Source organism: Capsicum annuum, chromosome 1 (assembly GCF_002878395.1).
Source record: "Capsicum annuum cultivar UCD-10X-F1 chromosome 1, UCD10Xv1.1, whole genome shotgun sequence".
Lineage (NCBI taxonomy): Eukaryota > Viridiplantae > Streptophyta > Magnoliopsida > Solanales > Solanaceae > Capsicum > Capsicum annuum.
This window is the reverse complement of record NC_061111.1, coordinates 30385465-30457553: the sequence shown is the minus strand read 5'-3', so window position 1 is coordinate 30457553 and position 72089 is coordinate 30385465. Positions and strand designations below refer to the sequence as shown.

Sequence of the window (72089 nt, the reverse complement as noted above, 5' to 3'; positions counted from 1 at the left end):
CCGAAATCTCTGTTAGCAAACCAGTTTAAAAGAGTCAAAAATAGTTTTTGAAAAAAGATTTCCAAAGGTGACTTGACACACCTGATTATGCCAAGTGGCGACTCTGAGTTGATTATAAAATGAATCCTTTTCGAAATAAATGTTTATTTTGTCACTTAATAATAAAAACTCTTTCAAACGTAAAATCTAATCTTTTTGGTTAAAAAAGGGTGTGACAGCTCTGGTGACTCTGCTGGGATATTTTTTGTAGAATTCAAGCTTATTTTGGAGTTATATCGGCTTAGTTTGGCATTATGGGTGTATATACATTGCTTGTGTTTGTTTGTATTTGTTTTATCATCGTTAAGTGCCTACACGCTACGTGTTTATAGTTTTTCATCTTATGTGTTACCGCTTTATATTTTACATCATTTGCATAACCCGAGTCAATTCTTTATGCAACAAGTCTGAAGTACACGCTGTGTACACAGCCTCTTGTTGAGTCACCCTTATCTTTGGAGGGGGAGCCGTCGGCTGGTATAGAGTGGGTAGAAAGCTAAAACAATCACTATCGACCACCAAACAACCTTATTAGTAAACCTCAACGTAGGCCAGCCTTTAGGTCATACTTATCTGCATCATATTGAGACCTAGCGGGACCCACTTGGTCTAAGGCATCCCTATATGCTAAATGTTACATCTTTGAGGGTAACGAGGTCATTTGACAGACTGATTTGGGCAAAAGCATGTGTTGAAGTAAAGTGTGTAGGCAAGAAATTGTTAAAAAAAAGAGTTTCGTAGTTTTTTAGAGTTCTTTATGGCTTTTATTTTTCACAACCCAAAAATTCAAAAAGATTCCTTTTTTACATTTTGCACTCATTTGTCAAAAAATAAAAAATATCAAAAAGATTTTCCTTTTGTTTCTTTAGTAAGCATTCACAAGTCGAAAACTCCAAAAAGTTTTTTCCAATAGGAGCTTTTTATAAAAAGAAAATTCAAAATAAAAATGGTAGAAGTTTTGTATATTTCATATTGAAAATATCAAAAAGATTTTTCTTTCATAGTTGTTTTTGTATGAAGTGTCAAATTAAAAACTCAAAAAGATCTTACTTTCATCGTCTGTCTGTAATCATGTCACTTTTGTTAAGTTTTAGTTTATTATCTAATCTCTAATTGTCTAATCTGGATGAACTAGGCACCCCTGATTCTCCTCTATTGGGAGTGAGATACGTAGGTAGCTTATTGTAGGTTCGGGGATCTTATTTTAAAAATTCAAAAAAAAAATCTTCACTCTTCATTTAGAGTATGTTTCATATGCATCTTCAAAAGTAAACCACAAAAAGATTTTTCTGTAATAGGTTCAAATTTTATTTTCGTATGAAATTCAAAATTGAAAACCCAAAAAGATTTTCTTTGGTAATCATAGGTTTCATTTTGTATAAGAATCTGAACAAATCCAAAAAGATTTTCTTCACTCTCCATTTAGAGTAGATATTATATACATCCTTAAAAGAAAACTACAAAAAGATTTTCTTTTAATAGGTTCAAGTTTCATTTTCGTAAGAAATTCAAATTTGAAAATCCAAAAAGATTCTTCTTTAGTAATCATAAGTTTCATTTTGTATAGGGAGTTTAAACCTAAAAAATGCAAAAAGTTTTTCGTCAATTCTTTTGACAATTTGTTATTTTATTTTCTTTTTAAAGTTTAAAGAAAAAGAAAAAGAGAATGAAAAAAGTTTAATTGGCCATTTTGGCAAAACTTCACGAACTACGCATACCTGATTCTCCCCTGAGGGGTGAGATACGTAGGCGCCCTTTTCGGGTTCGGTGATCTTTTTAAAAGGAAAAAGAGGTTTTTGAAAAAGTGTTGAGCTCTAACACATTGGTTATCTCTTGTTCAGTTAGTTTAAGGTGGTTGATTTGTGACATTCTGGCTGGTCCTCTACCTCACACCAAATTCAAAGGAAAGTTAGTTGTGTCCAACAAGGATATAGAGAGTGACATCATGGATCAGACAAAGAGTTGGGAAAATGGGAGTTTAAAGCAAGAGATTTCGAGACTAAGGCAACGAATAATGGAAATGTAACGAGTCTGCGCCAGTGGGCTGCCTCCTCCTCCATTCCCACTATTGACCCCTCAAATACCTTGAGTTTTCCATCACAATTGCAAACTCCATTTCCTAATGTTGTTGATGCACCACGACATGCCGCAGAATTCATTTTAAGCCAAAAGCAACACAATGCTTTTATCACTCATTCTTTAACTCTTCAGTATAAATCTACCACATTAATAGTACCACATATTATCTGTGATTTTGTTGCTCAACCTTCTATTGAGGCTTCCACTTTGGCTATCAATCCAACGACTGTTCTTCTCCAATCGGCTATAGAGCGAGAGAAAATAGCCAGGAAAATGAATGGTGCAGAAATGGCTATAAAAAATTCTCTGGGACTTGCGAATTATGAAGATGTTGCATATAAGGACTGGGGCATATTTTCAAGTGTTGACCACCCTCGTAACTTTAAGGTATCAGAATTTAAGGAACATGATGGGTACAAGGATTTTGTAAAACACTTGGGATGATATTATCATCAGTTGAGAGGGACTGAAGACGAGAAGAAGGAAAACATACCTATCGTCGTTCCAGGGGTAAAACAGAGCTCTAGAGGTCTAACTCTGCAATATTATAAGTCTCAATCTTAAGCTTACACGTCAAATCCACATTCTCACCTGCAACAAGGTTCCTCTTCACAAAACCCAAGATATTCCATTTCAGTTCCTTAGTATCCTTTGAATAATTCACAATGGTATACTCATTCGCCTTCATATCCACAATGGTGTGCACCTGTCCCTCAACATTATCCTCAACCCCCACATATTTACTATGAAACTTCTGAGTCCAAGTTTCAACCGAGGTTGGAGGTTGCAAAAAGAAAGAAGTCAAAGGATAATTTTACATGGAATGTGTCTGATAGCGGTGAAAGCTCTAGTCACGATGATGTGCAACTCAGTGGCTAAGATGTTAAGCTCAGCAATTGGAAAGTCACTCCTCTCCTTGCTAGGAAGGATTATTAGTAGTTTGTTTTGTTTTTCTTTCTATTTTTTGAATTATTTCAGGTTTGTAGTTCGGAATCTATCATGTTTTGTTTTTCTATTATTTTTGTTTAAACCCTTTTATTTTTCTTTTCAATGAGATATGGTGTCCCTCGTTGTTTTGTCTTATTTCAAGTTGTTTTTTTTTCTTTTTTACATAATAAATTTTATGTTGGCTTCAGTGATATGACATGCTTGCGAAATTTTCAGCTAGATCTTAAAATCCAATATGAGCATGAACTTTGAATCAAAGGACTAAGGTTAGGAAAAACATCTAAGAACATAGGTAAAGTGCTGAGACATTTGGTTACAAGTTGAAACCTTCTTTGAAAATTAAGGCAATTGTTTTGAGAATCACAAGAATAACTTGGTCATCAATTGAAAGACATGTCTCAATTATGTCAAATAGTGGATGTGTGATCCTACATCAAAAGAAACAGGAAAATCAGCTCCATGAAAGCATAAGGAATGTACAACAATGGTAGAGTTATATGTTTAACAAGTGTAGAAGAAGAAGTGGCACACATGCTCAGTTAAAGTTAGTGTTGTTAAAGTGTCACAAATGATCTTCATTTTTCATTTTATTTCATATTGCATGATATGTACATGCATTTTCAAGGATTGATATGATGAAGACATTTCATTCTGTTATCCAAATATTGTGTCATCCTTTGTTTACCCCATTTGAGCCTTAGTATTATTTTCTTTCATACCCCTCTTTAAGAATCAAGATAGAGTCAATAAAACTCAAAAGAAAATTTTGAGCAAAAGAATAGAGTCAGAATATTTCAAAATAGAAGAGAGAAAATTTGTTCAAAATCAAAGAAAAGTGTCCAAAAAATAGAGTCGGAAAAATTGCAAAGAAAAAAGAGTCAAAAGAAAAAAATAAGGAAACAAGGAAATCAGAATCAAGCAAAACAAGTTGCCAAAACTATGCATGACCTAATTCTCCTCTCTTGGGGGTGAGATACGTAGGCTGCTACTCAGGGCTCGATCAAACCAAATAAATAATTTAGAGTTACCCAGCCAAAGAAACTGGGGCATGAATTAATCCTCATTATTTGAGTTGATTCTAAAAGTTATAAGTCCTACCCCACTTCAAGTGTCGTTTGGGCCTCATGTCATCCTTTCTTTCTAACCCTATCCAAAAGCTATGTTACAACCAAAGGAAGACCTTCGGATCAATCTTTGAGAATGCTAAGGCTACGCATGTAATGGATATGATCACGCATTTTGGGTACTATTTGTCTTCCTCAGCATAACGAATCGGGAGAGAAATAAAAATAAAAGTGTCTTATTGGTGAAAATCCTCATGGACACCATGAGGAGATGGTAAGCTAAGAGAAAATGAAAGAGGCTTGTTGGCGAAAATCCTTCAAGGTGTCACTAGCCGAATGAGGTCTTGAATGCATTTGACCTAAGGGAGCAACACAGTTTCAAGACCATTAACTCAACAACAACTGGTAGAAAGTGTGGATGGAAAGATCAGGCAGATTAATCCAAAATGCATGGCATAATCATTAGAGTTGACTGTCATTTTTAGATATTTTTTTTGTTTCTTTGTTCTTTGTGTTTTTATTTAATTTTTCTTGAGTCAGTTATCCAAATAAAAAAAATCATTGTCATTTTTTCTTTTGTCTTTGAGTCAAGTCCATGTAAAAAAATGAGAAAGATTTCAAAACTGGCTATCATCTTCTTCAATTGCACAAAGCAAGACAAAGGGCCAACACATGAAAGAAACAAGATTGCAAGTCAGAACAAGGCATGCAGAAGGTTGTTGTCAATACACAAATTTGGGGAATTTGTGGAAATACCAAGGTTTAAAGGGGATTGTCTAAGAAACATAGCAAAGCAGAGATACTGTGTTTGTTTCAGAGTCACTTTTAATATTCGGAGTTTGAACCAACGGTGCAACAAGGCAATGACAAATGCTAATGATTGGAAACAAGATCAAAATGGGACAAGTGCAAGAGAAATCTCCTCAAATGCCAAAGCCGCAAGCTAACCACCATGTTTTAAACTCACAAGTTTTCTTTGTATGAAACAAAAACAATTGCGACCTTCTAATCAAGGGCTTCAAAGCACAAATATTCAGAGGTACAATTCCTCATTTCTGCAAATGCAAATGCAGTGTCGCTGTACAGGTTTGGTAATCCCAATTGTGGTAAAACTTATCATTTTGTACCCCTTAGAGACAAATTCTCTAGTTCGGGTCTTTCATGTCTCATGTCTAGGAGGTCCATTTCCTAATTTGAACAATTAATTTTGAAAGATGCACTTCGGTAAAGACCCTTCACTTTTACTCTTAATAGAGGAACCTGGTTGTCTCGGTTATTCAATTTCATCATCGAAAGTGCACTTGTTGATCAAAATCTTGATTCGTTTTTGCATTACGCACTGTTGCAAGTATTTGTGATTGGGTTTGACACTCGCAAAAGCTTTTGATGAAAACCGGGGCAAAAATTAAAAGTAATTCGTATTATATGGAATTTCACTTTAGGACTCTCCTGAAAAATGAGAATTTATTTTATGTTCAGGAGCCTCCTGAAAAAATAAAAATTTACCGTATGTTCAGGACCCTCCTGAAAAATGAGAATTTAATTTATGTTCAGGACCCTCCTGGAAAATGGGAATTTACTTTATGTTCAGGACCGTCCTGGAAAATGGGAATTTACTTTATGTTCAGGACCCTCTTGGAAAATGAGAGTTTACTTTATGTTCAGGACTCTCCTGGAAAATGAGAGTTTACTTTATGTTTAGGACCCTCCTGAAGAACAAGGGTGATAAAAATTAAAAGTCAGGAGCCCACCTGAAGAACAAGGGTGATGAAATTGAAAGTCGGGTGGCCCGCCCAAAGAATAGGGGTGATGAAATTATAAGTTAGGAGCTGCCTGAATAACAGAGTGAAGAAATTGAAATTCAAGCAACAAGGTGAAGAAATTAAAAGTCAAGCAACAAGGTGAAGATATTGGAAGTTAAGCAACAAGGTTAAGAGATTAAAAGTCAAGAAATAAGGTGAAGAAATTAAAAACCAAGGAACAAGTTGAAAGAATTGCAAGTCAGGAGCCCTCCTGAAGAATAGGGTGATGAAACTCAAGTCAAGAGTCTAGGAAAGTTATATAGATAGGACTTTTGTAATTTTATTTATCTTTTTAACTTGTAATTTTTATTTTGATGTAATAATAGAGTCGCGGACCAGAACCTCGACAGGGCCTCACTCGACTCTCCAACTCGGTATAGTTTCTCTTCTTCCAACCCTTTGAGACACTTATGACTTGATTCCCTCATAACTAGGGATGGGTATGATGTCCAAATTCAAGACTTGATTTCCCTCCTTTCTTCTATTTTATTCTTTTTGAATAATTGTCGGAACAAAATTCTATCTCATTGTCTACTTTTTGGTCTGAAAACACTTCGTGTTTACATTCAAAGGGGGCATGCTGTAGACATCTAATTTTTTTCTCCCGAAGTTGAATTTTATTTATTTTTATCTCATCTTACCACGGACCCTCACCCATTCTATATTTTTCCCTTAAGAAAACAAATACAACAAATTCTAACAAATTAAATTCCCAATCTCAAAATATTCCCTTATCCTAAAAAACCTTATCTCACCCAACCCCACGTACCTCGTCATCCCTCACCCTATCCCTACCCCACATACCCCCTAGACCTCACCCCAAGTCACGTTGATTTCCCCCTCCCCTAACAGAACCACACCAGATATACACCTTCACACATATACTTTTATCATCACTGGAATAACAAGACCCCAGCAGCTAATATACACAGAATTCTATTGATGCACACACATACAGATATTCATAACACACAACTTTCATTCACTCACTCTACAGAGACACGCAAAAATTCATCACTCTTCTCACAAATTGACACACACAGTAATACATAGACTCACCACCTACGCACATACAATATTCACTCACCATGAATTAACACTCACCATTGACCCACAAAAACTCACAGCTATACGAATGGGAAGGAGGGACCTACACCATATAAACAACCACAAATAGAAAAGCAGGTTCCCATAGAAATTCCGAGAAAAAACTCACCGGTCACTCTCAAATATACAGACAGCTCACAAAAATGGGGATCCATCAACAATTCACAGAGGGCACTCAATTCACACACAAATACACATAGAAGACTTCATCACTTTCCCTTCTCTTCTACACAGTTAACACACATACCCTATTTCCATTCCATTTACAAAAATGCAGACTCCATTTTCGAACCACAAGAACATACAATTCATACCCACACAATAAAAATGAAAACATACAGCTAGCATATGGGAAAAAGGAGGAAAAGCACACACATTGATTTCAATGAATTCTCTCACAATTCAACCATAAAATCACACACTCCACTTACCATTCTTCACACATGCAGAACCGGAGAAGATGGATTCATTCATCACTCATTAGAAATACACATATACTCACACCATCGTCTTCTATTTTTTTAAAACAAAAAACATAGTCACACACAGCTCACTCAAAATACCCTCTGAAATACGTACACGTAGCACGGGATACATACACTCAACTAATCGAGAGGGAGAGATTGGGCAGAATTGAGGAGATTGAGAGAGAGAGCAAGAGATCGATTGAGAAAATAGGGTGAAATCAGAGAGAGATGGTGAATAAATGAGTGAGAAAAAATGAATCGGAGATCGAGAGAGAGAAAATCGATGGCGGACTGGCTGTTTTGGTAAATTTTCACCAGAAAAACATCACTATCGCCTGATATTTGATCTGCTCTCTATTTTTCAACTCGTCTGAGCTCGTCGGAGCTACGGACTCTCGCTGGGGATTCACCACTACCGCTACAACTCAGATTTCTCTTTGTTTTGATTGATTTTAGAACAAAAACTGGCCAAAAATATCACTGGGTTTGTCTTCGGGATTTTGGGGTTTGAGTTTGGGTCTGTCCGTGGTTCATTGGTCCATGAGGTTACCGTTGTCATTGAAATCAGTACAATTGATTGAATAAAAGTCCCAATTTAAAGTCCATCTCTTTATCTCATTCTTATCCTTAGTTAATTTTTATTATTGTGTGTGGTTGATTGTTATCGTTTTGACTTTTTCTTATCTTATGCGTGATGTGAATGATGAATGTCGAGTGATATTGATTATGGGTTGCTGAAGTATTATCATTGATTTGTTATGTTGGAACAATGGTTAAAAATGATTTGGGATAGGAATCGAAAGTTAATAAAGTAAATAGAATAGATTGTTTGATTTTAAATGGATATTAATGTTGATTGAATTCGGGTTAATTTTGATCCATTGATGATGTTGAACGTGATAGAATCATGATAGACCGATTCGGGTAGGTAAATTTAGAACTTGTGGATTGTTGAATATCGAAATGTTGGTTGAATGGTGTTATTTTATAAATTTGATTCAAGTGTATTTATTTGGTCGGGGAATGCCCCGAGGTTTTATGTATTTATTCACAAGGGAATGCCTCGACGTATTATGTCTTCGAAGGAGGTTCGTGATCAAGGTCCGAGGCATCAGGTAAAGCACGAGAGTATAGTTACGATTAGCGTAGGTTAGAATAAGATTTATTTTTTGTATTTTTTTATTTCGGACTGTATAATTGGACTGAACACTATATTTTGGATTTGTTTTGTTTCGTATGTTTGATTGATTATTTTATGTGTTTTGTGTGGTTTATACATTTGTAATGCCAAATTAGCCGATATGCTCCACCAAACCATCGTGGTCGAATAATGGAACCGAGGGGTGCCTAACACCTTCCCCTAGATCAACAGAATTTCTTAGTCAGAATTTCTGTTCGCAAACCAGTTTCAAAGAGTCAAAAACAGTTTTTGAAAAAGGATTTTCAAAGGTGACTTGGCACACCTGATTATGCCAAGTGCCGACTCTGAGTTGATGATAAAATGAATTCTTTTCAAAACAAATTTTCATTTTGTCACTTAATAATTAGAATCTTTTCAATCATAAAATCTAATATTTTTGGTTAAAAAAGGGGTGTGACAATCACTTCCGATGAGAGATGACGGAAACAAAGGAGGAAGAAGGAAGGGACTGGCGGTGGCTGAAAGCTCGAAGCTTCGCCGGCCATCGCCTCCGACGAATCGGTGGTAGAAAAGTGGGAGAAAGGGAGAAAAGAGCGGTTTGGCAGGGGCTTCGATGGCGGTTTACCGGAGCTAGGTGATGGAGCAGCCATGAAAGGTGAGATAGGAAAAGATAAGTCAGTTTTTGAAAGAGAGAGATACACGTGAGTTTTAGAGAGAGAGATAAAATCTGATTTTGTATTTATGTGGTGCGTATATTTGTGATAAAAAGTAAACCCCTTTCTTATTCATTTATAAATAAAAGCGACACCCATCATTAATAATAAAAAAAAAACAGACTCCCTCTTGTCTCCTTAGAACTTCCTTTAATCTGTTAGTTATTAACCAAAGGATTATATATTTCTTAACCAATGAATAAAATTTTTATATTCAATAGATGAAAACCTCAACCCGTCAACTCAAATGTCATCTTTTTTAAAGGTGATGCGACCTTGATTTAATTGATTTGTTGCTTTGTGTATTAAAATAATTGTGCCGACATTATCGTTTGCAGACTGTATTAAATAATATACACAACTATGAATATCGATATAAAATAAATGCAAACAATAGATATAATATAATTATCTTTTTTAAAAAATGTATTAAGCTATAAATAATAAAATTATAATATGTAAAAAAACAAAAATTACAGTGTTATGCTATGTATGTATGCAAATGATTGTGCAAAAAATATTAAAATGATAATAAACAGATAAGAATCCAAAAGTTATGAAATTAAGAATAATTATCAATAAATTATGTAAAACTAAATAATGACAATAAATTGATAAAAAATCTAAAATAATGATAATTAGCAATCATTTATAAACAATTACAAAAAAATCTGTGAAAATTATATTTTGCGTCATTTAACGATCAATAAGCCTAATTGCGTTAATGTTATGTTTGCAGAGCTAAAATTGGGTATCAACATGATGATGATTGAAGAATATATAATTCTTTATTTTTTATCATTAAATTAATTTTGTTTGATGTTTTAAGTAATATTTAAATTACTACAGTAATATTATATCATTATATAATACTTTTAGTGTATTTATGTATATAAATATTGATTGAAATTTTTATAGTATGTATTCTTTAATTAATAAAAATAAATTTTTAATTAGAATATTATAATAGATATTTAAAATAATTCTATCTAGAAAATAATTTTAGTAGTAAAAGTTCATTAGAATATCATCAGAACCAATCATATTTTAGAGAGAGAAAGACCAACCTCTCTGTAAACTCATCCCACTTTTTCAAATTACTCAATTTGGAGCATGGCCAATTCTCCACTTCCCAACCTGACCCCACCGAAACCACCCGATATCCAAGATGGCCACATGGCCTTTGACCATCATAGTAAATTATCCTTTAGTGAAGTTGTCAAAGAAAACAAATCTTTATCCTATGTTCTCTTACCGGATGGAGACCCTATCCTTTTCTCGAATCCTCCTCCCTTCGACGACGAAAAAATCAAGTTGTCCCCAGAGGATAATTAAGACATTATGCCTCGTGGATTTTCTATTATCATCAAATTGGTGAGGAAAAAGACCAACCACCAATATCTAAAAAGAAAGTGACAGATCTATGGAAGCTTAAAGAAAACTCCACTCATCGATCTGGGTCATGAATATTACACAGTCTAATTCTCTGATATTGAATAACATAAAAAGGTTTTACATTAGGGCTCATAGTTTGTGACGGGATTCTTTCTATCTTTGGGTGTGGGAACCTAATTTTGTACCCAAAGAATCATTAATTTAATCCACCGCGATATGGATCTGGCTACCCCAACTGCCGACAGAGTCCTACAATGGCTCTCTACTTGAGAAAGTAGGAAAAAGGATTGACAAACTTCTAAAAATAGATGCATGTCCCTCTGCTACACCGAGGGTAAGTATGCTAGAATTTGCATACAAGTTCACATCGAAACTCTAGTAAAATCGAAAATCACCATCAAACAACACAGGCAACCAATTCTCTATGAGGGTGAGGGTTTCCTCTGTAAATCATATGGTAGATTGGGCCACACTTCGAGCCATTGCACAAGAGGCACCCCTAAATATGATACAAGTAAACCAATCCAATATTGATCTCCCTCAACCTGCCGAGGAGAGCTAGCAAACAATGACCTTTAACTAAAGAAGGAATGATAAAGCCAAACAGTCCCAATTAGGTACTCCCCAGCACAGAATATCAAGGTAAAATTGTTTGACATTGGCCAGGTAAGTTTCTTGGGACTCACAATTTTAAATATTCGACTTCTCTTACTTCCGACGTCTCTACCAGCGCCATCGAGGGAAAGGTTTTGGAGAGTAAGCCCAAACATAATGGGCCAAATCACGAACTCAGACAATCGGTCCAACAACCCAATATATCAAGTGAAATCCTTAAATGAAATTTAAAAAGACCTATTGCGCATTGGCTGGCCAACCCTGATATGGCCTATCATATCAATCCACACTCAGCTCATAAGGTCTTTAATCTGCTCGATCCACCTTTTACTTAGCCCAACCTTAATTATTCTAGTTTATGAGATACTCTACCAGCTTCTGAGTTGGAAAGGTGTCTTAACCTCATTCTCGTGTCCTAACCCCATTCTCTCTCTTTCTCTCTCCCTCTGGTCTCCAAACGCCAAGCTCTCTCGCTAATGTTATGCCAACGTATATCAATCAAATTATTTATGTTGTAATTTTCTATAATATCCCATTTACTGTAGCTTACTCTAGTAAAAATGGGGCGGAAATACAGATGGTGCATTGGATGTGTGGGCTGACTAGGGAGGATAGAGTTTGGAATGAGACTATCAGGAGAAGGTTGGTGTGACTCCAGTGGAGAATAAGATGCAAAAAGTCCGATTGAGATAGTTCGGACACGTGATGAGGAGGGGCATGGATGCCCCGGTTCGTAGGTGTGAGAGGCTAGCTCTGGATGGTTTTAGGTGGGGTAGGGGTAGGCTGAAGAAGTACTGGGGAGAGGTGATTAGGCGGGACATGGAGTAGTTACAGCTCACTGAGGACATGACTCTAGATAGGAAGATCTGGAAGACGCGAATTAGGGCAGAAGGCTAGGGTCAGTTTGGGTCGCTAGTGTAGGGAATTACTTGATGAGGGTATTATTCTTGTTATGATACCTTGTTTCATGCTTTATTATGAGTCTGTATACTTTTCTCTGTTTAATATTAATTATGGGTGTCGTATTTATGTTATGCCATCTTGTTCCATGCTTTACTATGAATTTGTTTAGTATTCCGTGTCTCGAGCCGGGGGTCTATCAGAAATAGTCTTTCTACTTCTTTAGAGGTAGAGGTATGGACTGCGTACATCTTACCCTCCCCAGACCTTACTATGTGGGAATACACTGGGTTTGTTGTTGTTGTTGTTGTACTCTAGTAAAAATGGAAGCTATAAAGTCATCCAACTGGCTACTATAAAGCTCATTATACCCAAACTTTTCTCATTTGATTTTGCTACTCCTTCTACTGACACTTCAAGCTCTAAGCTCCCTCATAATGGATTTCCCGAGCCAAAACACTCTTTCGCTGGTGATATTCACTATAAAATCCCTAGAGACAGACCATTACCCAACCTCATGGTTGGAAATATGTTTGTCTCAACAAGTGGTCCCACTTAAGCTTCAAGTGGAAGAAAGGATAATCATTCTTCTAATCCAGGACCCACTCTACTTGGCCTAAGTTGTAATGGAGGGCCTGAATCAGGGTTGACAAACTATGGACAAAATATCTGGATGACCACAATGAAGGGCATCTTCAGCTAGAATCTAACAAACATTCTGAGCCCAGAGATGATCTCAGTAGAACTCAATAACTGTAGACACTTAATTTTGTCCTTCCTGAAGTTCAATTTTATTTATTTTTAGCTCATCTTTCCATGTACCTTCACCCATTCTACACTTTACCCACAAGGAAACAAATAATAACCAACTCTAAATAAATTTTATCCCTAAATTCCCACATAATCCCAATTTGAACAAACTAACAACCTTTTCATATTAAATTTTGATGAATCACCACCCCATACCCTACCCTCCTACCTCACCCCCCATCACATCATATTTTGTTCTTATCTTTTCCATAACTAATGCTAAAAAAAGGGACCTACTAAAAATACACTCATACCTCACATACAAAAACCTCACTAGATAAATACACAGACAACCCACACAATCAAGGGAGCTCACTAGATCACACCAAAACACTCACAAATGCTCTCATCCCCACAATATCCACCCATACACACATCACTCTTATCTTATACAATAAATTCACACACTACACTCACATATAAAAGGGAGACAATTCACATTTAAGGGAGATTCACGCATACACATACAAAATTAGGGGGAGATGGCGATGAACCACCATTTTTTAGATCCATTCTCGAGATTTATTTAATAGATATAACAATAACACATGGTGGAAAATCAGTAAATACAAGAGAGGAGAGAGATTGGTGATTGAGTGAAACAGCAAGGAGAAGCCCATTTTGACGACCAGATCTTGTCGGAGCTCCGGCAATAACCGAAACCAATGACCAAACATTAATGCTAGTACCATCACAATTCAGATCTCACTCTATTTTGGTTGATTTTGAGCGAAAAACTGGCTGGAAACGTACTACCATCATTTATTCTTTGTTCTCGATCACCGTCGGAGCTCCAATGACGCAAAAACAGTTAACTCAACCATAGTTCACCTCCAATTTTGTCCAAACCTACAGGAATCTGGTTCTCTCATCTCTCCTTTTATTTTAATTTTGTGTGATTATGGATGTGATTTGTTATCACGGTTATTTTTTTGGATAATTTAGTCGATGTTTGGTGTTGTTTGATAGTGAATAATTGATCGTGACATAAGTTTGATGTTAATATGGTGGATAACTATTTTATATGGAAATTTTGTGTGTTAAAATATAATTCGGGGAGGGATCGATCTTAATGAAAATGAATCATTGTATTTTGATTAATTGATGAATATTGTTGAATTCGGTAGTATCATGTTTTAGGTCGACATCGATAGGCAAATTTTAGATTTTGGGTAGGGACCTCATAGGATTCTATATCATTGAATGTGTAAATGTCTTTGTTGGGTGAGTTCTCCACTTTTATCACATTTCATCAAATGTATTCATTCGTCGGAAAATTCCCCAAGGTCACATTGTACTTATTCACTGGGGAATGCCCCGAAGTATCATGTATGCAGAGGAGGCTCTTGATCAAGGCCCGAGGTATGGGGTAAATCATTGAAGCATAGTTTAGGATTAATATAGGTTTACTTTTCAGTACCTTTTATTTCGTGCTGTATAATTGGACTGAACACTTTGTTTTTGGACTTATTTTAATTTGTTTGTTTGATTTATTATTTTGTGTGTTTTGTGTGGTTTATGCATTCATAGTGTCAAATTACTCGATATGCTCCACCAAACGATTGTGGTCGAACCACGGGATCGAGGGGTGCCTAACACCTTCCCACCGGTCAACATAATTCCTTAACCAGAATCTCTATTCATGAATCAGTTTTAAAGAATCAAAACCATTTTGAAAGAGGATATCCAAGGGTGACTTGACACACCCGATTTATGCCAAGTGGTGACTCTGAGTTTTGAATATAAAATGTCCTTTTCGAAACAAATCTTTATTTTGTCACTTAATAATAAAAACTCTTTCAAACTTTAAAATGATATTTTTTGGTTAAAAAATGGGGTGTGATAATAATATAAGTCAAAGCCTCTATTTCTTTCCTTCCAAAATACCAAACCTCTTGACAGAGGGTCCAGTTTTTGTGAAAATCTTTGGGGACCTTCCCCAACCATAAAACCCAATGAGTCTACCAGACCAGTCTCTCTTTCTACTATTAGTGGAATTGAGAGAAAGAGCAAAGATAATGAAGGCTATTTCCAAATTCAGAAGGCACCGTCATACTATGGCCAACATTCACAGGCCCACTCTTCTGTCCCTCCTTGTGTCTGGGATGAATGATCATAAGACTCTTATTGAGATTTTGGGCTATAATAGCCAAATCTAATTCCCTGCCACTGGTAATTCTGGTGGGATTGTTGTTATGTGGTATAATATTTCTTTAGGCATCCAAGATATTGTTGTCTTCCCTCAAGGTGTCTATATAGTTGTCAAGGTAACTAACCCACCTTCTTCTTGATTTCTTAGTGTTATCTATGCTAGTTTTAAGGATAGGCAGTCCTTCTAGGCTAATCTTACTGACTTTTCTAACACGATTATATACTTTACAATGATCCTTGGCTTATAGGGGAGACTTCAATGAAGTCCTTAGAGATTCTGAAAAATTTAGGGGCCACTGTATTAATAATACTAAGGTCGGTGCCTTCTAAAACTGTATTAATCAATATAATCTTATTGATCTTGGTTTTAAAGGTAGCAAGTTTACTTGGACTAATAAGAAATATATAAATAGGAGGGGCTTCATCCTTAAGAGACTAGATAGATATCTTGCCAATGAGGCTTGGCTCCATCTCTTCCTAAAGGCCACAACTACTTCCTCAAAATCCACTCTAACCACTGCCCCTTCCTTGTGAATCTTCAGAGATCCCCTTATAGGTTAGACAAACCATTTAGGGTAGAATCTATGTGGTGATCCCACCCTAATTTCATTCATATTGTCAAAGATTTCTTTGATACAAATATCACTCTCACTAAGGTTATCACTCATTTTGAATCTCAAGTTAAGACTTAGAATAAAGTCACTTTTGGTAACATCTCCCACCATAAGAGACAAATTCTTGCTAGACTAGCAGGAATCGAAAAATCTCCTAACTATCCCCACAGATACTACCTTCAAGAGCTTGAGAGAAGACTCACCAAAAACTTTAGCCTCATTCTCAGACAAAAACAGGAATTCTAGCGCCTGAATTCCAAAATTAATTGGCTCATAAAAGGGGATTCTAATACTAGATTTTTCCATACTCCAATCTGAGCAGGAGGGGGAGGAATTTGATCAATGCCCTTAAAAGAGAGTGACAACTAGCTATTTTCCTATAAGGATACTAAATCATATATTCTCTCCTTCTATATCAGTCTTTTTAGTAGTGATCATTTGTCCTCCACCCTTAAATATTAATCTAATGTCTCCTCCAGGGGTTCCATAAAGAATGAGGACTGTGACCTTCTTGATAGCTTCCCTTATCCTGATAAGATCAGGAGAACCCTCTTCTCTTTTAAACCCAACAAGGCCTCTAGGACTGATGGTATTCACCCCTTCATGTACTAAAGATATTGGGATATTATGGGTTAGGCTATTATTAAGTTATGTCCTGATACTTTTAGCTCTTGTTCCATAGAAGCTAAAGTCAATTCTACTTACCTTTGCCTGATTCCTAAATGCTCTAATACTTCCAACCTGAAGAATTTTAGATCCATTGATTTGTGCAATACCCAGTACAAACTCATTACCAAGATAATACCTAGGAGGCTCACACCCCACCTGACTAAGATAATTGGTCAAAGCTAAGCCAATTTGCTTCCTAATAGAAGGACCTCTGATAATGTCATTATTGTCCAAGAGGTTATCTCCTACTTTTAGAAGATGAAAAGAATGTAGGCTAGTATTGGTTCTTATGATTGACCTGAAAAAGGCATTTGATAGGTTGAAATGTTTTTTCACTAGCCAGGCCCTTTATTTCTTCGATATCCCTTCCAGACTTACTTCCTTCATCATGTCATGTATCTTTTCCTCCTTTATCTTTATACTTATCAATGGGGGGAAGACTGTTTTCTTTAATCGCACTAGAGGTATCAGACAGTGGGACCCCATTTCCCCTTACCTTTTTATCATGTGCATGATACTCCTCTCTAGGAAAATTGAGCATGAAGTGGATATCCTAAACTGACACCCTATTCCATCAGTTAGGGGGCCCTCCTATTTCCCACTTATTCTTTGTTGATGATCTGACCCTTTTTGCTAAGTCCATTGAAAGAAATTATTCCACTATTAGCAATATTATTCAGTGTTTCAGTCACCACTCTAGTAAAAAAATCAATCACTTTAAATCCAAAGTGTTTTTCTCTAGGAACTGCCCCCCTGAGAAGCAACTCCTATTGTTACCTCATCTCTATTTAAGCCACTGAGTCCTTTGAAAAATTCTTGGAGTTTTCTATCTTGAACAAGAGACCTTGCAATAGAGTCTTCCAATTTATAGATGATAATCTCAACACCAAATTGGTTGACTAGAAGACCAACTTCCTTAGAATGGCTAATAGGGTCACTCTTGCCAAATCATTCTTCAACAACATTACTACCCATGTTATATAAGATATCTCTCTCCCCAGTAAAATCCTTTCTATCGCTGATAGAACTCGAAGAAATTTTATATGGGGCACTACGATAGAGAAAAAATAATGCATAACTGGGATATACTTACCTTCTCCAATAAGGAAGGTGGACTAGGTATGCAGAAAGCTTACCTAAAAATAATACCATGTTAACCGGTCTAACTTGGAGGTATTACCATATTCCTAATAGCCTTTAGGCTTGCATTCTTAAAAGCAAGTACAACAAAAAAAACAATCCCTTTGCAAGCCTCGTACCTCCAGAATCTGAAAAAATATCCACTTGGGTGGTGAATGCTACAGGCAAGGAACCCAATAGGTTATTCATAAAGGGGACATAATCAACTTCCAGGTGGACAAATGAATCCACCATATGGATCCCTTGAGAATTTTTATCCAAGGATCACTTAGTATCTTTCAGGCCAACCTAAAGCTTCCAGAGGCCTGGAATGGTGGGAATTAGGGTTTAATGATCTCTTCCAGCAATTCCCCCCAGAACTAATTCTCAACGTCAAATATTCCTTTAGAATCAACCCCAAAATCTCCTATGATCGACTCATTTGGGGATTAAATGAGTAGCGTTTTCTCTAGTAAAAGTACCTATACCCTTTTTTTAAGGCTTGCCAGGCCCATAGAAACACTCTCTAGGGGTCGTTCCATGGATTGGAAAGTTAATTGCCCTCCTAAAATTAAGACTTTACTTTGTTTAGCCCAACACAATAGATTGCCTACCTCTTACAATCTCTCTAAAATGGGCATCCCCATCAGCCCTAACTGCCCTATTTGTAACCATCACATCGAGGATATCATTCATATTTTCTTTGAATGTCCCATTATATATGATTTCTGGGCTTTTATATTTTCAAAATGATTTAAAGTGAATGGTTTTGGTCTAGCTAATCTTTACCTTCTCAATTGGGCAGACACTTTAAACTCAAGAATACTAACTACGGTCATATCCTCGACTAGCACAACATTCTTCCTTCAGTCTTTGGGGAATATGAAAAAATAGGAATCGAAATATCTTTAACAAGAAAAGGGATAAGCCTTCTTTCCACCAGCTTTATGTCGAAACTGTAGAATTCACTCTTTTAGCTAACCCCATCAGACCTCATCTGCGTACACTAGACATCAATATGAAATGGAATTCCCCCTGGGAAGGTGGGTGTAACACCCTATACCTTCCAACACATACATATATGACTAAGTGAATCGACAAAATATTTAAACTTGAGATGGTAAAAGGTGGTGGTTGATGTTAAAGTACAACCAGTATTCTACTTACACTATTTCAATTTATATTGAAGCTTGAGGTAGTCTTATTGTATAGTTTAAAGGAACCAAGTTTATTAAGTGATCGATCGTTTAAAACAGTTTGAATGGTATTGAAATACCCCAAATATTTTAGCATGTATACACCAAGTTAACCCTAATGAAAGTAGTTGAAACGAGATAACACGGTGACATTCTATTTTAAGGTTCTAAATGACCTAGTATAAATAAATGTTAAGTAAGTAGAAAGGATTAAGATTTGAAAAATGAAATAAAGTCAGTGAGCTGCTTGTTTGACTTAAATTAAACTAGTAGGGTAGGTGACAAATAGGTGCATCACCTACTTTGAGTTATTAACCAACCTAAGAACTAAGTAGGTGCATCACCAAATAAGACTCCTTTGACCAAATTATTTATCCAAGTACATCACTACCTACTTGAATTAATTTTGGCCCAAACTTAATGAAAGAATATGAGAAGAATCGGCAGCCAAGGCCCAACAAGTATTGAGTCCACAGAGCCCAAGTAAATGGAAAAGTAGTTGCATCACCTACTTGACCATTTATGGCCCAAAATTAGCCAAGAAAGTCGGCCAAAAGGATTCCCCTTTAAAGGGTTAGAGGCTAACTCATCCGAAGGGGAGAAGTTAAATTCACCGTAGCACCGTAGCTGGACAACAAGGTATGTAAGACTATTCAATTCCATATTCTTTGGCATGAATTCTCATATTACTACAAAAAAAGTGAGCTTCCTAAGTGTTATCCCTAGTAAAGGGTATATAGACATGATGTATGTTTCAACATTACTAATGACCTTGTTCCTACTTTCTATGATCTCACAAATGTGTCAAAGTACTTTAAATATGTGTTTATTACTAGATTTGTATATTTAAACTTCCATTCAAACCCTTGTCTAATGTCCTCTTCTACATGTCAATAAGACCCTAGATTACACATGGTAAGTGTGCTCATATGTTAGGTTCGCAATCTGCCCATTTACTACCAACTTTGTTTAATTGTCTATTTGATAACATACTTTATTTTCTCACACATTTATATGTTCATTTCATTGGACATCACTTTTATTGTCGTAGTCTATAATGTTACCTCGCAAAATTTCTACTCGTTCCATTCTATAGTTTGATCTCCTTATTTGAAATATGTATTTGTCCCTAAATCAAATCTGTCCACATACTCATAGTTCTCATGTTTATGTACCTTTCATTTGATATTGTTTTCTAAGTATTTAACAATATCGCTGTCTAGAAAACCTATCTTTTAGATTGAGTTGGATGCCTTCACTCGACATGCACCTATGTTCCATTTGATATGTCAAAGTACTGATTGTGTCATTTAAGATCCATGGTATTACATTGCTATTAAAAATGCTTGCTACTTCATTGTTGTTGCCTCAAGTGCATATTCACGTATTTCTTAGTACTGGTCTATAGTCCCAAAGCTTAATAATATTGTGGTCACCAAAATAACAATCTCAAAGATTAAAGAAATAAAGTAAAACAAATATGTTTATATATGGATGGTAGCTCAGGGAAAAAGCTTAGATGGGCCGTTCCCAATACATGATTTCATTGGTGGTATTCCAGTGGTGAAAGAAACAGGTAGCATTGATCGAGCCCATTATCGGGTAATATCCTAGCAGTGAAAGAAAAACCTAGCATGAGTCGATTCTAATCTCAAGGGTATAATGTCTAGCACAGGTTGTCCTCTTTTACCACAGATCATCTGGTCATATGTATCACATGGCTTACAAAAGATGATAAAGCAAAGTAGACTAAAGTAAAAAAAAGTATGTAATATACAAGATTCCATGAGTGTAAGTAAAAGTGGCCATTCATCCTTATCTATGCATTTATACATTGATCCCTGATTTCATTGATCTTTTATTTTACTTCTGGTTACTTTATGCATTACATAGTTAGTACATTATTTCGTACCGAGGTCCCTCGGGGGACTAGCATTCCATGTTGCAGGTACAAGTTCTAGTAAATCTCTCTAATAGAAACAAAAAATACTCAACGACTGTTGTAAGCTCTAAGTTGATTCTGGGTCTAGTCGAGTCTTTAACATTTACATTTTGATAGTTGTAAAATTATGGATTCTCTTCGAGGCTTTGTATACATTGTAAAGTTATCATATGTATTCATAGTTTCACATGTAATCTATATCAGTTTGGCCAGTTGGTTTGATATTGTCTGTACAACTTCTTATTAGAATTAGCAATTTCATTCATATAGTGATTTATTTTCTCATCTATGTCATTTGTATAGTATGAGTTCTTACAGTAGTTGTCCGTCTTACCCAAGATTGGGGTATGCTAGTAGGTTCAAATTTAACACTGATAAGTCTTGTCTATGGAATTGGGTAAAGGTGGGATTGTCGGGGTAGTGAGAAATAACTCTAGTGGTTGGGTTATGGGCTTTTGTAAGGATTTTCCTTAATCTACTAACAATCATATGGAATTTTTAGCTCTCAAAGAAGGCTTACAGTTAGTAGAGGTTAATCATTTGGTTCCCATTGAAATTAATATCGACTCTTTTGAGGTTTTGTCTATGCTATCTTCGGGTAATCTTCTCTATAGTAAAATTATTGATGATTGTAGGTCAAGACTAAGAAGATTAGAAAGCTCGATAGTGCCCCATTGCTATAGAGAACATAATGGAGTTGCTGATGCACTGACAAAGTTGGGGGTTGCCTCATAGATCAAATCGGAGACTACTTTTTTTTAAGTTCCACCAATGTGTGCACACCAAGCTGTGTGGGCAGACATAGTGGAAACTTATTTTATTAGATGTGTTAAACGCTGTAATGCTTCTCCCCAGAATAAGACTCATAAATTTTTGTACTAAATCCTGACTGATAAATGTCGGGTAAACATCTCCCTTATTTATTTTAATGCAATTCTTGTTTTAAAAAAAGAGTTCATTGATATATGTTTTTTTCGTCATTTGTCTCTAAAAGCAATTCTTGAAAAAGATTAGTCAAATACAATCTGTTTATCAAAAACACTTTTCAAATGAATTCACCAAACACAAATTGCTTATTTTTAAAAGCACCGTTTCAAAAATCTATAATCTATATCTATATCTATAATATATTAAAAGTGTGAAAGGCCTTAGAAATGTTGTTTGAACTTTTTGCAATTCATTAAAAGTCTTTACTTTAGATAAAATCGTCTTTTCACTAATTTTTTCTAATATTTAAGAGTTAAAAATTAATTAAATATATTTATGATAAAACCTCTCCTTATTAGAAATCATCAGAATTAATGACAACGAATACTTTTTTTCATTAGTTTAAGAATTACAAATCAACTAAATTTGATTTTAAGAAGATTTGAAAAATTTAGAAATAAATATAAAAGTGTTAGAATAAGAAAAATTTAAGAAATCTTGATTGTTTAAAAGTTTTAAGTACGTAATAAGAATGTAATCCAGGATTTTGCAAAGATTTGACTTTAAAAACAATGAAAAATTTTAAATATAGAAAAAATAACCGTACCACAAATATGGTTCAATTGGCGGGTCTCTCCTAGCCTCTGGCAGCAAAGGAAAGGGGTACTGCATGGCAACGCAAAAGTGATGATCCATCAATCACTTGAAACTTCTGGTGGTAAAATATATATGTGGTTACACTAAAATATATGTTTATGTTTACATTATTATAATAAAGTGTGAAGAATCTTGAAAAAGTGATTTAAAGTTTTACACTTATTAAAAATTTGTGTAATAGATAAATTATTTAATTTTAAATAATCAAACGTTACACGTGCAAGACATGTGCGGTTAAACTAGCAATTATAAAAGTGATTTTCAAATAAACAGTTTTTTATCAACAACTCCATATAGACAATTGTTTGAAGTTTAGGTATTTCAAGACTACAACGTCAATTGAAAAAAATGTTTGAACACACATTTTCTGCAACTTCTATCTTATTAAAGTGGTTATATTTGAAAAAGAAATTACTCGGCTACAACTTAAAAATGATGATTCAAAACCGACATGACCCTCGATTCTCTGCTACACTGATATTGACTTGGGTCTAACTAATTCACATTTACAATAGAATTTCATTTTAGATGGTAAAGGTTTCATACCACATCAAACTTTATTCGAAAACTTGAAACATAGATCTTTGATTCAAATTGAAGAACAACTCACCAACCCAATGTAATATTTAATGCTAAATATTTAACTTCACTAATTAATCAAATACGAATTATCGTGATTTTAAGTCCTGTTATTTAAATGATTTATTTTCTCCTTGTTTTAGATGCTTTTACTTTATGTATTCACACAAATTCTTATATTATATTTCTCATGCATATTTCAATTTACATATTACTGCATAATGAACGCATCAATTTTAAATCAGAAGTCAAATATAATTATATTTGCAATATAAAACTTTATCGAAAAGAACCAAAATTGCATGCACTGAACTTGATCCTTCAAGTTAGTCAAAAATTGATAATTCAGTCTTCATCAAATATTTGTAGAGTATTTCCTATTACACTCGACGAGAATTATAGAAAAAAAAAAGAAAACTAATGGAAATTTATATTTAGATGGACAATTTTGTAGTTTTTGCTATTTTTAATTTATTTTTTTGAATATGATACAATTTTTATAGGTGTACTTTTTGCTCTATATTTTTTATTATCTAATGTAATATTTTTGAATTGATAAACCGTCTTGTATTTACGGTTAATTTTTTTCAACTGTTTGTTGAAAAGAAAATATATTACAGAAACTATTTTTTTTTATTTCTCCAAAAATTTACTCCAAAAGCAAACATGTTAATAGAGTGAATTTTTGTTTATACAATAAATCAAACGATAAAGCTCTTATTTTATGGAGATAAAAAAGTTGGTCGACCAAAATTAAATACCTGTAGCTTGTATCCCCCACCACTCCCACGCCAAACACCAAAGCGTCGGTCGCACGTTTGAAGAGTCACTCTCTCACGTGCCAACCCACTCCAATCTCATTGGTTCATCCGCTTTTAATTTCCACAACACTATCCTTTCTTCCTCAAAATCACAAATCTACCAACACTCAATTCAAACAACAAATATATTTTTTTTTACTCTTTTGTCCCATTTCATGTGATATGTAGTTTAATTGAACATAAAATTTAATTTCATTTTTTTTTTAAATTTATGATTTAAAATAATTTATTTATAAATTATTCTATTAATTATGAAAAAAGTATTTTAAAATTGAATTATTATTAAATTAAAAAATGCAAGACTCATTAAAAATGAAGATAAATTGTTACTGTATAACTTTAGGGTCTTTTGGTTGGAAAATTGTTATCTCGGGATAACTAATATGGGATTAGTTATCCCGAGTTGGATTAACCCTCCAATCAAATAAGAGATTAAGTGATCTTTTATTTTATTTCGAGATAACTTCTTCCTTGAATTTTTTATACCTCAAACCAAACAACCTCTTAATATTTTCTTTGTCATCTTTATTTATCCATACTATTAAAAAAACATAATGTGTGTTGTCCATGCTACTAAAATCTACTGTGCAATAATAATTAATTTCGCTTATGTGCTGAGTTAATAGGGAACGAGGAATTATTATACACAGAGAACAGCCAAAATTAACACTCTGTCATAGGCTTAAGCTTTTGTGTTATTCTTTTTTTTTCTCTCTCTCTGTGTAATGTGTTGTTTTGTATGTATCTTTGTACTTGCAACTTTACAGCTCAAAGTTCCATTTTCCTATCTTCCTTTCTTTCTCTCTCTTTCTGGCCTTTATTTGTTTTGAGTGTAGCTGGGAATTGAATGTTGGTTACTCACTTGCAGATCGAATCTAGCATTTTCAGGTACCGCCCTTTTATATCTGTTATAAAGTTTTTAATTTTTGTTATAGTTTAACATGACACTTTTCTTCCAGAGCTACATTGGTTTTGGCCTAAAGGGGTTTTGGTTGTTGTGGTTTTGTTAGTGTATGCTTAAAGCCTTGATCTTTGTTGGTTTGTTTGGATGATTCTCTTCTTGGGATTTTGGGGGATTGTACTGAATGCTTTAATGGGTATACACTGGTTCTGGGATTTGGTGATGGTATGCTCATATTTGCATTTTCAGCTACTGCTTTTATCTTTGTTTTAAAGTTTTTATTTTTGTTTATGACACATTTCTTTTTAGAGCTTTTATTGGATTGTACTGAGTGGTTCGATGTGGGTACTTTTTTTTTTTTTTTTTTCAAAAAAAGATGGGGGTACTTGTTTTTTGGATTAAATGGGTTTTGGTGGTTGAGGTTTTGTTAGTGTATGCATAAAATTTTGGTCTTTGTTTGTTTGTTTGGATGATTCTCTTCTTGGGAGATTGTGGTGGATTGTACTGAATGCTTTAGTGGGTGTACACTGGTTCTGGGATTTGGTGGTGGTGGGCTCATGTTTGTATTTTCAGCTACTGCTTTATGTGTGTTTAGCATGTTATAATGCTTTAACTGTTTACTCTTTTTTAGAGCTTTTATTGATTGTACTAAGTCCCCTTGTTTAGTATTCTTTATCTTGAGCCGGGGGTCTATCGGAAACAACCTCTCTACTTCTTCGGTGGTAGCGGTATGGACTGCGTACATCTTACCCTCCCCAGACCTCACTTTGTGGGAATACACTGGGTTTGTTGTTGTTGTATTGATTGTACTAAGTGCTTAGATGAGTCTGCTTGGTTTTGGTCTAAAGGGGTTTTGCTGGTTGTGCTTTGTTGGTGTATGGATAAAGTTTTGATCTTTGTTTGTTTGTTTGTTTGGATGATTCTCTTCTTTGGAAATTTTGGTAGATTATACTGAGTGCTTTAATGAGTGTACACACTGGTTCTGGGATTTGGTGACGGTGGGTTCATGTTTGCATTTTCAGGTTTAGGATGACTCTTTTTTAGAGCTTTTATTGGATTCTACTGAATGCTTAGATGGGTGTACTTGGTTCTGGCCTAAAGGGGTTTTGGTGGTTGAGGTTTAGTAAGAGTATACATAAAACTTTGATTTTTGTTTGTTTGTTTAGATGATTCTCTTCTTTGGAAATTTTGATGGATTATACTGAGTGCTTTAATGGGTGTGCACTGGTTCTCGGATTTGATGACTGCTGGTTCATGTTTGCATTTCAGGTTTTTGACTTTTTTTTTTTGTTTTGTTAGTGTGTGTATAAAGGTTTGATTTTCTTGATGTTTGTTTAGATGGGTCTTTTGCTGGATTGTACTCAAGGCTGTGATTGGTGTACGTTGGTTTTATGTATTTTGTCTGTTTTTTGTGGGATTGCTGTAACTCTGTAGTTCCTGTAGATGAATTTTTGGCTTAAAGGCTGAATGTGTTCTGGTGAAGTGGAAATGGTACTTTTAATTGCCCTATAGTTGGTTCATGATTGTAATTGGTTGGTTTCTGGTTAGGGTTTGAGTAGTTAAAGGTTAAGCATATGCCGCCACTAGGATTCTGGGAACTAGTAATACATGGTAGAATGCCGTTATATTAGAAATTTCATTGTCTAGCTACATGAAACAGATTCCTGTAGTCCATGGATATTGCTAATTGACTGAAGTGAGAAGCATGTTGATTGGGTATTTAATAAGATGGGGATTGACATGATTTTGTTGGAACCATCAGATGAGACTAGTGAAACCACCATCATGAAATTGAGCCTTTTCACAAGCAGTGTTATCAAAAGCAGAAAACTCAAAAAAGTTCCAAGGTCCTAAGGAACTTTAAGCACAAAGTGCAAAATAGGCGTGTGCTTTAATGAAAAAAGGTGCAAAGGGAGAAAACATACAAATATATGTCCAAAACTAATAATTATAAGCATGAATGATACATATATGAACAAAGAAATTGAAAAGATTATGATAAAGTGAAATATCAATTGTTTAGTGTTGCCTTTTCAGAAGAGGCTCATTGGAAATGAAATGTATGTCTTAGAACCTTGATGATGACGCTGAAGCGCATATTAAGCGAGGAGAAGTGTCAACACGTTTTGAGCCTCGCTTTAGGGCTTAAGCGTGCCTTTGATAACGCTGTTCACAAGAATGGTACTCAAGTCTCTTGTGAAACCACCATTAGGAAAGAGAATTGTTGGATGCAAATGGTTTCGTCAAGAAAAAAGAAGGCATTACAGGGGTTGAAGCTGCAAGGTATAAAATAGTTAAAGGGTGTGAGTATGCCGTCATAAATTAAAATAGTTTTATCCAATAAGTTTAGAACTTGAAATAAATTTAAACACAAATTACTTTATTGTGCTAAAGTCAATCCAGAATTGAAATCTTGCAATAATCAGTTCATATTTAGTGTTAACTACTTTAATGGCATTTTTATTATTTTAAAAGAAAATAGTGCTTATCAACATTTTTCACAAACACAGCTACTACTTGTTTTAAGTTTCAGCACCTCTATTTAAACACGTAATTGCATTTTTTTAATTCAGCCACAACACTTCAAAAGTGCTTTTAAACCCCAAGTGCTTTGAAGCTACTTTTATTTAGCTAATCCAAATGGGCATTCTGGTCTTCTTGTTGAGCTTAGTCTTCATTCCACACGATAGGTAAAGTGCCATTCATTGACTACAGATATACCATGAGAGGATGAAACACAATGTGAAGTATCACTTTATTTGGGAAACCACGGATAAAGGAAAGGTCTATGCTCAGAAGATCAATACGAGAGACAATCTTGCTAACATGTTTACAAAGCCTCCAATTGCCAAGATTAAGCTTTGCTTAGTATTTATGAAAATTGATTTGGCCCATTAGGGATTTTGTGGAGAAGATGGAATATATTAGCTATATCATCCAAAACTGGACCAAGGTGAAGATTTGTAATATGGCGTATTCTTAGTATTCGGGGATAATATTTGGCCAAACAATTTAAACACTGTTGGTCAAATATTGGCCACAATAAACTAAGGCTTTTCTTGGGAACAATATCCACTCACTTTAGCATACTGTTTCGACGAGAAGTGAAACTGAATAGATTAAGTAGCCGTTTGACCATGAAGACTTTTAATTTTTTTCCGGAAAAATATTTTACTTTAGTGAAAAAAGTGAAAACATAATGTGTTTGGCCATGAGAATTCCAAATACAATTTGGAATTGTATTTGAAAAAGTGAAAACAAGTCTTTTTTCACTTATACTTCTCTCACAAAATTTCAAAAACAACTTTAATTTATATTTATGACCAACTCCAACTCCAACTCCAACTCCGGAGAATTATGATTTTCATGGCCAAACGGGGCCTAAGTTTGGAGATTAATTATGATCACTTTCTGAAGATAAACACCTGACAGTTAGACCTTTAGTTTGATTGGAAGGAAGTTGCATGATTATATTTTGTTTACAGTCTGCTTGCTGAAGGGATTATGTGTATATAGCATGGTCCTGCTCTGGAGTTTGTAGTTACTCTCTGAAGATAAAGAGTTGAGTCTTAGACTATTAGTTGGAAACTCTTGGATAGTGCACTTATGGATAACGAAGTTGAGGTTTAAAGGAAGATGAGAATGGCATGAGTATCCTTTATCAACGAAGGTTTAACAATCTCCTTGCGGTGGGTAACGTGAATGCAGCAAGATCCAGGCAGCTAAGTAGCATTCTTTGAAACTTGATCTAGGTAGAAGGGACTATACTTCTTAATAGAAAACTTGAAACTTCAGTAGCCTTCTTCCTTGATTCACACAGTTCATGTTTATTTCTATCATTTTGCTGAATTTTACAACAACATACCCAGTGTAATCTCATAAACCGGGTGTGGGGAGGTAGTGTACACAGACTTTACCCCTAACCTCGTGGAGGTAGAGAGACTGTTTCCACTTTTGCTGAATTTTCTCATGCCATAAAAATTATTTTTTTCTGGAGTTGGAGTTGAAGTTGAAGATGAAGTTGGAGTTGGAGTTGTGTTTGGCCATGAATATAAATTAAAGTTGTTTTTGAAATTGTGTGAGACGTATGAGTGAAAAAAGTGAAAAACAAGTAAAACTTGTTTTCACTTTTTCAAATAATTTTCCGGAATTGGAGTTGGAAAATTCATGGACAAACGCAACGTGTTTTCACTTTTTTCACTAAAGTGAAATAATTTTTCGGAAAAAAGAAAAAAATTTCTATGGCCAAACGGCTACTAAATTTGTTCTCTGTATTCTGAAAAGAGGGTAGCCTGGTGCACTAAAGCTCCCGCTATGCGTTGGGTTCGGGGAAGGTCCGGACCACAGGGGTCCATTGTACATAGCCTCACCTCTCATTTCTGCAAGGGACCGTTTTCACGGCTCGAACCCGTGACCTCCTGATCACATGGCAGTTCTCTGTATTCTACTTATCGTACAAAAATGTTCTCTCTATTCTATAATAGATGTACTGAAGTTATTGGCTATCCAGTAAGAGGTCACACAGTTTATGTATATTTCTATCATTTCACTGAATTTTACAACAGCAACATATTCAGTGTAATCTCATAAACGGGGTGTGTGAGGGTAAAGTGTATGCAGACTTTACACCTAACCTCGTGGAGGTAGAGAGGCTGTTTCCTTTTTTGCTGAATTTTTCTCAACTAAATTTTTTTTCTGTATTCTACTTATTGGAATTTTTTTTTTCTGTATTCTATAATAGATGTACTGAAGTTATTTGGTTATCAAGTAAGGGGTCATTTGGTAGGATGTATTTGAGAAATGATACATGTATTAACCATGGTATGATTTAGTACCTTTTTGGTAGTGTTTTCAACGTATGTATAACTAATACATGCATTAGTACACATTCTATCCAGTATTACAGGGTGTATAACTAAACATAGCAATCCATGGCATTAGCAATACCAGGGCCATTAATATCAAATTGTGTAAGAAATAATCTCAGCACAACTATTCCTAGCATAACTAATCTCAATTTTCCTAATACACCTTATTTTTAATTGGGGGGGCGTAAGGCAAGGCGTTTTACCTGGTACGTGGTGAGGCGTAAGCCCCGAGGTGATGAGGCATAAGCCCCATGGATCCTTTAATTTTTAATATTTATAAATTAATATAATTAGAAATAAGTATTTTAAAAGAGATAAATCACCAAATTTACCACATATCGTATATTTAAAAGAGAGAAAAAAAGTAAACAACTTGAAAATTAGTTAGTTTGTGACTTCAAAAGAACTGAAAGAAAAGAAAGGAACTAGGAAGTAGAAAGTGTGTTCCAAGTACCTTCTTGAGTAGCGGCACCGTTGATACCCACCGGCAAATACATTTGAAAATGTGACTTGTAAGTTTTCTTTTACTTTTGATTTGAGTATTTAAGTATTTAAAAATCAAATATTTTAGTATTACGTTTAAATTAGGAATTTCATAGTAATTTTTTTGGACTTGCACTCCAATGCTTAGGCAAACACCCTAAATTGTGGGGCGTATGCCTTTCGATACTTGCGAACACCCTAAATCGTGGGGCGTACGCCTTTCGATACTTTCGCCTCCCTATAACACCTCGGTGTGTCTTGTCTATGCCTCGCCTTGAGGCTCTCCCCGCGAACGGCTTTTAAAACACTGATTCTTATACACCCTACCAAACGATCCCTAAGAGTCTTGGGTCGCAAAAGTACAATGGAAGACTAGTAATTTTTTTGGTATGACCTTCCAACTCTATGTTTTGTAAGTTATTCTAGATTGCCAGATGTAGCCTTCACTTGGCGTACATGATTCCAGAGGATAATTTAATGTTTTCCGTTCGCTTTTTGTAAGTCAGAAGTGCCAACTACATATCAGTGTAGTGTCAAAACAGTAGGAAATGATGTGCACCGATGTGTGAGAATATCTTTACATTTTTTGTCTAAGTATTTCTTCATTATTTCATTCATAATAGTTCTTGATCGTTACAGGATTCTTTCTAATATCTTTTGCTTTGTTTGTGTTCCTCCAGGGAGCATTTCTCATTTCCTATTGCTGGTTTCTGGGTGTTACATCTTGTTTACTGTATGTCCGAGGGAACCGCAGCGCAGCCTAGTCTGCCAGATGTTTTTCAGTAGCCTTATTATGCTCGATCAACGCCGAGATGGGCAGCTTCTCTTTGAAAACTCCGGATCTGTTGTTTTTAAGCGTGCTGTTGCTTTGCATTTTCTCAAGATTTGCGCTAGCACTCAATCCTGATGGTATGATGCTACTATACTCTTTTCTTCAGAATTTGTCTATTTAGTTACAGGCCATGAGCTAAGTGATTTTAATTGGTGAGAGTATGATAAGATATTTAACATGCTTGATCTAGATGATATAACAGGTCTAGTTTCTTTGCCAGTTTCCCAAATAAAGGGCCAGTATATTTCTGTTATTCAGTTGAGATGATTGTGGGGTGATTTTCATTGAAGCGTGTTTCCCTCAATAATTGGATTTTTGCAATCTTCTGATGTTCTAATGCTGTTGAGTTTCTTTTCAGTTGTTACTTTATACATTACATGAATGTAATACTAGACTGCCTCACTTGATAATTGATTAATATCTGAAGCTTGTTCCATCTTGTAAGAGTTACGATTTAGTCCATACTCTATTCTTTTCTACATCTTTGCAGGTCAAGCACTTGTCAATTTTAGGATCTCAATAACTGGTTCTGATGGCGTTCTTGAGAAGTGGAGACCAGAAGATTCTGACCCATGTGGCTGGAAAGGAGTACAATGTGACCCAAAATCAAAGAGAGTTACATCTTTGTGAGTATCTGTATTATTGTTAAAACATCTCTGCTGGTGATGGCATTTTTGTGGTTCTAGTTACTTTTAACACATTTATTTTGGGCTCCATAATTCTGAAATATCTGAAACATTTTGATTTAAAATAGCACTATATGAAATGCTGAGAATCCCCAGTAGTTGAGATACAATAATTTCTGGATCAAAGTGGATATTTGATCTTGTAGAACTGAATTACAGCTGCTTGACTGTATGTGGAAATGGTTTTCGATCACATTATGTTGCATTTCTGTAGGGCTGATCCTCTAGCACCATTTAACAGTGCTACTTGTCAAATGACCTGAATTTGGTATCTTCATCTGAGTATCACTGCAAAACTTTGCCTCTAAGAAATTTTGTATTTAAGATATGAGTTGCTTTCCATATTTTATATTGAACTAATTTAACTTGGAACACACTGATACTTTGCTTCTAACGTACCTTATTTCATATTGAGGTCTACTATTTTATTAACTACTACAATTTTTGTCTTCTCATCATCCAGAAGCCTTCCTAATCACAAACTGAGTGGATATTTGTCACCCGATATTGGGAAGCTAGACCAGTTGCAGTTTCTGTATGCTTCTTTTCCCTCCTATTCTCGGTTTTTACGTATTTTCAGTACCACTATATTATGCTAACACAAGTCTCCACAAATGCAGAGCTCTTCATGACAATAATTTCTATGGGACAATACCTCCTACATTGGGAAATTGTACAAAGCTGAAATCTTTGTAAGTTTTGCAATGAACTTCTTTGGCGTGTCCTGCATAAGTAATTCTATTCTATTATTGAGGTGCTTGAGTTTCTGCTATTAAGCACTTGTGTGAATATTTTTTGAAATGGAAGCGCTTGTGTGAATATGAAGAACTCCAACATAGTTTAAATGCTATTGGAGGACTTCCTGGGGATACAATATTCCATTTTCAGCTGCTCCACAGTCCCACCTCCCACCTCCCACCTCTTCCTTCTTCCCCTTAACCTCACTACCATCTGAACCATACTAATCCTGAACCACACCATATCCTTATGAGTCATGACTCAATTTTCGGAGGGAACTTGCATTAATACAATGGTTGGAATTTTATGATCAGTCATTAACAGAATTTATGCATGATATTATGGTCGATCCTCCTTTTGCGAAGTAACAAGGATACTTATACAAACAGTAAATGGCATTTTGTTTTGTAGAGTTTGGGCATACAAAGTTAGAGGCTAAGGTGTGTGGTCGAGTCGTAGTCTGTAAGTAGGAGGGTTAGGCGTAGCTTGGTTGGTAGTTCTAGATTTGGGGGAGGGGGGTCTTTGGTTGGGTAATTGCACTTCTTTTTTGTGGATCATGCTTCTCTGTTATTTTATCATTTTGCTCGCCTTTTGGTCTACGGTCCTTCGTCTTGATCCGGGGGTCTATCGGAAACAGCCTCTCTACTCCCTCGGGGGTAGTGGTATGGACTGCGTATATTTTACCCTCCCCAGACCTCACTATGTGGGAATATACTGGGTTTGTTGTTGTTGTTTTGGGCATACAAAGTTGAGTGCAACATTCAATATCCCTATGGAGAGTGGCCACATTTTATCTTCATACTCTTTTAGTTCATGTATAGATTAGTCACTTCATCTCCGTTCATGTTGCACAGCCATCTTGCCATTGATAGGTGTTGTAGTCCTTGTATGCTACTAATCTTGAAATGTCAAATCGGACAAACTAAAGCTGTATTCTTTTAAAAAAAAAAAAAAAAAACCCAACTAAAGCTGTATTTTGTTTTTGATATGTTCTAGAGTGGTTTGAGCGTCTGTTTTGGTTGGTGTTGCTTTAGAATTTGAAATTACAAAGTTAATCATGGACATGCTAGCTAATTTTCTTGGATTTTTATTTCTTTTATGCAGGTTTCTACAGGGTAATTATTTAAGCGGGTGGATTCCTGCTGATTTGGGAAACCTTCCTGAGCTTGAGCATCTGTAAGACTTTCTGTCTCATATTTTGATTCTATTTTATGTGCATGCTGTTCTACAGATCTCAAGCTCCTGCATGGTCTGTTCACCTTAATTTGCATATGCAAGCATGATATTTGGATAACATTAGGTTTTTGTAAATGACTGTACCCATGCAACTAAAATATCTATCATTATATAGATAACCCTAGAATAAAAGATACAACCTTTTCCATTTTTGACTTTTGAAAGTTTGCACTTTCTAAAACTAATACCTCGGTGAGCTTACACACCTTCAACCATATATGTTGGAGGTTCAAATGCCATTTTCAGTCAAAAGTGGTTCTACTTCCCCTCAGCTCATATGAAAACTAAGTAGAAACAAAAACTTATCATTGCAATTAGATTCTTGTTGCTCTGTGGTTCTACTACTTGCAGTCAGCCCTTCGTTAGGTTTTGCTTTATCAATTCCATCCTACCCTTCTTCTCAGTGCCAAATAATCACGCTTTTGCCTGTTCCTTCATCTCACACAAACTCAAATTCAACTGTATGCTTGCCGTATGAGCTTCTATTCTACTTTTTACTTTTTAAGACATGAAGGTGTATTTTTCTTATGTTGATTGTTACTACACTCCATTGTCCTAAATGACCCAGCCTCTACCCTGCTATCCTGTCATCTTCCTTGCTAATTTGAACATCCTTCTCGTGCATTTTCCCTCCCTCTGACCATGAAGAGTCTTCGAACAAGAGGCAGCTGGAGATTCATTTGTTCTGTTGTCATTGCTCCATTGTCTAGAGTTACTTGTATGCCCCATGGTGGTATCATCTTCTCTACTGATGCAATAACTGGTGCTTCACAGTGTAGCATCATTGTGGTCTGAGATAACTGGAGGATTTCATGAATTAGCTGGCAGGATTTATAGTGAAGAGGGACCATCATATCAACCAAATTCTTCTACATGTCTCATATCTTAGGGACCTGGCCTGAATGTTTTTCTTTCTATACTGGTGCAACCTTTCTTTTCCCATTAAAGAGCAAAGGAAATTCATGCATATTTTACCTCTTTACTGTTCCAGGAAATGGAATGAAACCTAATTGAGAAATAAAAAGGGCTTTACAGAGCAGTTTATTGAAAAAAAGAAAGAGGGTTTAACATAGGAAAAAGTGTCATTTTCTCTTGTGAGTTTGATTTAATCTGGATGAAATTTTCTTATTACCTTTTATATGCTTGTAACCTGAGATGCAAATCTAATTGACCTATCTCAGTTCTGCACAAGTGATAGATTGTTGAGCTTAGTAGTTGCTTCTACAGTACAACCAATTGATGTTGGTTTTGTTACTTTTGCCAGAGATCTTTCAAGCAACACTCTCAGTGGAGGTGTTCCACCATCCCTTGGCAAGCTGAATAGTCTTGGCAGTTTGTGAGTGCTCTATAAGTTTTTTTTGACGTAACCAATAACTTAAAAGTGTTAAACGTCACTCAAGGGGTGAGGGTTGCGCCTCGGAATTAATCTTTGTTGTTTTAACAGCAATGTGTCAACAAATTTCTTGGTTGGTGAAATACCTTCAGATGGAAACCTTGCCAAATTTGGAAATGATTCGTAAGTAACACCAATACAAAAATTCCTTCTTGTTAAGTGCATTTGAATTTTCAAAGCATCTATATTATCTGTATTACTTATAATCATTTCTTTCCTCAGATACTCTGCTTGGTTTATGTATTGTTGACATAGATAATGTATGTCTATATCGTTTGCAGCATCATTATCAACTCCATATTATTTCTTTTTTCAAATATCAGTGTCCTCTTGTTACCCAACTGTTTGTTTTTAGGAATCCACCAAAAATAATTTTGATTAATTCTGGGATGACACTGAGGGTGTTGGCTTAATGGTCAATTGCATTTGAAATTAGGATTGAGGTCCTCAAATTCTTGAAAGTCCTTAGCCACACTGGTTAGTTAATTGGGTATTAATGAAATGAAGGGTATGTAGTCGTAACATTTGATACATCCATTTGCTTTTGATACAGTGATTTCTTGAATCTTGAGTAGTACCTATTATTGGAAAGGGGAGAAAGAATTGTTATGGATTTCCATGTGCACAAAATGGCTGCCCGACATGATTTTGACCTAAAAGTTTAATTGACAAAGTAAGCACTGGTTGGCTTGATTTACATGATTTCTGATTTTAAATTTATGACAGCTTTCTTGGAAATCGTAACTTGTGTGGCAAGCAAGTCAGTCGGGACTGTAACACTGGAGGTTCTTCAGTTGCTGGCTCCCCGGTTTCAGGTAAATGTTTACCCATTATCAACATAAAATAGTATTCAGATATCAAGTCCAATTTTCTGTCGGTAAGGGTGAGGGCATATGCTAATATTGACTGAATCATTTCTCATCTACTCAAGAACTCCTTGTGACAGAATCATTTGCCTCCAGGGCTTAGTTCAAGTGGCAAAGGTTGAGGGACTTGTGACTTGGGTCACAAGTTCCATCCCTGCGCCATTTGAAATAAGCCTGGTATTTAAGTGGAAAGGAGTAGAGGGGTGGACCCATTATCCCTTAGTTTTTAAGGTTGCGGTTGGTCCTAATGGACCCAACAGATTTGGCGGTCTCAAAAAAAGGATTCTTAGCCTTTCAGCTGCTAAAGATAACAACTTGTCCTTTTCAGAATTTCCTACTCAAGTAGACAAGAGAACATAACAACAACAACAACATACCAAGTATATTCCCACAAAGTGGGGTTTGGGGAGGTAAGTGTACGCAGTCCATACCACTACCTTAGAGGTGAGATAGAGAGGTTGTTTCCGATAGACCCCCGGCTCAAGACAAAAACAGTTTAGAAGTAGACAAGAGAACATGACTAGTATAAATTATTGTTTTTGTAGGTATTCTAGATTTCTTTGTTCTTCTAAAACTGGAAGAACTAGCTTACATTCTTTTTGGCTCGTCTCTGTATTTTCATATTCTTAATTTTCTAATATATGGGGGTTACTCATTGTACTGCAATAGCTACAACTGCCTTTTGATTTTGTGTAATTTTTATTGACTAGAATCTCAAATGATATTTGTGAAGAATTTGTTCATAGGTTCTAGCAAGAAAACTTTTTGCTTCAAATGGCGGAATCATTTACGTATTTGGATTCATTAGGTAGAAGCACTATGTATTGAGAGCATGACCTGATGAAATAGTTACTTGCCTTTGGATGCATAACCTTTTCTAGTGCTTCTTTTGTTTCTCTGTTTTTTTTCTTTTCATCATTTCACTTCCTTCCTTTCATGTTTCATGGTAATATCTCATACTTTCCATGTTTCTCAGCCCAAAACCAAAGTAAGAATGGTCGACTGCTTATTAGTGCATCTGCCACTGTGGGTGCGCTGCTTTTGGTGGCACTTATGTGTTTCTGGGGCTGTTTCCTCTACAAGAGACTGGGGAAAAATGATGGCACAAGTCATGCAATCGATGGCACAGGTTTTTATCTAGAACCTATCTAGAAATTACTATTATAAAGTTCTTCATCTTTATCTGCTTTATGATTTAAATTCCCATAAAAGGCTTAACTATCCAATTATTAAATTTTCAGGTGCATCGATTGTGATGTTTCATGGGGATTTACCTTACACTTCAAAGGACATCATCAAAAAACTGGAGGCTCTGAATGAAGAACACATTATTGGTGCGGGGGGATTTGGAACTGTATACAAACTTGCAATGGACGATGGCAATGTATTTGCCTTGAAGAGAATTATCAAGATGAATGAAGGCTTTGACAGATTCTTTGAAAGGGAGCTTGAAATTCTTGGGAGCATAAAGCACCGGTATCTGGTAAATCTGCGAGGATACTGCAACTCTCCAACATCAAAGTTGCTGATATATGACTTCTTATCTGGAGGTAGTCTGGATGAAGCTCTGCATGGTGAGACATACTTCCCTTTGTAAAAATGGGTAAAAATGTTTGTTAATTTGCGGAAATAACTATATGATACAATGTTGAGAGTAGCAGAATAATCGAGAGAGAAAGAAACAGTTAGTAGTGGAATTTGAAAGTTAGGTAGCACTGTTCACAGTTCACAGAATTAGTTACTACTGTTCATTTGTTAGTTAGGCAGTTATTTTGCTAAGTCTGTTGGTTGAATGTTGCGTTGGATGTGTGGGCTTACTAAAGGGGACAGAGTTAGGAATGAGATTATCCGGGATAAGGTGGGAGTGGCTTCGGTGGAGGACAAGATGCGGGAAGGAAGGCTGAGATGGTTTGGACATGTGATGAGAAGGGGCGCGGATGCCCCGGTTCGGAGGTGTGAGGGACTAGCATTGGATGGCTTCAGGAGGAGAAGAGGTAGGCCGAAGAAATACTGGAGGGAGGTGATTAGACATGACATGGAGCAACTTCAGCTTACTGAGGACATGACCCTAGATAGGAAGGCGTGGAGGTCGAGGATTAGTGTAGAAGGCTAGTGTTAGTGTGTGGGTTGTAGCTAGCAGTCAGGAGAATTCTTGTGTAGCCGGATTTAGTAATCATAGGTCAGTGTACATAGGTGTCTTTGGGATGTGTGTGTATGTCACTACTAGGTGGGTATCCTATTTCCTAATGCTTAGTTCCTATTTTTCTTATTCTGTGTTGCTCTTATTTCCCGTATTTCATATTCCTGTGATTTTATTCTATTATTTCCTATTCTTTATTTCGGTTGTGTCATCCATCCCCTTGTTTATTATCCTTATCTTGAGCCGGGGGTCTATCGGAAACAACCCCTCTACTTCTTCGGAGTTAGCGGTATGGACTGCGTACATCTTACCCTCCCCAGACCCCACGCTGTGGGAATACTTGTTGTTGTTGGTTGAATTTTTGTTGAAGCTTGTATTTGCAATTGTATTGTGTAAATAGAGATGTAAAGCTACTGACTATTCATTCTATGATATACAAATTTCTCTGTTTTCTTCTTCTCATTCAACTAATATCTCGGTTTACACCCTGAATTAGTGATTATCCTCTTCGATGTTTTCCTCCTAGAATAACTACTTTCCGCTCGAATTCTTATCCTTGTATCACAATAAGCTGTGTTTGGTGAGAATTCTGGTTTTCCTCTTCTAGTTGGCAAATTATTTGAGATCTTAGTAATCTTGAGATTCATAGCACAATAGGGTTGGTTATCTTCCCTGTACAACACTTGTGATTGAACTTTGGGTTCTGTGGCTTAGTTGGGAGATAAAACGCACAATTTAATAATAGTAACAGTAAATAGAGACCAATTATATATATGCTTTTGTGGAAGCATGAGAAACCTGCTGTTTCTTAAAGGCAAAATCCATATGCAGATATGAGCAAACATATTAGACAGGGGTCTAGTAAGAATGAGGATAAATTATGAACAGGGATCACTTTCTACTGCTATTTTGATTGATCCAGCCAACGCAATATAGTCTCAAAAAATCTGACAGATAGTCACTGGGACAGAAGGGTATGCTGCAAAACCAGTGTTTGATATGCAATTGATTGGAAAAGTATTGTCAGCCTCTAGAGGAAGTTTCTGAATGGGATTGACTAAGATTGGCATTTGGAGTCCTAATGCAACTCTAAACATACATGGATTCGTATCCATTGGCTTGATCGAATAAACTTCTTACCTTTTAATACAAATAAAGCGGATAATGCTTGCATCTTTGGCTGGTGCAGATGGCACTCTAGAAATGTTCACATCTAGGCAGTTAAAAAATAGTGGAGAATAACTTGCTAACTAACCAAGACACTGTTTTCGCATCTTGGTGCGTCATTGATGTTTCATATATGTTCTATGTTTTGTGTAAACATTGCTATAGATTCTTTTGATATGATGATGGCATGAGTTGAGCTTAAATGGAAAACATGGTCAGTTAAGATTCAGATAGCCAATCCCAACTTGTTTGGGATTGAGACATAGTTGTTGTAGTGCTGTAGAACTTTGAATATGGATTTTGTTTCTATAAGAGTCTTTGAATTTACATTTGAACTCCTTTGCTTTAGTTTACCAGACGGCTAGCTTTTTTTTTTTTTTTTTTGATAACCGTGGTGTCTGGGCCAGTTTGGGCGCACCTTGACTAATTCCACAGTAGACCTGCCACCTCCCACCAGCAACAGGTATTACATCCATGGGAAATGACGGTGTAGTAGTAAATGTTTAGCTAATTTTTATCCATAGTATGGTATGTTCACTATGAATAGATAATGAATTGTCAAAATGGTTGAATATCTTGTTGAGTCAGTGTTCTATCCAATAGAGTCGCAAAATGAGTGTCATATTAGGAAAATGGACAGTGACATGATGTTTGCTTTGAGCATCTAGGGTGGAAAGCAATGCTGAAAGCAAAGAGAGCAATAAAAAAGATGATGCTCCTTTAAGCTAGTTCATCTTGCTTGTTAAATTGCTGTTGTTGTTTAGATATTTTCATATATTCAGGGTAGAGAGTTTTAGATTTGATTATTGTTTTCTGGGTCCATTTAAAATATCATTTTCGATGTTTTATACAGAGAGATCTGAGCAGTTAGATTGGGGTGCACGGCTGACTGTAATCATGGGAGCTGCGAAAGGGCTGGCGTATCTACATCATGATTGTTCCCCTCGAGTAATACATCGTGACATAAAGTCTAGCAACATTTTGCTTGACGGAAACTTTGAGGCTCGGGTATCTGATTTTGGACTGGCCAAATTACTCGGGGATGAGGAGTCTCACATCACAACAATTGTAGCTGGCACGTTTGGATATTTAGCTCCAGGTACATCCAATGATTATACATTTATCATCATCTTCTGTTGAGGAAGTTGCAAATATTAAACTATGGATGGATGGATTTCTGCTGCTACTAATAGTTGAAATTGGGGATAGAGCGGTCTGATTTCCCCTTTGTATTGCTTTTGTCTGTAAAAGTTGCACCTGTGATGCCATTCTTTCTTTTTGATGTCTTTCGTGCATAATATTTGTTGGTATATGACGAAAAATTATATGAGGCCTAGTTGAATGGCAGAGAGAGGGAGGGAGGGGGAGAAAATGGTTCCACTTCGAAGCTTTCTCTTGAGGGAAGTATAAAGTGAGACATCGAAATACTGTTTTCTAGAACATTCATCTCTGCTGCATCAACTTGTAACATGTGATGAGAGGTTATCTATGTGCTAAAGAATTTGTATTATGGAAATCTGATTTTGTGTGCTTTCACTTTGGGCAGTTGATTTCTGCTTCACTTGATATATTTTGCTGTTTGTTTTGGAGCTTATGTGTTTTTCTTCTACTTTTTTTTTCAAGAATACATGCAGAGTGGTAGGGCTACTGAAAAGACTGATGTTTATAGCTTTGGAGTTCTGGTTCTTGAAGTTATAAGTGGAAAGCGCCCGACTGATGCATCATATATCGAGAAGGGTTTCAATATTGTTGGATGGGTACGTTATGTCTTTAATGGCATCTTACTTCTAATCATTTAAGGTTTTTCTCCCTTGGTTGAAATTCCTGACGTTCTTTTTGCAAGGTAGCTAACTTTATTTTTTACAGCCTACAAATGTCATGTCAATTTGTTGGCAAGGTTAAGGTTACTGGGAAAATCTGATGAACACATACAAACATAAAACTAATCCACAAGGATGAAATAGGGGATCTGAATAGGATGTCTCCCCTGTGTTTCAACTCCGAAATCTTCTTGTAATTCTAATGGTATATGGGAATAACAATGTTAACATGAATGGTGTAAACTGTTGTTGTGAAATTTGTTCCTTGAATAAGAGGTGCTAGGGAGGAAAATGGACGGTCTTCAAATGGATAACATAACAATCTCTAGACTCTGATATTCTCTTCACTTGAATAAAGTCTGTTTTTCTTCCTAAAGTAAGAACATAAAAACAACCTAACATAGCAAAAGATGATACAACCCAGTACCACTATATAGTGATTGATGCAAAGAGTAAATATTTACTGAAAAACTAATTGCCATCTAAAAAGATCTAAATGCATAAATTAGTCTAAATCTTATAGTTATGGACATAGTTTATCATGGTCTCATTCTTTTTCCCTATAAGAGCCCAAACAGCAAAGATGCATTTGAGCTTCACTTGAGGTTTCTATTGGAGCAAGGTTAAAATTACCTGAAGAAAAAAACTAATTGAGCTAATTGCTCATATCATCTTAAATGTTTGTCCTAAAGAGTTACACTGTAGTTTTCTGTTTACTGATGTGTTCTCATCTCTCAAAGATATGTTGATTTGTCTATTGGAGTGCAATTAATCATATTTGCATCTTGTGAGATCTTAAACGGGTAAGGCTGAAAAGTTTTTTGCCACCACCTTCCTTCCAGTTCCTCTTCCCACTGATTTTGGAACTACCTGCCATATGCCTTCCCTTGCTTTTTTTTTTTGGGGTGGGGGAGGTTGAGAACGACACTACCTAGGGAAAGAGGCAGAGGGAAGCATGCTGGTGGACAAGTAATTCCAACTTTACCCCTTTAAGATTTGACGCGATGAGTCTTTTAAGCTGCATTTTTTTGACTCAATAAGCAAAAAGAGTTTTATTCAAATCACTGGTCTTCTAAATCTTTGTCGTACTCAACGTGCAGCTGAATTATTTAGCATCTGAGAATAGACGAATGGAGATAGTTGATCCGCTCTGTGAACGAGTGCAGACTGAAAGCCTTGATTCCCTGCTTTCAGTTGCCACTCTGTGTGTATCTTCAAACCCCGACGACAGGCCCACAATGCACAGGGTTGTTCAGATTCTTGAATCTGAAGTCATGACGCCATGTCCCAGTGACTTCTACGATTCAAACTCAGATTGAAAGCTCTAGCTGGATGTGAAGAATATTGATGACTTGGGTCTGCATCTGCAACTTCATGCAGTAAATTGGGTTTAAAGTCTGCAAAGATTCTTTGTAGTATATTTATGCTATTCTTTCTGCAGATAAGTGACAAAAGATCATTTCAACTACCATCATTCCTCAAATTCGGAGTTACCAGCTATTTATCACGAGGTTCAGCGAGCTTAATCCTGTTTTTGATTCCTCATCTTTCTCCGGTGCATTGAGCTTTTCGTTTCACTAGGGGAACAGAATCTGTAGGCTTTCTTGCTATAATTGTATATGGAAAACGATTGAATTAATTTTGACATCTACCTTTTGCTTAAGTTAATATCCTTTTGTATATTTCTATTTTGATCTGTTTTGTAGTAGTACAAATTCCCTTCCACTTATGATGTCATGAAATGGAAGTATATTCAGTTGATTTTTATGGAGAGTTTGTGACTAGTACTATTATGCTGTTTTGGTTGATATTTGATTGGATGTTAAGTTTATTTTCCAGCACTTGAACCGTTCGATGACTGCTAAAAGTCATGGCCCTTGTGACAATAGTATACAAGGGGCTACTCTAACCAGTCATTCTTGAATCTTGAGTTTCTTGTGTTGCTTCAAGCTTTGTTTTCTTGCTAATAACTAGAACTTCTCAAGCTACAATCTTTTTGATGGATCTCGTTTTTGCATATTTTCTCGTAGCTGTTTGTTGTCAGTCAGAATCAGTGAAATCCAAAGTGGAACAACTTCCTCTGTGATGAACAAGATGGTGATGAAAATCCTCAACAATTGCTGATGTTTGAGCAACTTTTCTCTAATTTTACTGTTCCAAACAATAAATCAAACAAACAGAAACTCCATATACATGAAGAGAATAAAAAAAGGCATACCAAATGTAGTAGAAAAGGAGATGGAAAGGATAAAAGAATCTTTATGCTTATCACAAGAGGCGTATTGCCACATATTTTGGCGTAGGTTCTCCCCTTTTGGTATATGTGTATGGGGTTCCCCCAAATATTAATAAAGTTATTTACCTCATTAAAAAAAAAAATACTGCCTCACACTGCCAAGGATGTGAAGGTGGCAATGTTCCAGATAGACAAAATAAAAGTTCGGTCCCTGATGGGTATGGTAGTGGGTTTTTAAAGGAAGCTTGGGAGATAGGAGACTAGGAGGTGTAGTAACTGCGGCGATCCTGGAATTCTTTCAAAAATATGGCCAACTGCTTAAACAGCTGAATTCCACAAACATAGCCTTAATTCCCAAGATCGATGTTCCTGAATTGGCACGCCAGTTTAGACGTATTGCATGTTGTAATGTTATTGTACAAGTGCATCTCAAAACTGATTTGTAGTAGGCTGAAAGAGGCAGTGAAGATTGCAGTTGCAGACAGTCATGCAGCATTTGTTCTAGGTAGATCCATGGTGCACAATATTTTGATTTGTCATGATCTTCTAAGGCGCTACAATGGGAAGACAACTCCTAGGTGTTTAATGAAGATGGACCTCAGGAAAGCTTATGAAATGGTGGGCTGGGAATTCTTAGAGGAGGCTCTCGTGGGGTTTGGTTTTCCAGACAGATTCATCAAGTTGATAATGTTCTTTATATCAACTCCCAAATATACTATGAAGATAAATGGTGAGGGTCATGGTTTCTTTGAGGGGGAAAAGGGGCTTGTGACAAGGAGATCCTGCTTCTCCTTTGCTATTTGCGCTAGTTATGGAATACCTCTCAAGATTGCTAAAAATTATGAGCTATTTGCCGGATTTACATTTCCATCCTATGTGCAAATCGTTACGGCTGAATCATTTAGTCTTTGCTGACGACCTAATGATTTTTATAAAGGAGATATTAAGTCAGTAACTAGGGTGTTGGAAGCATTAAGACATTTCAATGCAACTACTGGCCTTGTTGCCAAATGGACAAGTCTAGTCTTTTATGTAGCAGGCATGAATCCATATGTGGCTTGTGGTTCACAGTAGGCTACTAACCAAGGATAGATGGATGCACATGAATATAACTGTGGACAACGCAGTATGTGGACTTTGTCATGCACATGTGGTGGAGACAAGCCAACGTATAATTGTTGAATGTGAATACGCTGAAGCTATGAGAGCAGGCCTTATTCAACGGTCTAGTATCCATCTGCCTGCAGGGGAACTTAAGTTTACTTTGGAGGTGATAAAGAGGAAACTTTGGAAGAAATTTCAGAAGGAAGTTGGAAAGCTCGGAACTAGAAACAAATCAAAGGGTCAAGGATTTTAAGTTTGATTCATTTTTTTTCGCCTCTCCTCCTGGAGCAACCCACCGACTTGGCTTCTTAGATTTAAGGTGATTTGGTTAGTTAACTCGGCGATACTATTTTTCCGTATCATTAATGAAGAAGGTTGGAAGAGAACTCATAGAGGATTTGAGTATATTTCTTAGCTTTGCACATGTGGATAGCAGTGGATTTACTCAAAAGAACGACCTGCACATGAGTAGCTAAGTCAAAATTGAGTTTAGTAGACGGATTTAATTTAGGTGGTGTTATTCATAAATTTTGTGTATGATAAAATGCAATGGATATAAGTTGTGTGAAAAGGAGTTGGACATGCACTGGCCTATTTTGAAAATTGTAGACTGTAGTGTTATATTTTAGAAATAAAGTTTAGGGATTGAGTAGAAAGAAGTCACGTATTTTGCAAAGGAAGAAAACATTTACGTGAGATACGCCAAGGCCAATAATGTATGGCATGTGTGTTTCTTTTCAACTGTTACCACTTAAGTATTATTAAAGCCATGTATTCGTAATTTAATTCATCTCTTAAAAGTAAAATTTGTTTGGTTTGATGTGCACATTGTGAACCTAGTTTTTAATTTGTGAAAGTCGATGCTCATACCGGAGTGTATATATCCTATGCTCATAGTTTGCAATACAGTTTTTAAATAGAGATTTGAAAAGTAAGGAGAAAAAAAATGAGAGGAGGGACTAGTTAAAATCCCAACTTTGACACCATGTGAAACAAGAAGTGCAAAAAGAGAAATTGGGAAATGGATTACTTAGTTCACTTGTTTCAATTAAATGATAGCTCACTGGTCAAAATTGTGCATAATATGCAAATTGATGTAGGATTGAATCCTGGATACTAAACTTTTGCATTATTTAGTCCTTTCAATTAAAGTAAAAATGACATTTGTAATGTGACAATTCATATTCGATCTCGAGTCACATAAATATTTAGTTTCTCAAAATATTTACACATAGTATGTACATAATTATTTTTCAAAATTAACGGGTGAGTCCCCTTCTTCTCATAGCATGGACATAAAGAAGGGAAACATGTTTCCTGGTTCAGGGGGCTCAAAAGATTGATTATTCTGTTAACTCTTTCTCCTAAAATGGATGCATCATGTACTCAGATTATTCTGTTAAACAGTTATAATGGAAAATGTCTTGCAAATCAGTTATCAAATTATTGGAGTTTTCCCTAGATATTAAATTCTAAGTATTGTATTATTTACTCATTTTAATAAGGATTAACGCGTATTTCACCTAACTTATTTGTTATTCAACCACTTTTACCCGTATAAACATGGACGAATTGCTTTACTATTCATTTTGAGTGTATTTGGTATGGAGGAAAATGTTTTTCAATTTTCTTATGTTTGTTTGCCGTAAATGTTTTGAAAAATATTTTTCAAATCAATTCATTTTTCTTAAATTTAAGGAAAATGATTTCCCTTAAAAAAAAGTAACGAAAACATTTTCTAAAACTTTCATCACCATCCCTACCCCAACCCCAATACCCTACCACCCCATCCAAAAAAACATTTAAATATTTTTCTTACTCCATCTTCTATCCCGACCCCCACTCCTACCAGTCCCCCCCCCACCCCCCCCCCAACCCAAAAAAAAAAAAAAAACAGAATTAATTTTATTAAAAAATTTCAAAACTTTATTCTTACCCCCACTCTTCTTACCCTATTCGTTCTCAGTGTTTTTTTGTTAAATATATACAAATACTTTTTGAAAATATTTTTCTACTTGCATACCGAACACAAGAATATAAATAAGAAACAACTTAGTTTCCTAGAAAATGTTTTCCTCCTCCATATCGAACACTCCCTAAAAAAATATTTTTCGGGGGTCAATAATTATTTTTCTAAAAAGTATTTTTTACTCTTTAGCTAAACACTAAAATATATTTTCTGAAAAATATTTTTTCATTCATCAATCAAACACTCAAAAATATTTTTCACTTGACAATCAAACATAAGAAAATAAGTAAGAAACCAACTTTTTTTCCATGAAAACATTTTCTAGGAAAATATTTTCCATGAAAAACATTTTCCTTCATACCAAACACATCCTTTATGTTAACTCGTTTTCAACCCTCTCCAAATTTCATCCAACTCGCTCATTTACCACCATTACATATATTCATATGTGCATGGACATTTACTCACAAAATTGCAATATAACTTTTTTCAGGTACAAACAAAAGCATCGTAAAGTGAAAACATATATGAAAAAGTGATTCATAGCATCTGAACTATATTTGGATATGCGTCATTCAATTGAAAGAATCTCTGTGTGAATTTCACCTCATACGGCTCCTCCCTTACGTGCATAATGAGAAGAATACATAGAATAAAAAAAAAAAAGATTTAGAGCCTGAGTCAATCGATAGTTGGGAGCAATTTGAAGGTGAAAGAGACATAACTTTGGGCTTTGTTGATTTATAAAACTTTTTTTATTTTTAGGAAAAAGACATTATTTTCACCTTTATACAAGAAAAGTCAAATTCACACCTGAACTATACTAGTGATCTATTACACACCTAAACTATAAAAAAATGAAACTATTTGCCCCTTGAAATGTCATAATCAAATTTTATCTTGAATGTGTATAAACGCGCTGACGCGTGTCAAACACATATTTTTTTTCACCTTTTTTCCTAAATTAATCACCAGCACCCCCCCCCCCCCATCCTCCTTCTTTTAGTTAAAATTTGGGCAAAGCCCATTTACTGATAAACAAATCGATTCGATCGGATCAAAGCAATTCAAATCCGACAAACAAAATCACTTCAATCCTTTCACTGTTTCACAATCTTCCGACATTTTTTGTGAAATTCTAGAAACCCACAACCAATTCAATAAAACTCGAGCAAATAATAACCCAAACCATAAAATGCAAACACAGAACTCAATTCTTGAAAATTCAAGAAACCCACAACTCAGTTCAATAAAATTCAACTAATTTACAATTCAATTCGTAAATGCAAGAAACCCATAACTCAACTTCATAAAATTCGATAAATTTAGAATTCAATTTGCAAAATTCGAGAAACCCATAACACAATTCAGTAAAATGCAAGAAATATAGAATCCAACTCGTGAAATTCAAGATACCCACATTTCAATTTTGTAAAATTCGAACAACCCACAATCCAACTCGTGAAATTCAAGATACCCATAATCCAATTTTGTAAAATTCGAAAAACTCGCAATCTAATTTAAATTAAAATTGAGTAAATTTCATCTAAATAATACCCAGATTTACAGAGAAATATCAATTATAAATTGGACAAAACACATCAATTTCAAATTATATTAGTACTATTTTTTTTTTTAACAAAATCAAAAGGACATAACAATAATAACAAATTTCTTCCTACTTGTAATAATAAAGGAAAAAAATAAAAGGGTAAGTGTATTTGTGAATTCATTGATGAATTGATGGAGGTTGAGAGGAGGTAAGGAATAAGAAATGGAGTTAAGGAAGAAATGAAAAAACATGAAAGAAGACAAAGATGAAGAGAAAAAAAGGAAAAGGAAAAGGAAAAACAAATTAAAAGGCAAAGAAAGAAAATAAAAATTATATTATAAATCAAAAACTAATTAAATATAATTGATTGATAAAATGCAACTGAATAATGACACATGTACGTTTTAATAAGCTTTTAATTTCCTTTTCTGCTTTTCACGCGCGTGTAGGAATATGATATACCGTTCTTTGCCAGATCAGTTTGGAGGGGTAAATAGTTTCACTTTTTTATAGTTTAGGTGTGTAATAGGTCACTAGTATAGTTTAGATATGGCTTCGACTTTTCTTATATAGTTTGGGATGAAAATGATGTCTTTTCCCTATTTCTTTCGACATAGAAATCAAACACCTGGTAATAGTTTACAAGACCTAGACTAACGCTATCTCACCAGGTCCCCCATAGAGTACACAATGCTGAAATTTTCCTTATATGAGATGCGGTAAGTCGAAAACCTCGTATAAATTAGGACTATCGACATGTGAGCTTGTTTTATCTGCGTCTATATAGTCTCGCCTTTATCATTTAAGATTGTAATTGCCCTACAATAAGCGTCATAACTAGTGTCTCCCACAGGGAAAAAACTATGAGCCCATAGGAGGTTTAGGTACATCTGGCGGACTATATACCACTCTCCCCATTCAACATTTGTAGCAAAGTTAGCCAAGTCAGTGAAGATTGTTGGAGGCCAAAAACCAATTTGCATATGATTTTCTTTCATAAAAAGCCACCAATTTTCATTGACTAGATCCTTTTGTTTTTTGACAAAGAAATATCTTACGTTAATATTTTGGTGATTTCAGATATACAAATTATTGAGTACTCTTAAAGAGAAACTGGAGAAGTTCTACAAAAGTAACAAAGAATTTACCAGAGCGATAGCCATTATGTCTTCCCATGAAGAATGATCTCCACCATGTGATACACGTTGAAATATCTTATCAATAAGTACCTTAGTATTTACTAAAACAAAATCAGGACATAAAATATTGAAACAATGCTTATTTCCAGCCTACAAAACATACAAAAATATCCCATATATGAGCTATATATGGAAATTCGGGTACATAGATAAAAACAAGATTTCTACTTTCACAAAATTGAGATACAATTAATGTGTAAACTAAAAGAAAATTTAATTACTTGAAAATGCATGAAGAGCCTACTTTTGGTATCCACCTAGAGTGTTGGGTCCCCATGTAATTCAAAATAGAGATATTGTGATGATTTAGTTCATATTGATTTTAGGGAAAAGAATTAAATATGTGATTGAGCTATCAGAAATGACTTATTTATACCATCAGTTAAAAGTTTGGTTCATTCATGCCATCGCCGTTACAAAATCGACTCATCCATGCCATTAATTTTTAATGGTGGTTTTCAAAAACAGTTTTGCCACGTGGCCTTTTTTTAAAGGTCCATGTCATTAATTAAAATAAGGAAAAAGACTCAAATATGCCATTAAACTATCAGAAATGACTCATTTATGCCATCAGTTAAAAGTTTAGCTCATTCATGCCATCGTCGTTATAAAATTAGCTCACCCATGTCATTACTTTTTAATGGTGGGTTTTCAAAAATAATTTTGTCATGTGGTCTTTTATTAGAGGTCCGTGACATTAATTAAAATAAATCAATATTAATTTCAAAATATCTTAGACCCATTAAAAACAACCGATTCATTTAACATAACCCAACACCCATTAAAGTATTTTTTTTCCTACAACAACAACTATTTTTCTAATCAGAAAAATAGTGATTAATGTATATCCTTTAGCTATTTCTAATTGATTCTAAATCATTATAAATGCTACGCTTAACAGAAACCTCAAAAATTCTATCCTACAGTAACTGATTAGTTTTAATTTCAGTGACTCCAATATATACTACAAAGTTGCAAGAAAATAAACCAATGAACGATTAGGGAAAGTAAAAAAAAGAAAGAGGCGTACCAATAGAACTTCTCCATTCTCCCATCACGAATTAGGGGAGTCTACATTATTAAAAAAAATCATTTCCAAATAACAACTTAAAAGAAGTCTGTTATCCCAAGTATCCCGCCATGCATATGAAATAACTTCTCCCATCACGAATTAGTGGAGCATACATTGTTGAAAAAATATTTTCAAATAACGGCTTAAAAGAAGTCTGCTATTCCAATCATCCCGCCATGTATATGGGATAACTTCTCTCATCATTATGGTATAAATGCTGGAATAAATAATCGCGATACTAACTAATTTCAGATATTTTGAAATTAATATTGATTTCTTTTAATTAATGGCGTGTACTTCTAATAAAAGACCACATGACGAAGCAATTTTAAAAAACCCATTATTAAAAAGTAATCGCATGAGTGAGTTGATTTTATAACGGTAATGGCATGAATGAGCCGAACTTTTAACTGATGGCATAAATGAGTCATTTCTGATAGTTCAATGGCACATTTGAGCGTTTTTCCTTATTTTAATTAATGATGTGGACTTCTAATAAAAGGCCACGTGGCAAAGTTATTTTTGAAAACCACCGTTAAAAAGTAATGGCATGAATGAGCTAGTTTTGTAACGGCGATGACATGAATGAGCTCAACTTTTAACTGATGGCATAAATGAGCCATTTCTAATAGTTCAGTGGCATAGTTGAGTCTTTTCCCTTGATTCTAACACTCCAAGCTTTCGCCATTAGATCAAATATTTAATTAAATATCGATGAATTTAGACTTACTCTCCAATAACTTGTATAACGTCTGATCATTTTTGAATTTTCAACCGACATGCACTATATTGTTGACCTTCAACCTTAGGATTCTATATATTAGCCGTCATTCCAGCTTCCGCAAATTTGTTATTTGGATTATATTTAGTTAGAGCTATTGCAACCTGTACGTAGCACGTGAATTTTTCTCAACTTATAATGTATTTTCTCGTTAAATTTTAGTTTTATTTATTTATTTATTTTTGAGCAGGGGTGGATCTATTCATTGTCGTGAGGGTGGCACGCCACCCACAAATTTCGACGAAAACTTTATGTATATAGGTATATATATATACTGATATAGTCAAATATTAAATCTGCCACCCATAATACTAAAACACTATCTAGTGCAAGTGGCAAAGCGTCACTTTTGTTGCCCATAAGTTATGTGCTTGAATCCAATTTGCAGCATTTGTTTTTTTAATAACAATATAGTCAAATACCCCCTTCATTTAAAAAAGAATGACCCTTTCCTTTTTAGTTTATTTAAAAAAGAATGACCCTTTCCTTTTTTTGACAATACTTTAATTTCTACTATCCACATGACATGTTTATGACCACAAGATTAAAGGACATTTTGGTACATTTGACACTACTTTAATTTAAGGCCACAAGATTCAAAAGTTCTTTATTTTCTTAAACTTTGTGTCAAGTCAAAGTAGGTCATTTTTTTTCTTAAACGGAGGGAGTATTAAATTTGTCACTCATAATATCAAAACATTATCTAGTGCAAGTGACAAAGCGACACTTTTGTTACCCATAGGTTATGTGTTCGATCCCAATTTGCAGCATTTATTTTTTAAAATTATTTTCTGCATTTGTTTTTTAAAATTATTTTCTGTGAAGCATTGTTTATCCCAATTTGCAGCATTTATTTTTTAAAATTATTTTCTGCATTTGTTTTTTAAAATTATTTTCTGTGAAGCATTGTTGACTAAAACAGGGCAACAAGCGTACATTCTACAAAATTATTTTCTGTGAAGCATTATAGACTAAAACAGGGCAACAGACGTGCATTCTACCATTTAAATGAATTATGAATATTATATTATGATATTAGTAATAGTATTGAAAGATCAAGTTTTGTCATTTTATTATTGTTTTTTTTTAATTAATTGGTCGGTTAATTATCCTATATATCAAAAAATGAATAATTTGATTACTTTAATGATAAACAGTGGCGGAGTCAGAAATTCAGAGAAGGATATGTAAATTTTATTCTCAGCTATGTTAAGAGTGTGCAAAATTAAATATATACTCATTATGATTAACATTTAACCTCTATTCACCACATAATTTTTCGACAAAGGATGTGCATCTGACCACCCTTCATCGAAAGTGACTCCGCCCCTGTCAATAAGTTTATTTGGCACCCAGAGAGTCCGGATTCTGGATCCACCTCTGTTTTTGAGTAAACAATAAAGGCCTGGTAAACAAGAAGAAGATAAACATTTTGAACTTGAAATGAGAGTGAATTTTCATATTTCATGTACCTTGTATCCTTGTGAAGATCTGTACATTCCTTTTAATTCACTATTGTTGTTAGTCTGTACAAAAGCAATAAAATATATAAGATTTTCGAAATTATGGAAATATACATATATATGTGTGTTTAATCTTTACAGACAAACTCTCATTTTTTCATAAATGGAATCATGAATTCTGTTTATGAGCGTTAATTGTTCTAGCCAAAATAGTAAACTGGTGTAACATTATCTAATCGCAATCAATTATCAAATATGACATCTTTTGATGGTGGCATACTGTTTTTTCTTATAAAATCATCTTTTGTATTTTTCTTAATTGGAATTGTTTCGGAAGGACAACCTTTACCTTTTAACCATATTCTCGACGATGATCTAGTTGATGAGTTACCTGCATTTTGCTTTGTTCGTGCTAAAGTAGGTTTCATCTGTACATTTACAACTAAATTATGCACCACAAATTCACAATATCATCTATGCATTTCTAGAAATCTCAAAATAAAATGGACATTTAAGAAACGTGTCTGGAAACGAAAATTATGATTCTTCATCAACCGATGATCGAATGTAGGTTGTTTGTAGAAATTCACACAAGTGTATATATCTCCATACATAGTCTGTGAACCAAAACTCATAAATTTATTAATCACTCAAGAGAATTAAACAAAAAGATATTCAATGATAAACTTTATTGTTTTGACGATAGGTTTGTTCAAAAGTCTAAATTGTTTCTCCATCTCTAAATCTTCCCGTTTCGATAATTTTATTTCTCCTTGAATCCCACTGTAACTCAAAAAAAAATATAACAACAATAGAAATCGTCCAAAAATTCTTTGATGCATCAATGTGGCATAAATTTATGAACTTATTTTATATGGAAGAATGTGGCTATGTATACCAGACTAATAAGCAACCAAATTAGTTAATTATTAAAATAAATATCAGTAAACAGAGGACGAATCTGATTTATTAGATGTAGGAAATTAAGTTGAAGTATATGAATTTTTCACACATATTTCACCTTTGCTAATACTTGGAAAATGATTTAAGGAATAAGTGATTTTAATGTTAATGGCATTATGGCAAAACGTAAAAAAATATATTTCTCTTGATAGCTAAAAGTGACAAGTAATAATAAATATGTAGTTTTAGTGTAGTTAACAAGTAAACGTATGGAGTACTAAAAGTAAGAAATAATAATGAATATGTAGTTTTAGTGTAGTTAATAAGTAAATGTATGGAGTACTAAGGTAATGTAAAAGAGGCATATGTAGAAAGAAAAATGACTTACAAGTAACATTTATTTCAAAACTGGATGATTTAACAGAAAAATCAGAAAACTTTTGACAGAAAAGAAAAAAGGAATCATCATATGTTAGTTCCATTTGGATATAACTAGGAGTATGCTAATTTAGTTAAATTGGTAAACTGCTGAAGATTGCTCTTGTTTTATTTCTTGAAATTAAGTGTGATAACTCCTATTCTTGAAGTCTTATATTCAATCTTCTTAGCCAGATGGAGTGGAGAATCATATGGAAAAGATCAAATCTTCTAGGAGATCCATTGATCACAAAATGCCTCTGAACTTGCTTCACTCTCCTATGCATTCTCAAATACTGAGTCTGAGAAATGCTCATTAGTATCTTCTTGATATTTGGTATGTCCTTCACTGCCACATTCACAGAAAATGCTTTCCAATTTAGGACATCACTAAAGGGTGTCACATAGCTATCTGAAATCAAGACAGGTACACATTCTGCATATATCGCTTCCACTATTCTTGGACTTGCAACTTCATATCCACTTGGACACAAACAAAACCTACTGTTCTTCAACATGGATTCATAAGATTTGTCTCTTGGCAGTTTGTCATAAACCAACACATCTTCATCCTTTCCTCTCCACTGTTGTAGCAGATGGTGCCTTATGTTACCATGTAAACCACCAGCAAAAAATGCTAGGATTGATCTTCTTGATGGTGAGGGACCTCCAATGAGTCCTTTGATATCGCCAGTCTTGAGATTAATTTCCGGTAAGGATACATCTTTTAGAGGATTAAAACCTTCTGAGGTATTGGCATTGCACAGAACTCTTATGGAGTTGTTGAAGAGATGTGGAACATATGAAGTCGAATGAGGTCCCTGGAAATCAATAGAAAAGTTTTTCATTAAAAAAGCATATTTTTGATGACAATATATCAATCAACTATCAACTCTGTCTCAATCCGAAATTAGTTGGGGTCGACAATTGGAAGTATGCCATGACTCACCAGAATAACACATGTACTTGAGTCTTTAAAGAGTTAATTTTCTTACCCAATCATGACAAGAAAGCATGAAGTGATCAGCACCAAGACTTCTGTTCCAAAAAGAATGTCTGTTAGAAATGACTTTGATATAATCAGCAACAGTGTTACCAATGGCATTCATATCATGGGCACCAGGGACATAAAGATATTGAACCATCACAACTATACTAAATGGCAGAAAATACACCAAGGCCTCATCTGGATCTTTTGTTCTATAAAGGTTTCCTTTTTCCATTTCATGAATAAACCTCCCCTCTGTTGAATATATACTCCTACATGGACCACTATGGAACATTGGAGGCTCTCCTTCCTCATACACATATACTTTGAAGTTTTTCTCCATTTGAAGATAGCTCCTACAACATACAACAACCACTTCACAAATAGAGTATCACAAATAAATCAGAGTATAACAAGTAAATCTCTATCATACACATTAATTGATAACGTGATAAAATGGCAGTGTTGGTGTAATTTATCACAATGATCAAATTACAGTTGAAAAATAAATATAACAAAAAAATAAAGAAAATTATTTTCAGGTTGAGGTACGGATATCTCACTCTCTTTCACTAACATAACGGAAAAGGGATAAATATATCTTCCAACTATAATAAATGGTACATATATACCCTTCATCATACTTTGAGTGCACACATGTCCCTACCATTAATGAAATGGTATGCATATGCCCCTTATACTAGTAGTAGGGACATATGTATACCCTAAAGTATGACGGAGGATATATACATACCATTTATCATTGCTCAGGATATATGTGTTTCTTTTTCATTTTAATTTTTTCATTCCAAATAATTAATCCAAACACACTATCCGACCCAATAAACCCACTATCTGATCCGGTCCCAATTAAAATTCAAGACACATCTATCTAACAGACACATTTTTCTCACCCCTATAATGCTATACACATACAATACAGTAACACTTACTACTGTTAATTTTTTTTTAAAATCATTAACTCGTAACACCCAAAAACAACACCAAATAAATTGAACACCTCACATTTCAATTTTCTACAACAAAATTCCATCGAAAAACACTACCCACTATCGGTCAACACCACATATCCACCATCTCCGTCGAACCGAAAACACTTCACCGACGAACCATCGTTGTACCCCTAGCTCCGGCCATCTCCGACTTAATGTCCACTCCCTTCAACTAGTAAATACCAACTAGTAGCAACGGCCAATCACTCCAATTTAATTGGGATTCACGTTTAAGAGAAAAACAAAGAAAGTATCAGGTTTGGAACAAAAAATCAAGGTCGGATTCAGTTGGTTTGAAATCGGATTCGATGGGTTTATTGGGTCAGATAATGATTTGGGTAAATTATTTGAAATTAAAAAATTAAAATAGAAAAGGGACAAATATACCTCAAACTATGATAAATGGTACATATATATCCTCCGTCATACTTTGGGGTACACATATGCCCCTACCTTTAGTGTGAGGGGCATATACGTACCACTTCATTAACGGTAGAAGCATATGTGTACCCAAAATATGATAGAGGATATATACGTACCATTTATTATAGTTCGGGTATATTTGTCCCTTTTCTGCTAACATAATTACTCTCTTTTATGCACTCTATAGTTTTTATACATATCTTTTTTTTTTCTCATTTTTCACAATATACTGCAACTGATCTACCCAACACAAGGAAGAAAATATGAATTTCTTCCATCTAGTAAATATGGGAGTACTGAAATATTAAATGAGGAAGATATATGCTTAGATATTACATAAGTTATATGACACAAAGAGTTAAAATAACAAGGGAATTATAAGTGAGATGTTAGAAGAGTTGCCAAAGAAAAATGAACACATGCATTCTTCCACAGATAAACATGGAAGAGGAGTAAGGCACCCATTTTACCACAATGAAGCGTGGGAGATAAAGATCAATAGATGCTCCAGCATGCAGTATTTCAATGCACTTCAATATGCAACATTACAATAGCAAAATTAATATTAAAATGTAACAACAGGTAGTTTTTATAATCAATTGTGAGGTTGAACCAATTAGAGTTGTAGTGGAGTGATAAGTGCTTTATTCTTAACCAAAGAATTTGGATTTGTATGGATTGACCTTTGTTTGGAGCGTTTTACCACGATGTGGAACTTCCCGGTGCGAATCCTAGATTTATTTGGTCCCGTTCTGGATACCGATGGGAACCCCCCTCCCCCCAAAAAAAATAAAATAAAATTGTGAGGTAGAATTAGTACCTGTGGAAGGCATTTGCATTATGGTACATGGGGCCTTGAGGAACATAATCAGGATCATGGTGGTTAGATATCATACTCCCATTTCGAGCAGCTTCTCTTATGGATGATCTTGATTTTGCCAAAATTGCTTCAAGCCTTTCTAACCTGCTATACATTTTAAGAACCCCTTTATCCGTATCATTACCATGTTCTTCTCCTTCATTAGATATATCCTTATCAGTCTCTTCTTCTCCTTCATTTGATTCACCCTTCTCAATCCCTTCTCTTCCTTCCTTATTTTTTTTTAAAACAAATTAGCAAAACACAGAAAGAAGCAAATAGATCAACACGTGAATTTAAGTTCTACGTACTGAAGGTTACACATTAAACTGCACTAACAATGACAATGCATATAACTTACACCCTCATATAGGGATTGTTTTGTAGGAGGGATAAGGGATATAACTAATCTCGAGATTAATTCTTGGATGAGTTTATCCCATGTTTGATTGGGATAAAATCACAGGATAATTTATCCTGTAATTACTTACCCAAGATTATACACACACACAAAAAAAGAAAGTTGAAAAAACAAGGGGAAAGTGTGCTTTACTTGGGGAGGTTGATGAAATGAGTTGTTGAAATCTTCAACTACCAGGTTCTGATGAAATGAGTTGTTGAAAGGAGAAGTCTCAGCTAGACCAACAATTTGTAAATGGCCATGTTGCTCTTCATAACTACTTAAAGACCTCAAAGAATAAGAGTTGAAGATTCCAACAGACTTCCATTTCCAAGAAGAAGAAAATGACTCAAAAGAACTACTACTTTGTGGGCCTATTAATGTGCAAGCAATAACTGAAAGCAGAACCAAAGGGATGAAAACCAAGAGAGCCAAATTAGAAGACAAAAATGAAGGCAATTGCATCTTCTAAAAACTGACTACTTCTGCATGCCCACACTAACAGTACTATACTTCCTTTAATAGTACTGCAAATGAGATGAGAGGAAATAATAAATGAGATAAAGATTTTTTAGTCAGTGAACATTCTGAGATTCATTACTTCACTGCATGTTATTCTTTGCTGCAGATTAGCAATATTCTTGCACATCATGTGTTTAAAATAAGCCAAAAAGGGCACTTGCTCAGTAGCCAGCACCTTTCTGGGGATCCTCTCCTTGTAAAGTTTTCTTAAAGTTCAAGCATCCCTTATTCTCAAAGTCAGTTGTCTTACTTTACTGATAATTTTTGTACTTTACTTTTCTCCATTTTTTGTGCCAATAGTTAAATTCCCAAATCTAAACTTCTCCTTTTTATGCTTTTGTGAATTGTGTACCACTGTTGCGCTGGCAGAAAGTTGGATATTAGCAAATGAATATGCAAGTTTATATGGATATCTACTGCACTAACAAAAATTTAAAACCACTTCCCCATCTTAAATTTTTCTTCAATATACATACTTTTGGATAATCTAACGGTTGTTTAAACTCTACATCTTTAATCATGATTTTCTTGTGACCTATTATATTCTCAAAAACCAAATCTTTGATGTATAATTTTATTAATTTACCTTTAATACCCACCTTTGAAATTTTTATTTTTTTATTTTAAAACTTATAAACTCGTTTAGGTGTTAAAAATATAAATTAAAGATGCGAAATAAAAAAATTTCAATTATCTTTTTCTTGGTTTGGTAAATGAACAAATCATTTGATACAACTATTTATACTAAGGTGGACAATTAATGTAGAATGGAAAATATTAGATCGTGAAATCAAATATTTGTCATGTAGTATCAATGAAACAATTTCTCAAGTTTAAATTTAATTTTAATTATCATTATTGAAGTGCAAACTTTAGTCACGTAGATTTGGCTCACTCAAAATGCAACGTATCTATCCATTTAAGATATCACCCTATAGTCAAAGTGGTGCAATTGGGCTATTCATGCGACAAAAACGCCCTCCAAGAATTTTAAGCTACATCTATCTCGAAAATAAATAAATCTTCTATGTTGTTATAAATGTATTTAAAATATTTATCAAAATCTATCAAAATTTAGTTGATATCTATATTTGAAGTATCTGTCTTTTAGTCAGAAACTAGTATCAAGATCTAGTTGATATTTATTTTAAAGTATTTATCTTTAGTCAGAAATTAGGAGTAAATTTCTCATATAAATAGAAGACTTTCATAAAAATATTCAAGAAAAATAATAATTATTTTTTCTATTCTTTTTTATTTTATAAAACGTTATCAACGACTCGAGTATTAATTCGGCAAAAGTCAGCAAAACAAATGGGCAACACGGCAAAACTCGGTAAAACAAATTCTCAAAGTGAGTGATGTGATTCTTTCATTTTCTAATAAGGTGATGACAGTAAATATCTTGTCATGTTATGGTGCAGTGGCATTTGACCAAAAATAATTAAGTAAATTGTAGCTATATATCTTCTTTTCTTTTTTTTTTGGTACTATGGATATCACAGCATAAGAGAGTACTATGTAAGCTTTTGCCCATAAGGTGATGACAGTAACTATCTTGATACTAATAGGCCCACTATCTTGCCCACTTGTCTTTGATTATCACTATTCATGAATGGACAAAGATATTACATGCATGCACAATATTCTTTTTGATAAGTTTATATACAGCCTATTATCACTAGTACACGTGTATATACTGTCCAACAATTTACTATATCTTTTTGGTGTATTTCTTTGCAATTTTTAAGTTTAAATATAATTTGAGTACTAATTTTTTTTTTTTGAGAAGCTGTTTTTGAGTTGCAGGAAGATATTATTTTTAATTCCTTATTTATTTGTATTTGCTACTAATGGCATAATTATTGTTGAATTTGTTGGATTTGAGGAAAAGTAATGGTTTGAATTATTTATATAATATTGTTTAAAGGGATCATAAATATTGGATTCTCCCATCAATTTACGCCTAAAACGTCTTTAAATAGATAAGACGTTGAGTTTGAATCTCAATGCACCATATTGATGATATAATGATGGCTAAGACAATCGATTTATGCCTAAGATGCTTTTAAATGGATAAAACGTTGAGTTTGAATCTAATGCACTATATTAATGATATAATGATGACTAAGGCAAAATAATGTATATTTCATGAAAAGTCATGAAACATGTCCTATTGAATATGCTCCATTCCTGAAGTGTATGTGGTAGCAGTATATAACATGTCTGAAAAAAAACAAGTGGTTGAATAAATGCACATAAACGTGGAAAGGGACAAAATAATAATATTTTCGCATGGTTGCATGCCTCGATCTTGAAAAAAGATATAAACTATCATAATTTAATAGGCTTAAGGCACAATTATATTTCATTCCTGGGGAATGAGAACCTTATTAATGCAAACATGCACTTGATTGTGATGGTGTCACAACTCACCTCCGAATGAGGCATAATAATCGAAAAGAGTTATTTTGAAATCTACTTCTGAAGTAGTAAATTCGAAAATTTATTCATGTAATAATAAATCTGAAATTTACTAAAGCAAAAAGACGCATGTCATGGTAATCTTGGAGTTTACTAGTATAAAAGTTTATAAATTGACATGAACGATTGCGACATCTCAAAGATGTGCATACTGAGTATTGAGCATATATTGAAGAATTAAGATATTCTTCATTGCTTTTAATGTTGCTTGTTCTCATGATAAGTTGGTTGGACCAACTATTTTTGAGATTGGATCCCTTAAAGTTTTAAAAAATATACAAGGTGAATAAGAGCTCGTTCACCTATCATGTGATATGTTAAAAAGATGCATCAATAAGACGATCAAATGTACATTTATTGTCAACCTACAGTTTGACATTCATAAAATTGTTTGCTCAATAAAATTGAGTTAAGAACATAATTTTCAGATTGTTTAATCAAGACAATTCATTTTGATGATGATAATGTGACATTGAATCCCTTTGATAAATAGTTAGACCATTGCTAATGAGAACAAAGCTTCATCTGTTAATCTGAAATATGATATCTTGCATACAATAGCACTTGTATGCATTAGATCAAAAAATTATAATTATTTTTCCCTCTCAATTGGTTCAAGATCAGGAACCAACTATTCTATCTAATAGTTTTGATGTGCAGTACACGATTAGTGAATATAGCATGATGCACGAAGATGGATTCCTCAAAGAAGATGGAGGATGAATGTTAGTTTTCCTAACATAAGGGGGAGATTATAATTAGCTATGAAATATGTTAGGAATTGTCATTAGATCTTCATTCAAAAGATAATTCAAGTTAAATGCCGGAAGCATCTGTTGACTAAATTTAGTATCATATTTAAGCTAAAAATGCTCTTATTTTGCGTTCTTAAAGCACAAAGTCTACGCATGCATGATGCGTAGTAGACCTACCGGTTTCAAATGAAATAATCCTTAAAAAGGATAAGGAGCAAATGATCATAATAAGAAGGCAATGTCTACGACATAACACTTCATAAAGCCTTATGAAAGGTTCAGGTACCTGGAACTAATGAAGTGATGGGATCTCAAAATGTTATGTCGCATTGTAAACCGATACAAAATGAGAAACCGTCGCCGATATCTTTGATACAATATTGGCGCAATATTGTAAAAGATTATGAGGATCTGAATTCTACGTTAATTTAAGCATGCTGACGTAGATACACTTATCAAGTGACATGAAACGATGCATCTTGGTAAGCATAACACTTATTTGGTTTGCAGTCCAGATACTTGAAGATGTCACACATGAAATGTTGAATATTGTCACTTGAGAAAATTTACATGAAAACATGTTTAAGGATTTAAAATGTTTGAAGCATATAAGTTTCTGAAAAACTTATTTATGATCCTTATATCGCATAAATTTATTGAAACTCTTGAAGAGTTTTTAAAAGCAATAGATTATTTGCTGAAATGAGAAATATACCAATTTGAATTAGTTATGAAATATTATATCTTAGTGCCATTGATGCACTCATGTATCTTGCAAATACTACAAGGTTTATAGCCTTTTCAGTTAATTTATTAGCAAGATATAATTCTACTCCTATTAGGAGACACCGAAATGGGATCAAACACATGATCTTATTTTATTCTAAAGATTGCAGTTCCGATCTTGTTACTTATGCTGATACTGAGTATTTTTTAACCCACATAAATCTCGATCTCAAACTGCAATGTATTCATATATGGAGATATTTCCATATCTTGAAGATATATAAAGCAGTCTATCATAGCCACCTCATCAAATTATGCTGAGATTATAGGTATTCATGAAGCAAGCTAAGAGTGTATGTGGTTGAGCTCCACAATACATCTCATTCGAGAAAAATGTAATTTGAAATGTGACAATATATATGCCCACAATTTTATACAGAGATAATGCAGCATGCATAGCATATCTTAATGGAGGATTCAAGAAAGAAGATAGAATGAAGCACACTTCATCAAAGCTTTTCTACATACATGAGCTACAAAAGAATGATGATATTAACGTGCAACATATTCGTTCAAGTGACAATGTGACTGATTTATTCACCAAGTCTCCTCTTATTGCAATTTTGAAGAAGATGGTGCACAAGATCGGGATGGAAAGACTCAAGGATGTTCTCATTAGGGGAAGTTAACACACACTGTACTTTTTTTTCCTTATGAGGTTTTGTCCCACTGAATTTTCCTTGGAAAGTTTTTAATAAGGCAGTTTATATGCGTATTGTTAGAGATGTGCACTCTTTTTCCTTCACTAGATATTTTTCCTACTGGATTTTTTTAGGAAGGTTTTAACGAGACATATTATCTATCAATTAGACATTCAAAGGGGAGTGTTATAAATGTATTTACATTATACTGAATGTCTATCAAGATCTATCAAGATCTAGTTGATATCTATCAGTATTTGAAGTATCTATTTTTTAGTCAAAAACTAGGAGTAAATTTTTTCTATAAATAGAAGAGCTTCCTTCATTGTAAAGAATCCCTCAAAAGAAATAACAATTACTCTATTTCCTCTCCACTCTTCTTCTTTATTCTTTGTTGTTTTATAACATAGGCTTACATTTTTGTTACTCACTCCATTTCATTTTAGTTGATCCTCTTATTAAGAATAATTATTTTAATTTAATTATCAAATTTATAAAATCAAGAAAAATTAATGCTATCTTTATCATCAAATGACTATATAAAATATATAATATTCAAATTTATATTTTAAAAATATAATTAATAAAATTAATTTAGTAAAATAGACTTTCAATGGACATTTTCTTAAAATAAGTGTCAAGTCAACAATGACAACTAAAATGACACAGAAGTATAACAATACTAGTACTATTATTTTGACCAAGAATTTGTTGACTTAATTTATAACTCCTTCCTCCAAAATTAATAATCACTTTAGCTTTAAAAAGATATTTTTCTAAAATAATCGCTTTAACAATTCAAAATTAAAATTGATAATTATTTCTATTATATTTTTAACTAGAAAAAAGTACTCTTTCTACTCTATTTTAATTGATCACTTTTTATTTTATAAAGTACTTAAAGAAATCATAAATAAAGTGGTTCATAGTACTAATTTACTCTTCATTCATATTGATTCATATCAAAAGTTATTTATAAAAAAATTGCTCACATTAATTTGTTTAGTCGCGAAAGAATATTTATTGTAGGAATAAAATACAAAAAGTATAATTAATTTATCTTATTTAATAAGTGAACAAGTATTTTATATATGTATTTATATAAGGTGGTAAGCTAAAATAGGATAGAGAGAGTAGTTCTTTTAGATATCGCTTAGTATTTTTAAATAGTACTCCTTCCGTCCTATAATACTTGTTCCTTATTAATTTGACACACAGATTAAGACATTATAAATAATAGGGGCAATTGAATCATACTCCCTCCGTCCCATTTTACTTGTTTCAAATTGGGATGGCACAACAATTAAGAAAAATATAAATAACATGGCTACTTTACCAAAGTACCTCTATTAAATGATATTTACATTATAATTTAAAGAAAATGTAATTAATGCAAAGGGTAAAACATGGAAAGAAAAGTTTGTCTTATCTTGATAAGTAAAATGGGACATCAACTTAGCCAATTTGGGACGGGTAAAATGAGACGGAGGGAGTATTATACTTTGAATATGATAAATTTAATTTCTTGATAGATACGTTGAGTGATAAATAGTATTTAATAGAAAGGATAAAATGGATAAAACAATGTAAATTATTTAATTTATTAATTTTTTAAAATAAATAAGTATTATTGAGTATTTATTTTTAATATAGTGAATAAATATTATTAAACAGAAAAAAATACTATCTAATTAAAAGAAATAATAATTTAATAAACTATACATTATATTTTGTTAGTACTACTTTTTTAGTGCACCTGAAATGAATAGTTAAATTGGGACCGAGGAGTAATTAGCATTATTAATTTATTATATTGGAAATACAAGTGCTCCTGTAAATGCCCCGAGATTGCAGCTTGAGGTCCGTTACCGTAACGCATATTATTCAGCAATAAATATCCATGATATTTCAGAAATCCAAGGTACTAATGCTGGAAAATTTAGAATCTATCGGTGATTACCAAAACAAAAAAAAAAAGAATTTTAGTCGGTGGACGTAGAGTATTAACACACCCACTCAATATTACGCAAAAACAAAATCACAACAGTTATTATACTGTAACAGTGTCTGTCATTTAGTCCGTGTTAACTTCATGTTTATGTTATAGCTAGTTTAGGTTTATGCGTCTCACGCGTGTACCTCACTTTATTGACTTCATACAATCGAATTAAGTTAGATTAGCATCAATCATATTTTTTCAATAAGTAAATTGATTTCTTCGATGGTTAATGTGCATTTCAATATTTATAGAAGTATTTTCTTAATAGAGTCCTATATTTTTCTATCCTATTAGAAATATTTTTCTAATTGATCAGTATAAGAAAAAATATTAATTGATTCTCCTTCCATATATTTTAGGAGTCTAGTTAATATAATAAAAATAATTAAATAATAAATTAAATAAAATAATGAAAAAACAGTTTTGTCTTAAGAAAAGTATTTTAATGAAGGACAAAAAGTTTAAATCACTTTTTTAAGAGTCTTCATACTTTTAATATATTATAGATATAGATTATAGATTATAGATAGATTATAGATATAAATATAGACATAGATTATAGATAAAGAGAATTTATAGTGGCAATTCTGTTTTTGTGTTATTCTTACTGTTTGTTTGTTTTTATTACATTATATTAGTAAAAGATAATTTAATGATTTTTTAATATTTCTAAAATTTTAAATTATGTATTTGTTTCAGTTTTTGCCATGTTTTCTTTTTTAGTTTGTTTTAGAGAATATCTCTTTCCTTTTTCGGGAATTTCTTAATTTTAATTTTTATGTGACATATTTAAGGCCATAAAAAAAAGATATTTTGGTTAGGTTGCTAATGTTGGATTCAATTAGTGTGAATGAAAAATGGAGGGAAAGTCCGGGTGGAAAAGTGTACTCACTTAAGGAAAGTATACTTCTCCCACATTGGTGGGAGAAAGCAATTTTCATGTATTCTTATTAAGAAACACATCTTCAAGTGGATAGTGAGGTAAGAATCAAGTGGTCCCTCGCGCCGTCGTTGCTCGTTTGGCTCTGAATATGAATTTGGATTTTTAAAACAAAATTTATTTGAAACTTGAAAAAATAAGTGGAATATTTTTCTCATAAAACTCCATGCAGATGCATGCAGAAACGTTACTCGAAAGGGACACAACCCTTTGAAGAAATGACACACTGTTTCAAAAAAATGGTAATTGTTTGATCGGATATGACTATTCATAAAAGACACACTATTTTAGAATGGACCGACATGACTGTTCCGAAGTGATACACATTTCCTTTCCGATGAACCATTGCTTCCTTTTCGAAGGGGCACTTGATGACTATAAATACCTGCATTTTTTCCACAGGTATGTACCAAAATTTAAGGATTGAAAAGAACTCTTCTACTTCTAAAACTCTTTGTGATCATCTGTCATTGAGTGTGTTCGAAGAATCTAAACGTTTGATGTACCGCCACATTCAGATTGTGAGACATTTTATCCTGAGAGGAAAAATTTTGCAACCTCGGGTACTTGAAGGGAATTAATTCCTTAAGGACACTCCGTGAAATCGGAGGACTTGATTCTATTTCTTCTTCATCTTATTTATTTAAATAACATACTTCTTTGATAGTTCTTGTAGAAATTATGTTGAAGGTGTTAAAATGTAACACCCCGTATTCAAGTACATGTATTGGCGTATTCAAGTACGTGTATTGGTCTTATTTATATGGAATTAATTTTTTTATTTTATTTATACCGGAATTTACCAGTCGATGGTTCCATGCGAAGGTTATTGAATAAGCTTTCCAACGATATAAAGATTTTCAAAAACGGATACGTTTCGGATATAATCGTGCACGTTCGAAACTATAAAACGGTGGCCGGGATATTTGGGAATAGTAAATGTGCAAGAAAATTTCCTGCACACAAACTACTGAGGCCAGCCAATTTTTTTGGGTCAACTTTGAACGATCATAACTCCCTTAATATAATGAACTGGGAGGGCTGCGACCTATGAAAAGAAAGATCTTTGAGTCTTCTTTCCAATGCAATTGGTTTCATCCAAATTCAACGTCTGAGTAAGGAGTTATGCTCGTTTTACTTCATCCTCTCAAAACAGATTTTTAGGGTCAACTTCAAACGACCATAACTCCTTGTACAGGAGGAACTGGGTGGCCTACTTTATATGAAATGAAAGCCCTTTGATTTATCTTTCCAACTATTCCAATTTTACCTAAATCCAATATCGAAGCAAAGAGTTATGGTCGATATACTTTAGCTTAACAAAACAGTCCACCAAAGGACAGATTTGACATTATTTAAATTATAAAGGCACTTTGGTCATTCCCTATGATATTATGGACGGGAATATGTGTATATATACATGTATATGAGTTCAAAAACTCATTTTCATCATCAATCATTGAGAAAGAACAAACCCTAGCCAAATTTGACCTTTAAATTACTTTTGATTCAACCGTAGAAATTCCAAAGTAATCCGATAACTGCGTTTGTCATCTCGAGAGCTTCGAACGGAACCTATTATTTGTGCAAACAGGATTGCATAATCAAGAGGTAAATTCTAAGGTATGAATATTGTTTGCCTTTGTTCTCTTCCATATGTATATGTGTGATAGAAGATTATATGTATTGGTTGTTATTGAAAGGTGATGAAAATAGGGTTATGGACTATTTTGCATGGTTTGGTTGTATTGAATTGTGGAGGGTGAATATGGTACATGAGTTATGAAAGGTGGATATGGTGATATACTATTGAATTGATGATTATTTATGTCTATGGGTCAATTTGGTTTAATGGATTGGTTGAAAGGATAAATGAATCCAAACTTGATATTGCAGGATGTTGTATGAATATGCATGGCATGTGACACCCTTTATGGTGTAATTAAGGCTTACTACTTAACCACTAGTTTGGTGAATTCAAATAATTGAATTGTGACGTTTGGTCGCTAATACTAGATTGCTATATATGTTCATTGTAGATAAGTAATCCGAAAAGACGAGAAGTCCATTTGGGACTAGTATTGAAGGTTGACAGTTAGGTATGTAAAACATACTCTATACCATATCTTTGGCATGAAAGTGAACAATTGTTCTAATAAGAAAGTTTCCAAAGTTATTTAATAACATGTGATCCATAATGGTTTTGTATGATGTCCTACGTTACCAATGAACTTGTTTCCACCCTACAAGATATCAAGACATTCCAATACTTACTTGTTTTCCAAATCTTACATGTTTATTGCACTAATGAATGTTAGAAGGTATCCGGTTACTCAAACAAGATCCATGTGCTATTAATGACTCCAAAATGTTTCATCGATATACCAATAAGTTCCTACATCATTGTTATGGCATTGATGACTCCAAAACACTTCATTGATGTGCCAATGAGTTCTTACTTCATTGTTATTGCATTGATGGTCTATTTATATGTCTCTTATTGATGTATCATTGTTTCAAAATATCAAAAATGTGGTGGCGACCGAAATAACAATCTCAAAGATTAATTGAACTAAGTGATAGAAGTTCTCTCTTATCGGGTGGTATCCCAGGGGCATAAGCCTATCATGGCTCGATCCCTATTTATGTGTTTATGGGTGGTATCCCAGGGGCGTAAGCATATCATGGGTCGATCCCAGTTGATATGTACTGGAGGTAGCCTAATGGTCACAGTACAGTACAGTACAATAATGATTACAAAGATGATAAGAACGAAGGTAAAGTGATTGAATAAATACAATGTACAGGTTGTTATAAGTTCTAGTAAGTGTGGTCCACTCCTATTACGATTTATTCATTTGTTTCTGATTTCTATTGAGCTCCTATATCGTATGTGATTATCTACAGCTTTACATACTCAGTACATATTTCGTACTGACGTCCCCCACGGGGGACCTGCATTTCATACTGCAGGCACAGGTATCTCAGCTCATACACCGCACAAGTAGGAACCAGGATATCCAACTGTTTTTTGTGAGCTCCAGTTTGCTTCGAGGCTTTCCGTGTCATATCCAGTCACTTTTGGTATTGTATAGAAGTTAGTTATATGACGGGGTGTGTCCCGACCTTAGTTAAACTCTGTGTATTATCTAGAGGCTTTGTAGACCTAATGTACAGTCAAGGTGGTGTTTTGTTAATAGACGTGATGGCTCCAACGGCCAAGTATTGTATATACATATATATGTGTGCTCGAGCTTATACAGGTGATTATTTTCTTTTATATGCGACGATGCTGTCCGAATTTTGGGTTGTCATAGAGGTATGCATAGGAAGTATAAGGTTATGAGCTAGTTCTCCCGGGCCTCCTCGGTTACGGGTGCCAGTCCGCCCCAATAGGATTTGAGGCGTGACATAAAACTTCATAGGTGTTCTTGATACAGTCTTGAACTTGTGTTAAAGTGTTTGTGAAAAACATACAGATTGTGTACCCAAAACAACAATCTTAAGGAATTAATTTTTTCATAATCTGTATTGTTTGATTTCTGGAGATTAGAGCTTTATGCTTTCTACTCTACTTGAACTTAATAAGTGATTTGAAGAAATAAAAATTTCATCACAAGTTAAAGGTCATTCGATAAACGATTGGAAGATATAAAAATTTCATTGTTAAACTAGAAACAAGTAGTGTTTAAAGTTGATTAAAACTTGTAATTAGTATTTTGATATACCAAAGTTGACTGTCTTTATGTGACAAGAAAGATTACTATTGATGGTCATGCAACTGATGGTGGGACAAGTGTAGCAGCAACGAATATTGCTACAACCAGTCGCATAACTGCGCCACCCGCTATGACACTAGCGGAAAAGCCCAGAAAATTTTCTGGAATAGATTTTAAGCGGTGGCAACAGAAGATGTTCCTCTATCTGACAACCCTGTATATTCAAAGATTTATATCTGCAGATGCTCCAGAATTGCCCGAAGAAACTTTGGACAAGAAGCGGTTCGTTGTAATAGAGGCATGGAAATATTCTAATTTCCTATGTAGGAGTTATATCCTAAGTGACCTCCAAGATGATTTATACAACGTTTACAACAAAATGAAGACATCAAAAGAGTTGTGGAATGTGCTAAAAAAGAAATATATGACTGAGGATGCTGGAACTAAGAAGTTCTTTGTTGCAAAATTTCTTGAATACAAAATGATTGAAAGTAAGACTGTCGTATCTCAAGTATAAGAATTTCAAGTTATCATCCACGGTCTCCTTGATGAAGGTATGAATACAGTGAATATCTTATTTGAACATGTTAAAAATGTTCACATAAACTTTATTGTAGGTTTGATTTTGAATGAGGCCTTTCAAGTTGCTGCAATAATAGAGAAGTTGTCACCTTTGTAGAAGGATTTCAAAAATTACTTGAAACACAAAAAGAAGGAGATGACAGTCGAAGACCTCATTGTAAGGTTATGCATTGAGGAAGAAAACAAAGTCGTAGAGAGGAGGTCGAAAGAAAATTTTACAATGAGTGAAGCTAACATTGTAGAAGACGACCCCAATAACTCGAAGAAGCGAAAGAAAGCTGGACAACAAAGCAATCAACCTAAGAAGAAATTTAAGGGAAAGTGCTTTAATTGTGGCAAGATTGGCCACAAGTCAACAGATTATCGTACCACAAAGAAAGACAAAAAGAAGGATCAAGTCAATATGACTGAATCCAAGAATGAAATGGATGATCTATGTATCATGCTTTCTGAATGTAACTTGGTGGGAAATTCAAGAGAATGGTGGATGGATTTCGGTGCCACCCACCACGTTTGTGCCAATAAAGAGTTGTTTGCTGCATTTATTCCGGCTCAACCCGAAGAGAAGATCTATATGGAAAACTCTGCAACTACAAAAGTTGAAGGGATGAAAAAAGTCTGCTTAAAAATGACGTCAGACAAAGTGTTGACTATCAACAATGTACTTTATGTATAAGAGTTAAGAAATAACTTGATTTTCGTATCACTTCTTGACAAAAATGAATTCAAATGTATATTTGTTTCAGGCAAGATTGTACTTAGTAAAGGGAAAGTGTACGTAGGAAAAGGCTACCTCACTGAGGGCCTATTTAAGATGAATGTAATGATAGTTGAAAATAATAAAAGTTCTATTTTATCTTACTTGCTCGAGTCTAATGAATTGTGGATTGAACGACTAGGACATGTCAATTACAAAACTTTGTAAAAATTGATTAACTTAAAAGTTTTGTCAAACATGTGTGGAATCAAAGTATGCTAAGCATCCGTATAAGTCCGTTGAAAGGAATTCCAATCCCTTAGACTTAATCCACACTGACATTTGTGATATGAAGTCAACACCAGCTCGTGGTGGGAAAAAGTATTTTATATCTTTTATTGATGATTGCAAGAGGTACTGTTATATCTATTTGCTAAATAGTAAGGGTAAAAAAATAGATGCGTTTAGACAATATAAAATAGAAGTTCAAAATCAGTTAGAGAAAAAGATAAAAAAGATAAGAAGTGATAGGCGTGGAAAAAATGAATCTCCATTGCGAAAATATGCGTAGAGAATGAAATTGTCCATCAAACTACGACCCCGTATTCTCCTCAATCTAATCGAATTGCGCAAAAAAAATCAAACCTTAAAGGAAATGAGGAATGTCTTACTTATAAGTTCAGGTTTACAACAAAACTTGTGGGGGAAAACTATCCTTACTGCTAACCGAATACTTTATAGAGTGCCCCATAGTAAGACACAATCAATTTCATATGAAAAATGGAAAGAAAGAAAACCCAACTTGAAATATTTCAAAGTGTGGGGCTGCTTAGCGAAAGTCCAAATTCCTATGCCTAAAAGGGTGAAGATAAGACCTAAAAAAGTGGACTGCGTGTTCATAGGATATGCTTAAAGTAGTAAAGCATGTTGATTTTTTGTTCATAAATTCAAGCACCCAAATACCAATAAAAATATGATAATTGAATTAGATAATGCTAAGTTCTTTGAACACATCTATCCGTATAAAACTAGACATAAACAGTCTAGTAGAGGGTCTAAACGACCTCAAGATGAACCAAGCGAGGATGTACATAATGATGAGAATCCAAGACGTAACACTTGTCAAAGAATGTCAACCTCGTTTGGATCAGATTTTGTAATATTTCTCATAGAAAATGAGCCTCAAGTATTTAGAGAAGCGATGACGTATTTAGACTCATCCTTTTGGAAAGAGGCAGTTAATAGTGAGATTGATTAAATCTTGAGCAACCATACTTGGGAGTTAGTTGATCTTCCTCCAGGAAATAAACCTTTATGTTCTAAATGGATCTTCAAAAGAAAAATAAAAACAGATGGTACTATTGACAAATATAAGACAAGACTTGTAGTAAAAGACTTTAAACAGAAGGAATACCTTGATTACTTTGATACATATTCGCTTTTAACAAAGATAACATCAATTCAGATTTTAATTGCCTTGGCGACGGTATATGGTCTTGAAATCCATCAAATAAATGTGAAAATAACATTCCTAAATAGTGAATTAGAGGAATAAATTTACATGAAATAACCCGAGGTTTTTGTGGTTCCTGGTAAAGAAAAGAAGGTGTACAGACTAGTTAAGTCACTTTATAGACTAAAATATGCACCTAAACAGTGGCATACGAAGTTTGACCAAATCATGTTGGAAAATGGATTCA

The 72089-nt window shown here is 34.3% G+C and overlaps 3 protein-coding genes across 6 annotated transcripts; 2 read left to right on the top strand and 1 right to left on the bottom strand.

Moving 5' to 3' along the window:
• The first annotated feature begins 24399 nt into the window (after positions 1-24399).
• On the top strand, positions 24400-42652 carry LOC107871258 (LRR receptor-like serine/threonine-protein kinase FEI 2). 2 transcript variants are annotated; one of them, XM_047409139.1, is made up of 15 exons: positions 24400-24643; positions 30688-30916; positions 31330-31465; positions 31989-32060; positions 32146-32217; positions 33368-33439; positions 34764-34835; positions 34944-35015; positions 35619-35707; positions 36735-36887; positions 37000-37332; positions 39919-40164; positions 40689-40822; positions 41986-42241; positions 42327-42652. In XM_047409139.1, the coding sequence occupies exons 2-14, from the start codon at positions 30820-30822 to the stop codon at positions 42202-42204; spliced, it is 1767 nt and encodes a 588-aa protein (XP_047265095.1). In that variant the 5' UTR covers positions 24400-24643; positions 30688-30819; the 3' UTR covers positions 42205-42241; positions 42327-42652. The 2 variants fall into 2 exon arrangements, with proteins under 2 accessions (XP_047265095.1, XP_047265072.1); XM_047409116.1 differs by having other exon boundaries at positions 41986-42652.
• Positions 42653-43529: 877 nt separating this feature from the next.
• LOC107875235 lies at positions 43530-44036 on the top strand. Its single transcript, XM_016721892.1, has one exon. It carries the CDS (start codon positions 43530-43532, stop codon positions 44034-44036), a length of 507 nt encoding a protein of 168 aa, XP_016577378.1.
• Positions 44037-53544: 9508 nt separating this feature from the next.
• LOC107853854 (probable glycosyltransferase At5g03795) lies at positions 53545-58257 on the bottom strand. Of its 3 annotated transcripts, none has more exons than XM_016698852.2 (4): positions 57418-58257; positions 56826-57097; positions 54577-54619; positions 53545-54402 (listed from the first exon to the last, which is right to left on the bottom strand). In XM_016698852.2, exons 1-4 carry the CDS (start codon positions 57727-57729, stop codon positions 53740-53742), a joined length of 1290 nt encoding a protein of 429 aa, XP_016554338.2. In that variant the 5' UTR covers positions 57730-58257; the 3' UTR covers positions 53545-53739. The 3 variants fall into 3 exon arrangements, with proteins under 3 accessions (XP_016554338.2, XP_016554332.2, XP_047265022.1); XM_016698846.2 differs by having other exon boundaries at positions 54577-54925; positions 57418-58252; XM_047409066.1 differs by having other exon boundaries at positions 54577-54925; positions 56826-57093; positions 57418-57550.
• Between the last annotated feature and the right edge of the window lie 13832 nt (positions 58258-72089).

Coding starts and splice junctions, on each gene's coding strand:
- LOC107853854 (XM_016698846.2), bottom strand. CDS start 57,729: ATGCAATTGCCTTCATTTTTGTCTTCTAATTTGGCTCTCTTGGTTTTC. Junction 57,098..57,417: donor CATTTCATCAACCTCCCCAA/GTAAAGCACACT, acceptor AAAAAAAATAAG/GAAGGAAGAGAAGGGATTGA. Junction 54,403..54,576: donor TGCTTTCTTGTCATGATTGG/GTAAGAAAATTA, acceptor ATTGATTTCCAG/GGACCTCATTCGACTTCATA.
- LOC107871258 (XM_047409139.1), top strand. CDS start 30,820: ATGGGCAGCTTCTCTTTGAAAACTCCGGATCTGTTGTTTTTAAGCGTG. Junction 33,440..34,763: donor CTTCCTGAGCTTGAGCATCT/GTAAGACTTTCT, acceptor TACTTTTGCCAG/AGATCTTTCAAGCAACACTC. Junction 34,836..34,943: donor CTGAATAGTCTTGGCAGTTT/GTGAGTGCTCTA, acceptor TTGTTTTAACAG/CAATGTGTCAACAAATTTCT.
- LOC107875235 (XM_016721892.1), top strand. CDS start 43,530: ATGTTATTGTACAAGTGCATCTCAAAACTGATTTGTAGTAGGCTGAAA.